Genomic DNA, 72089 nt, shown 5'->3' with positions numbered 1-72089 from the left:
ATTACAGACTCGTTTGGAGCAAGCTTTAAAAAGTCGTTTTACTTTTTCTTAATTATTTTAATGTTTGGTCCGGTGGAAAATGTAAGCTATGATTGTTAAATATAAAAATACTCAGGACTGAATTCAAATATATTTTTACGCAAAACGAGACCGCATTGTCACTTTATGTTTCGGCCCGTATCGCAAGGGAACCTCTTCCCGTAGGTGGATAAGAAGTAGCCTATGTCCACTAGTTTTGTCGTGAAAGCTGAACATATAAATAGATCTATAGAGACATTAAACTGTAGGTCCCGGCTGTCATTGAACATCCTTGGCAGTCGTTACGGGTAGTCAGAAGCCAGTAAGTCTGACACCAGACTAACCAAGGGGTATTGGGTTGCCCGGGTAACTGGGTTGAGGGTATAGGGCAGTCGCTCCTTGTAAAGCACTGATACTCAGCTGAATCCGGTTAGACTGGAAGCCGACCTCAACATAGTTGGGAAAAAGGCTTGGAGGAAGAGATATAATTATCAATATGTAGGGATTATTTTAAAATAGTTAATGTCTTTATGATAGAAGAAGAATTATTATAACGGTCATTCTATAGTTATTATGATTTACAGGAAACCCGTGAAAGTTAATCTCGATTTGACCCCATTTTCTAGCAACAACATTAAAATAAAAAGACTTATCTTCTCCCAACATTTTGTAAAAGAAACACACGAAACTGAAAGATGTAAAATTTCAGGCTTCAGACGAACACTGTCTTTATTTACATATTTTCCTTTTGAGCTAAATGCTGACTAACGTTGCAGGTTTTATTTTTAAGAAGGTTCGTGAGGTACTAAGTATCTACCTTATTGTTGTTTAAAATTTTATTCGTAAGTCGCTTTTTTATGTAATGCTTTGTCTACCTGTGGTTTTGTGATGAAATGCCTAAACTGTTTATGATGAAAACCAATCTGATTTATTGCTACTTTTAGACGGATCTATAAATTCTCATGATGCGTTACAAAATTCATATTTTTTCTGTGTCAGACTCTTACTGACCAAAACCTACCATGTTCCTTCTTATGCTCTTTATGTACCCCTCGTGTTACTATGGAAAGAAGAAGCGGTGATGAATAAACTGTCCGTGAGGTTGTATGGGGTAATTATTTTACCATACTCTCTCCTATATCTTTGTCTTTCCCAAGACACAGGTAAATCCGTGGGAAACAGCAAGTATTTTATATAATCCGTGACCCAGATTTTAGGGGAATTGATACATATTTATTGCACATTTGTCTTCAGGATACACGCTTTCAGGAAATTTTGATCCCTTCAACACAAAGGCGAGTTACGAAAAAAAGCAAAATTCCTTTGATTTCTCTTTCAAATTAGAAACCTTTTGATGTACAAAACGGAACACCAAATTAGAAGCTTATCTAAGCAAATACGGAGTTTTGCAATTGACGTTTCGGTATTTCAATTCTAATGGATAAGGTGAACTTAGGAGATTATTTTGAAGCTTTACTAACCTATTAATCAATAGATGTATTAAAATATTACTGAATTAAATTAGACTAGGTTTTGCCCGTGACTTCGTCCATGTCCCAAGGGAACTACATCTCGCACCCAGATGAAAAGTTGCCCTCCGTAAATTCCCTGTCTTCAGAATACCACCTTCATATTTCCATGCAAATTGAATATCAATCAATACAGCAAATTTAGCTTGAAAGTTTATCAAAGGACAGAGAAAGTCAGATAGTCATTATAAGTAAGTAATGGGATGAATTAATCATCAAACATATATTTTTTTCCACATTTTACATGAGTCCAAAATAGACAATTGCTATCTTCTAAAAATAGTAACCATACATTATAAATTCCATTTTGTTAAAATAAAATGAAAGTAAGCTACCGTTCCAGTATTGACTCGGAGTTTGAAATACCATTTCCCTATTATTGGTTCAGGGAGAATAACTTTAAATGAGAAATAGTCGGAAGGTTTATTTTAAATCAATACTAGTATTGAAGCAATCATCTACTAGATTTATTGAAATTTTCATAACAATTTCAATATCATCTGCCTAGCCTTTTCCAAATACAGCTGAATACCAGTGAAAACCGGCAGCCAGAACTCAACAATTTATCATGCGAAATGATGAGGAAGTCGTAATAATAAAATGGTCACACATCCAAAGGACCGACCGCGCTAAGCCTTACTTAGCCCTTGCGACTGTTACACGAGCTTCACAATTTCCAGTTCCAAGAAGTAAGTAAAAATAACTTAAGGAAAATATCATACATAATTTTAGCGAACGTTTTCCCTACGATGTTGTTAACGAGCTTTTAGTCTTAAACCTGTTGGGTACCAGAGCATTTTAAATAGACCAACTACCTGAACGCTTAGTCAGATGACGTTTGAGGATTAGGTGCTGAAAAGACATCGAGTGGTGACCAGAACTCGGATAACGAAGCGTGGACATGCTCCTCAATAGATAGAATGTGCGCCGGTCTTTCTCCAGCAGTAGACGTTTTTCGGATGCAACGACGAGATGTCGAGCTTGTAAGAAAACCTCACCCAGGCTCCTCAACAGATAGTATGTGGGGGAGGTATTTCTGCAGCAGTAGACGTCTTTCGGATGAAACAATAAGATGTCGATCTTATAAGAAAATCTCACACAAAAAATCTCACAACACAAGTACACAGTGTACATCTAATGACATAACTCAACCACAAAACGCGGTAACAATAAAACAAAAATTCAAGGCAAGGACAGCAAAATAAAGTTCCTCTCGAATCGAGGAAATATCGTACAGTTTATCAGAGACAAGAAATATCACGTCTGCTCTCCCAGGAGATGTCGCAAAAAATATGGACAGTCCCACCAAAAAGTCTTACCTACTATGAATTTTTCATTGGATATGGATTTGTCGGTAGATGTTTTCGGTGGACGATATGGTTAGTTGTATGATTTTTTTATATAGTTGCTATTTTTTTTTATTAAAGTAAGCATTTATATTGGATAATTAATATGCCTACAGGCTGTATGAGGTATTTTTTCGAATCACATAATTTTAAGTAACATTACAATAAATTTTAATTATGTAGAAGTTGGATCTGCATTCTTTACATTTTTGATCTAGATATTATTTTCAAAGATGTAACAAAAAATGTACGTGCCATTCTAAATAACTTTAAGGTTTGTAATTTTTTATTTGTAATTTAATTGCGGAAAAAGTTCTGTTTGTTTGGAAGAACCACATTATTATATTTTATTGAAGCTAATATTTTAAGGAATTATAAGACAAGTTAAAATTTCAATTATCAAAGAAAGATATGTCATCACGGAAAAAAACAATAATTAAATAATTACATATTTATGTCGGTACCAACACGTCGTATTTATAATTCTGTACGCGACAGTACAAGGAAAGATCGCCTGCCCAAGACAGAGGACGGTCCACTTTTTGTTCCCTCGTGTGGCTCGCGACTCATTGCTAACTTACAAATTCATTATTTCCCTTTGAAAAAAATCTTTACTCATCTTGTAGTTATATTTGAAAGGGGCGGCTAATTGGCCGGATGTTATATTGTTTTGTCATTTAGTTTTTTTATTTTATTTCAATGTTTGGTTACGTTAGTTTTTATATTATCTCTTTGAATAACAATTGCATTAGCGACGATAACGCAATGTCTGTTAGGCAATTCTTGGTTTTAACACGCTTATAAATTATTAGATTCACTTGTTACTACGTATGTATGTAACAAAATCTTGGAACCTGAACCACTTCCCGGTCTTCGATTAGGATAGAATTTTGCAGACGCTCTGAGTTCTGATAGCAATACGTGACTAGCGTGTTTTTTAGTTCTTAAATTGCAATCGAAATTAAAACGAAGGCCCAATATTTCACCACTTTCACGGCATTGTCTGTGGCAGCATACAGATTGAGCTATTATTTACATGAGTTTTGGGCTAAGAGTTCGATAATGCAATTTACTCTGATTTCTTCTCAACGTGAAAAAAAATGTCGTCTGAGCTTAATTTTGCCAAACGCCTACACTTTCGATTTATTTAAGCAGTTTTTAGTTCTATTCTTCTATTTCGCTCACGTAGATTGCCTCAATTTACAGAAATAACACTGATAGGCTTTTCAAAACAAATTCGCGTTGTTACATTAAGTTTTAAATTATTGATGAAATTCTGATGATCAGCAGTGTGACAATAATTTTTCTGTTAAAGAAATCAGAAAGGTAACAAATTGATGAAATAATTACCTAACCATTAAATAATGATCCATCAAAACTATAACTATTGTGATAAGTAATATCCTACTTGTTTGTGAGAAAGTATAGATGTATGTTTGTTACTCTTTCACGAAAAAACGGGTGAACTGATTTGGTTGAAATTTGGTATGTAAATAGGTGATACCCTGGACATAGGCTTTTATCAACACACCACGCGGGCGAAGCCGCGGGCGGCAGCTAGTAATTATATAATTTATGTAATATAATAATATATCAATTATATTACTCGAATTAATCACAGTTTAATGCAAGTCGGAAATGACTGTGATAGATCTCGCCATTCATTGTGCATGAGTAATTTAATGTGCTTCCGCAAACAATTTAGTTTGAGTTTTATTTATTCAGAAAACAAAGGATATACAGGCTATATATACATATATAGGTTTATCGTTATATTCTAATTAACGATATGAAGGCTTTTTCCAGCCATTTCTTGCTGATCCTACAGTTTCAAGCTACGATACTGGAAATAAGGAATAAGGATACTGAAAAATTATGTAACTAATGGGCATGTAGGTTCGTGAAAAACATAGACGTGCATTGCGTTCAAAATTCTTTAGTCTATAACCTTTATACGATTTCATAAAAGGCACTAGTCAGCCATCTTAACATGGTAAAATTTTATTTTGACATCGTATGATAAATAATTTACTTCAGTCAATAGTTTGCAAGTCAATTTTCAAAAAGAAAGGAGATCGATCCAATTTCGATACGATAATTCCACGTGCAAAAACTCTTATTACTTATCAAAATGTTAATGATGAAAAATATTTATATTTCGAAGTACAATTTCAAAAATACAAATATTATACAAAATACAAAAGTACAATTTCAATAAATAGATACAGCATCAAAAACATAGCTACTAAAGTAAGCAAAGCACATCTTAATACAATCCCAAACGTATGAGAATCCATTTACAATACATACGTACGAGTAAATAAAATTGGTTTGTCTGTGATTTTAGATTTTTTTTTTCTTTCGTATTGATATTAATTTTGTTTCTATAGTGACGAAAAAATAGTATTTTTTATACTACGTACAGTACACATTATTAAAATCTGGAACAAATATTTAATTTAAACTAACTTTCATAATTATAATTTTTAATTCTAGTGCCTGGGTATTTTTCTGCCCATGGGAATAAAACATTTTTTTTTATTTAATTTCAATTTCTATGTTGACAAAAGCCACACTGTAATACATAATTTTCACGAAAGTAATTCTATTGATATTTCGCGACGAGAACGGACGAAAAGATTCGCGTTCGTTACAGTAAAAGTAAAAATACCACAGCCAAACCCACGGGAAAAACAAGTATAAAAACACCAGCTCACGTACAAACATATTATAATACGAAAAATTTGAAATTCCTATCGGTTCGTTATAATATTCTCATTAAAATTAGCTTCTTTGTGGGTGCCTTATTTGAATATTCCATTCTGAAAACCTCTTCAGTCCTCATATTAAAGTACCTGAGAACTTGATTTGAGAGTGTTCAATACATGAGGCGAAATCTCGGCCTTGGACGAATGCGGTGGCTCGTGTGATTTAGTGGGTGGTTTCACTGCGACGACTTTCTGGCTCTTTGGCTATCATTGAACATCTTTGGCAATCGTTACGGGTAGAATTCAGTCAGTCTGACAACCAGTCTTACTAAGGCGTATTGGGAAGCCCGGGTCAGATAGGCAGTCGCTCTTTGTAAAACGACACTGGTGCTCAGCTGCATCGTTTAGACTAGAAGCCGACCCAAATATAGTTGGGCTAAGGCTCGAGGGATGATGGTAGCTTCTGAAGAGTAAACTGTCTGGATAGTTCGTGTTTCGCGCGTTTCATGGCTTTTAAAACATAGACATTTTTAAGAAGAAAATATAAAGAAGGTCAATTGATCAAGAGATCAAGCATAATAATAATATGCTGATTTAAAGACGAATGTAACTCATGGATATTTAGACAGAACAACATATCTCCTTGCCCTATTTAGTATAATTTTGAAATAACGTTAAGTGAAGTGTCATGTCGTCTTTTTAGAGAAACCGCACCTTTACCAACGCAAAATGAATTCCAAATTTTCTGTGTCTCAGTTTGATAGCATTTCGTATTAGCATTTTACTGTCTGCGTTGATTTCATATGAAATTTAAATTTTAAAGACGTAAAATACTAGTCTTTATTTGATTTGTAGAACATTGCCTTTCCTATGTCGTAGGAAATTAATATTTTCATTATAATTTTCTCATTTCAATACCAATATTTGTCCTTTGAATTTGTCGGGTTTGTCGCGTGGGTGGTAAAACCAATAGTATTTCGCGTATTTCCCAAGTATCAGGGAAAATTATTTTCTAAAGCTTGTAATTTTCGTTGAAGGTTTGTCAATTACTCAAGACTTATTTGATTTATGAAATGAGCTCGCCTAGTGAGTATGAAGTTTTGGTATGAAATTAATTCTGTTAGTTTCTACTATTAGGTATAAAAATGTATACTTAATTTTATATTGCCTGAAAGAACTTTTTTGTCTAATCATGGTTGGCCTAGTGGTTAAACGTGGTGCTTTGCCTCTCAAGTACAAGAGTGGAGGTTCCAGGTAAGGCAAGTTCCAATTTGAAGTATTGGACTCTAATGGCTGAGTAAAGGTGAACAAATCTTAAGAGAAATCTGCATTTAATGTTCACTTATCCGCCTTGCAAGCCTATGATGATGATGACATTTTTAACACATAACAATAACTTTAAACAATGTAACTTTTCTAAGTTTGTATGTACTTTCTAAGTATATCTTAGACACCATTGACTGTGTTTCGGATGGCACGTTAAACTGTAGGTCCCGGCTGTCATTGAACATCCTTGGCAGTCGTTACGGGTAGTCAGAGGCCAGTAAGTCTGACACCAGTCTAACCAAGGGGTATCGGGCTGCCCGGGTAACTGGGCTGAGGAGGTCAGATAGGCAGTCGCTTCTTGTAAAGCACCGGTACTCAGCTGAATCCGGTTAGCCTGGAAGCCGACCCCAACATGGTTGGGAAAAAGGTTCGGAGGATGATGAACAATAACTTTAAAATCATAATTCAACCCAAGGTTACTAAGGTTAGGTACCACTACACGAACTACGTCTACCCCAGTCAGCATTACCATATTATTCCATATTATTCACGCAATGTAATCTAAAACAGAATTAATTAATTCAAATTCACGCCAGTTTCCTATCCAAAATAATTTCGTCGTATTATAAATGTACATAATTAGTGATACAAGATTTTCAGTAATATATCAAAGTGTATGGGATTTGGCAATGCGAACTTATGATTTATAATTTGTTTTGTAGTTTATCGTAAGTAGTGAATTGTGGTTAAAGGATTAGAAGTACAGAGTTACTCGTCGCTAAGTAACAGCTACAAGGGTCAATCAATCATAAGGTAAGTTACGCTTAACATCATCATCATCATCCTCCTGCCCATTATCCCAGTTTTGTTTGGGGTCGGCGCAGCATGTTTCCTCCTTCCATACTCTTCTATCTGCCGTCATCTCAGGAGTAACGTTTCTTCTAGCCATAACAGTTAGCGTGGTACAAAAGCGAGTTTGTTATTGTTAAGCAAGAATAGCTGAATCAATTGAGATCAAATCTAATTCCTATTTAATATTTTCAAATCTAGTACTAGTTTTAGTTATTCAGCTAAAGATGAAGAGTGTTGCTCATTTATTTATCACTTCATATAAAATACAAAGCCATTATTACGATACGTATTACCTACCAGATAATACCTAATAACCACAATCAACTAAAACAAGCGAACAATTTAATTCCAGCTGCAATTTTCACTTGCACCTAATATGCCAACTCAATACCATACAGTTAGAGAATTGCATACAACTCCGCAACTAAAGCGATTACATTCTAATGGAGAGATTCCACCGATGTGTATCATTGTAACGCACAAATGTTACGCCTACTTTAGTCATCCTTTTAGCCTAAAGACGACAATATCCACACGACTATGACACATTCATTTATTTTGTTTAGCGTATAAAAATATAACAATAATATAAATTAAGACATATGTATTGGTTGATGTGTTAGCACATAATAAGTAAGAAAAAGCGTCTAGTTATCATCGTTTCAGTTGTATGAAGTCTACTGCTGAACAAAAGCTTCTCCTAAGGTTTGCCACTTTGCTCGGTCTTCAGCGACCCCCCTGCTTCCCGGTGACCTTAGTCGGATCCTCTGACCATTTAATAAGCGTTATCTTAAAACTGTAATGCCTCATTGACCATCTGTTCGACTCGCTTTAGCAAACAGTAACGCATCGCGTGCGAATATTTTAATATCCGCAAGATTTCAATTTTTGTGCGCGAACAAATGCTAGCAGTGGACCCGCTATTAAGTGTGTTCGTGTACAAAAATGTGTGCGAACAATTCTGGTGGAAACTCACCATAAGTGTTCAGTGTTCATTCTGATAACTGTATGTAATTAACACTAAGCTAAGCAACTGCCAAGTTGAAGTCAAACTTCTAATAATGGAACATTTTGATATCGTACTGCGATTAGCATTCATTTTCCTATTGTCTTAAAGTTTAGAGTTTTGTGCTGATTATTTATTTATTTATCTTATTTCACAAGGTAACCATCTTATATGCTAAGCCCCACAAAACCGTTGCAATGGTTTGACTGTGGGGTCAATGAGAATGTATAATAACAATTAAAACTTATAACTAAATATTATATTGTTGTGATTTAATTGGTTTTCGCTGCAATATTCATTTGAACATTCATTCTGACAACCAGTCTTACCTAGAGTCAGATAGGCAGTGGCAGCTCTATGTAAAACACTGGTACTTGGCTGTACACGGTTAGACTGGAACCCGACCCCAACATAGGAAAAAGCTAGGCAGATGATGACGCTACAATATATCTTTGGTCCAAACTATTACGGTGAGTAAGAGATTTGACCTATCTTATGTACGTGTGTTTGTGTCTGTGGTGAGCTGCACACAGCTACAACTAAAGCGATTACATTCAGGCTAACGTGCTCGCTGTTCACTCTGATAACTTCGCGTAATTAACACTTAGCTTAGCTAAATATCTAGCAACTGCCGAGTTGAAGTCAAACTTCTAATAAAGGAATATAATAGTTGATATTGTACTGCAATTAGCATGTATTTTCAGCTGCTGTCTTAAAATTGTGGGTTTTCTGAATATATCATAATAGTTGAAAGGTGTTACGTAAGTGAAAAAATAAATACTATAGGTATATTTGCATTAAGTAGGGTGCTAGGTGTGAATGTGGAAGGATAAATGGATAAGGAGAAAAAGGCCAAAGAAAAGATATGTAGTTTGCTTAAACCGCGACAATATAAGAAGCTTATGAATATCTGCAACATAGTTTATGAGTCATATCTACGCAGTACGAATGGATGAGTAGGTATGACCCTTTAGTTAGTTATAACAATGGGCCCAAAGAAACCTAATCAGTCTACTTAAAAGGCACACCTAACTCAACATGGATGCACGAACAACATTCTTCAAAGCACATTAACCAGGACAGCAATGCCAGGAAGAGAAAATGCAATTTCACCACAAGCTGGGTTTCGGTGAAAATCAATTCAATTGAACACGAAATTCCCGTATTTCGGACATTGATTAACGATTACCTTGGAGTAATCGAGTCCATACGTACTGGTCAACGAAAAACCGCCATCATTAATTCGGAACATAATTTTTCACTTTTTTCTTTTTATGCATGAAATAAGGTCAAGTTTAATTAAGTGATGAAATACTGTGGTTTCAATATGTGTCAGTGGTCATAGAAACAAAACCAACAAATAGATTAAGCATACATAGACTTGTATACGGTGAACCAAAGATTTGAAGAAGGTGGCGGGCAGTGGAAGGATAAGAGCTACCAAGTCCAGGAGGACTGGTGACATGGGATCAATTGGAAAGTAAATCTTTTCAATTAAAACAGTTAAAACAAACTGGCGAAATGCAAGTTAGTCTCGTGACCAAAAGGTTCCGTACCATTTCCATGAAACGAGCCAAAAAAAAACACAAGTTGGTGCTAGTAGTAGACGGACGGTCAGAGTCACCGCGAAGTCAGTCACCGCGAAGTCTTAGTAACGGGTCCCGTATTTTGGGAATTGCACCCTAAAACGTACAAATGTCCGAATTGAGCACCTCCTTTTTGAGAAGTCAGTTAATAAATATAATTTACTTACAACCCACAATGACACTAATACATTTTCTATTAAGATAAGCCAGTAGATACCCGTCATATATTCGAGCTTATGTTACCTAATGGTACCTGGTAATAGCTAGCTGATTTACGATTAGTGCCACGGTACTACATGATACTGCATTTGCATACATCTCGATTATAGTACTTAGGCTTCCAGATTGTTCTATTCTGGTTGCTAATGGATATACCACAAAAGTGCCTAAATGTAGGCTTGGAGTATTATTTGGTAGGTAAAGAGGTGCAATTAAGCGACCTATTTAAGTTTCATCAAAATATATTGTGATTTTTTGAAGGTAATCAATAACTTTTTATGACCATACTTTTCGAATACAAATTATGTTTGTAAGATGCTTTGCAAAAGTTAATACCACTGGCTCTTTCCCGCGGTTTCACTCATGTTCTAAATCAATACATACTCTTAGAGGTCAGATCAGAAGTGGTACTTGAAAATGAATAACACACGTCTATAAACATTTAACCTGGTAAGGTTTATTTCTTACAAAGGATTTAGCAGAAGCCAACTTTGAATAGCAAATACAATATCGATAATTAATTATAAGATCACGATGTGACATCTTCAACGTCCGTCATCTTTCTATCCGTCATAATTTCTTCTTCTATACCAGCCCGGTCAGGCCAGGTTGGTAGCAAGGAGGATTCATATCTAACACGGCCGTTCCTGACCCTGCGGCGTCCTCGCCAGCAGTATTATTCGCCTCTTCAGCACCAGATCAACCCCCATAGGCTGATCACCGACATGTTGCTCATGATCTGAAACATGTTAAGCAAGGTATAAGTAATTTACTCGTAGTAGTCGTTTTTGTGTAGGTATAAGTCTGAAGCAGGAGAAAAGGAAGGGTAACTAAAAAAAAATGTTGCATGTCATTTCACGAATTCATAGCATAGGCACGCATTTAGGCTATAGGTTGCATACTATGACGACGTGAAACAGAGACCCATGCGTCCGTATGTTCTCGGTGACAGAGGCTCCCAGTTTGCTTGTCATTACACACGCTCATAGCATAGGCACGCATTTAAGCTATAGGTAGCATACTATGAAGACGTGGAACAGAGACCCATACCGTCGTATGTTCTCTCAAAGTGGTCTAGACAACTAGCACCATCAGTATGTCAAAGTCAAAATCAAGGAAAAGACCATTTCCAAGCTAAAATTACAGTCAAGGTCAAAATCAGTCATTGAAAGTAGGTCAATTAGATCAACACATCAATATTCATGCACCCTTTCATGGCACGCACACAAAGACTCATGTACATTCGAACGTCCTCAAAGTCCTTGTCATTGTCAAATTGCCTTGCAGCTCTCAAAGAAAGCCAAGGAGGTCACATTTCGCTCGGCCACTGCTGACCATTCATTTGAAGGATCTAAGTTTCCAAAGAAATAAATCCATGACTTAATTATGACTTTGACATCATCATCATCATCATTGGCCACATAGCATCTTGGTCAGACGATTGTGGCAGTGCTTGTCTATGCGGTTATTAGTGCCGCAATCACTTTCTTTTATGGCTAAATAAGCCAATAGCTGCACGACACACATAACTTTGACACATAAAATCAAAATAGTAATCCAAAATATCATCATTACTCATAGCAAGTGCCAACAAACATAAGTGATCAACGGTTAAAATTGACACGTATGCAGTTTTAATCATCTTTTATAAAATAATGGTAAAAGGTCATGATGGGATACATAAGAACTGGATTGATCTCACCAGGCATTATCACTCCATGCTTCTTGTAATATCTCTGCAAACAGCGCTAGGCCTTTGCGCTTTATGATAACAGCAGGGAATCACATTATGTGACACCACAGCGAGACAGGAGTAGAGGTTCCTTCCACACGAAACGCACGAGCAACCTCGCGATATGTTGATGAGCTGCTCCACTCGACAGACAGGATACATGTTCCCAGCTCACGTATTAGATACTATTCTCGCCAAAAGACAAATGTACCACATGAAACATAAAAACACAATCAACTGGATAACAACTTTGATATGTCACCATGGAAACCGGTGATATTTTTTTGTAGCTACAAGCGGCCTTGTTATATAAGTAGAAATTATTTCCCATTATTTCTTGAAATGTATCCAAGAATAATGAAAACAACACCGATACTCTTCTTTCAACACAATTTTTAGTACAGCAAATCATGCATCGCACAGAATATTCAATTTGCAGCTACATACAGCGCTTCTTTCTTCCTTCTCAACGCCAGACATACTTATACCTCGTACTATGATAAGTTGAAAAGTTTCAGCCCTATCTGCAAAATTCATAATCCAAAACTATTCAAATCATAAAATATTGATCATAAATTTATTATGTGCAACTTGTAAAACTTCAACATGGCTTTTCAGGGCCACTGTCTTCGAGCTTCAGTGCTTTACACATCCTGAAAAAGAAATCCAAGAGGTTCACTCTAAAACACAAATCTGCTGCTGTAAGGAATCTTCGTAAGATCGAACTGAGGCAGTTCCAGCTGGTGGGCTATCTTCAGTATCTCCAGCATTCGATCGCTTTTTGTTTTACAAACAAGCTACAGTGGCTGTCACTTTTCTTCTCGCAATTTTTATCCAAGACTTATTGCGTGACCAATTCATCCGCATATCCTGGGCTTCTGAGTACTAGTATGTTGTAGGATATTGCACCCAGGGCATGAAGAGCATTCATATTGTCGCGGCGCGATTCGTGAGATTATAACTGTTTCGTCGTTTTTCACGAGAATGCCCTCGAATGTAAGAAATAAGACTTACTTACAGTTGACGTGAAATTTCATGAATAAAATAAATCATTATTGGATTCAGATGGCAAAGGGTAAAGAACGCGTGGCGATCCCACTTCTGATCTTAGAGGTCAGATCAGAAGTGGTACTTGAAAATGAATAACACACGTCTATAAACATTTAACCTGGTAAGGTTTATTTCTTACAAAGGATTTAGCAGAAGCCAACTTTGAATAGCAAATACAATATCGATAATTAATTATAAGATCACGATGTGACATCTTCAACGTCCGTCATCTTTCTATCCGTCATAATTTCTTCTTCTATACCAGCCCGGTCAGGCCAGGTTGGTAGCAAGGAGGATTCATATCTAACAATACATATCAGGAGTGACCATCCCTGCCTGAGAGTAACCTAAAGACCCATGCATCTTCATAACTATCTAAATTAGTTTTAATTATTTGAAGAGGGATTAACAAATGCACATTTATATTAAAATAATTGTTGTATCAGGATTATTGACAGCTACTTTATTTAAGGTAGATAACTAATGGTTTCATTTTCTATACGCAATGAATTGCTTATTTATCAAAATAAATAGCAATGTTTATTACATTTATTTATCAAATTGCTAAGAGTAATACGTAATTTATAAGATTAATGAACGCGTTCTCATTTTTTTGTACACTTAAGTTCTATAACTTATAATAATTTCTTAGTTGCTAAAACTTTTTTAAACTGTTTATTTTTTCAAATAGGTATAAGGCATGAACTAATTCAAAATAAATAACAATTCCAGAAGGCCGAAATTGCGGGCAAAATCTAGTTTCGGAATAAAAATATGGCTCATCATATCTCATGGTAAAAATAAACAAAAACGAAACGACGCAAATAGACATTTTCCGTGACATTTCCAACTAAAAATACTCAGAAATAAAATGAGGACCGGTCCATAAAAGTATCTATTTCATGGCAAAGTCATAGTAAGTTTTTCGCTTCGCTGGACCGAGGAATTGCCGTCGGATCCTCCTATTTTATTTATACCTTGACAAACTAAAGACACTTTTCTGATTAATTATTTTGTATAAACAGCCTTTTTAGCTGTCGCTGAAAGCGCTCTGTCGCCTCTGATTTTCCTCGGCGTTTTTAATCAGCTAGCTCATTGGCTTTAAGCGGCTGCAGCGCTTTTTTTTTTCTTTTAGTGTCTGTGATACTTCTTTTAATTGCTACTGGGTTTAATGTCCATTAGTGGATTGTAGTGTTTTAACTTGCTACGGTTTTCTAGGTCTTGTTTTTATGTTTTTTTGCTTTTGTTTCTGTGGAATACAATGTTGTTTTGCATAAAGAGGCCTTCAATTAAGTTCTGTTGATATTTGTCAGACATTAATTTTCAAAAATAATAATAATAGACCTTTCATCATTGATAGGATTTTGATGAATAGTTTTAATGATATAATTTTCCCCATAAATTCGGCAATGAACAAAATACGTAAAAAATATTGCAGAAAAAATTTTTTTGGTGACTGAATGCATTTTCAGATACATTGGATACACTACAATTTGACGCGGGTCAAAACTGCTTACCCCTCAAATCAAAGCGAGCGTGAAAAACCGAAAAAAAAAACAAAAATACGCAATCAAAACGCAGAGCGTTGAAAAAATGGCTTCCATCCAGTTCGGATCACACAATCTATTCCAGACTATTGCTCTGCGAAATCAAAGTCATCACATGCGAATGACTGGATGCACGTGTGTCATGCAATCAATTCTTCTATCATTACATAACTGCAATTTAAAAACACTAGTGGTCTTACTACATAAAAGTTAAATACACGTCTCGTGTTTTAAAAAAATGGGTTCGAACACCCGCCTCTTGAGCCTAGTCCCGAAGAAAGTCCTCATCAACTTTTTTATCGTTCGACTGCTGGGCACAGGACTCCTCTTAAGCAGAGTTGAGAGAGGGAACTGATCTGAGAAAATCATAATCGGTGAAAATGGAGCCTATTTCAGTCTTCAGAATTCCTGCTACATATCTCCATGCCAAATTACATCTCAGTTATCGATTCAGGCGATTTCGTGTGTAAGTGTAAAAAATATACAGGTATTAATAGGGATAAGATATTGCAACTTTGACTTGAACGTGTAATTTTGAACCGTCTATACTAAAAACTACTCCTCATCAATAAACAAACTGAACTTTTACTTTTGCAATCAGCAGAACATGCCCAAAGATAAATCTGTATCCCAAATTAAAAACAGCACATCTGGCCCCCTTTCGAATTGGGGGTAGAAAGTCGAAACAGATGCAAGAAAAAAGACCTAGATTGCAACTTCTGCAATATATTACTTTCACGCCACTCAGCCGTTCTGATCTTAGACGATTTGACCAACCGGATACGAGTTTGTGCCTCTCCTTCTCCCAAAATAATGAGAGCTCCGTTGTTACCCCTATGTATTACATACCTACATGTAAGTGTCAAGTAATGTAGTATTTGTGTACATTTTTGGGCTCCGAAACTACTGAACTGTATTGAATTCATTGTTGGAAAGCTACTCTGTCAGGTTATGTAAGCTATATTTTTCTGGATACGGTAGTATATTCCACGGGGCGCGGGTGAAATGGCAGGAACATTTAGTTGTTTATTAATTTTCATTCTAAGCAAAAATATAATAAAAACACTTTTTTGTGAAAGCATTTATGCTCATACCGGTTCCTGTTGGTTAAATGCTCTAAGGTTCTAATCGCTTCTCTTGTTTATTCCTTTGTGATACGACTGTACAAGGTTGCAGCTGACAGCGGGTGATTTATTCCCTTTCAGATTTTTAAAAAGAAAAAAGGGTTGTTCTTTCTTGCAATTTGTTAGAGTCGACGTGAAATGGGTGACTAATGAAATGGTTGTCATGAGGTTGCTGGTTTGTAGGTTGGTTGGACAAACATACTTACTTGAGCACTTCATAATTTTTTGTGTTGATTTTATGAATATTTTCATGGGTGGGGTTGGATTTGAGTGAGCTTAGAAACGTCGGTCTGTTTGGTAGAATTATTTTTATCATTTTCGATATTGGTTTTATAATAGTCATTTATGAACTTGTGTCGCAAAAGAAAAGCTATGACTATTTTTTTAAGGATTTTAATAATTGGACAACAATGATATTCCAATTGTTTTTAAAAACTTTTGATTCATTTTGGATAAAGTTTTGTACGACGGTCAATTTTCTAAGGCATATTCCGTCCACAGTTTTCTTGGAACTTACAGAACCCACGATGAAACCCCAAGAAATAGGATGAGTTCACCAGTGAAATGGGTAAAATAAAAATACAAAAGTTATTCCCTTGCACCTTACATAGGGTGTCGACACTTTATTCCTTATCGCAACAAATCCCGGATTACGGGGAATTCCTTTAGAGGAATACTATGTTCAAGGCCTTCAAGGTGCTTTTGATATATTACACTTACCGGAAAAAATATATCGCTTACTTCAGTCTTTTTGGAGGAAAAAATATGGGGCAAAATAAATTGAAATGTGAGCTGTATTATTTTTTTGGTAAATTATGGCTTTTTTACCCGATTGTAGCAGGAGGTATGTTATTTTTAACATGCTTCTATGAGCTTCACTTGTAACTATGTATGTAAGAAAATCTTAGAATCCTCCCGGTCTTCGATTTAGATGAAATTTAGCACAAACTCGGAGTCCTGATGACAATACATTACTAGTTTTTTAAACTATTAATTTTTTGACTGTAAATAAGTTTTAGGAAGTCTTATTTTTTATGTAGACTATGTTTAAAAAAATTCGAGCAAATAATATTGAATGATTTTTGATATTATCCGCAAAACCATAAAAACCACGACAATCAAAACAAGAAGTTTAATAAAATTAATATTAGGCTATAAAAGCGACCACAAACCAAAAACAGAGCTATGAAAATTACAATACAATGATTGTAAAACAAAACGAATTAGTATTGCATGAAATAATTAATCCTTAAATCCGTTAATTTAATTACACACTAATTACACCCAATTAAACTTGCAATGAATCTGAAATGGAAATCAAAACGTTTTTATTTAAAAGCTCAGAACATTAATATGAATACATGGTCTTTACTAATAATAAATGTGATAGTAATGATTTCACAGTGAGATGACTAAAGAAAACTAAACATCTTTGGCATTCGTTAACGGTAGTCAGAAACCAGAAAGTCAGACAACCAGTCTTAACAACGGCAAATGAGTTGCCTGGGTAACTGGGTTGATAAGGTCAGACAGGCAGTCGCTCCTTGTAAAGCACTGGCACTCAGCTGCATTCTGTATGTGTGTGTATAATATGTTTGCTTGCTTGAGTGGACTAATCTAAGAAACTACTTGTCTAATTTGGAAAATTCTTTAAGTGATAGATAGCCTATTTATTTAGGGAGGTTTGAGGCTATTTTTTATCCTGATGCGTCAATTTTTTTCCAAGGGACGCGGGTGAAACCGCAGGCAATACCTACCTATGTATGTATATCTCTATATACATTTAGAATAAAGGCTTCGTAAATTGTACGAAACAAAATAAAGTCGTCACGAATTTTTCTCTCGTGAATGGTCTTGTTAATGTTTATTAAGCTCCTTTGTTTAAGACAAAAGGTTTTTCACAAAAACTCAGGTATTTTTTACTCGGCGAACAAATTACTACAGAGTTGTATACTTAGGGGTAGAATTAATTTTATTGTGGTATTATCTAATGCTTTGTTTGGATGCAGTTGTGTGAAATATATGAACAGTGGGTAATAATGTAGGTAGATAAAATAATGCCTTTATTTTCCACTCTGACTAGGTACACTCGGGAGCAGAATTTTCGAGACACAGAGTAACATAAAAATGTTATTTTAATTTGAAATGTAAAATATTTTAATGGAAACTTCAAAAGCTTTTTAGTGCTTCATATTATTTTTTTTTTACTTTAATTGCAAAGGTAAATTAAGGTCTAATATACACGTTAGGAAGTAGCGAAGTTGAAGAGCCCTTCTGACACTTAAGTAGGGGAGACCGGGGTTGGTTGACTATAGGGGTAGGTTGACTAACTAGCAAAAACTCGTCCAACGCAATAGCCGTTCCTTCTCTCAAACGACGTGCGTGCGCGACGCCGCGTTCCCGGTGACTGAGCGGGGGGAGGTGTCGAACGTTCGTATCTCACTGGTTAGCTCAAGGCTATTGCGTTGGACGAGTTTTTGCTAGTTAGTCAACCTACCCCTATAGTCAACCAACCCCGGTCTCCCCTACCACTACACTTACCTCACGACCCGTTAAGTGCGTATGTCACTTATGTATACTTTCTGAATTTCATATCGGGGTTCATAGACGGATAGTTTTCAAGTTTATAAATCTGTTACAGTGTGATGATGAAAAAATAAGTGATGAAACGTTAAATATTGGTACTAGGTAAAACGGAAAATTAATAACACCGACATAGTATTTTTGCACGTAGGTTTATTAAAATGGCAAAGCTTTTAACGAAAAAAATTTTGAACACTAAAATGTTTCCAAAAAAACTTAAAAAACACTGAAAAAATCTAATGTTTTATGTCCAAAAAGTAAAGTTTTAAAACCATTTTTGTGTCGTCCAAATCTCTAGACAGCAAAAGATTTTGTGTAATCTAATAGTATTCAAAATAGGCCACAAATGGAATACTTAAGTAAAAGAATTTTTAAAAACTGAAAAAGGCTTGTGTCATCTATTTAAGCGAAAATAAGTAGTGAATCGTAACCATGGAGAACTAAATGACTAGCGGAGGTGCCATAACGAAAATAATGCTATAAGAAAGTAACGCGCCAAAATGCATGTGTGCGGAGGACGAGGAACGTTACTGTCCACGTCTTCTTTGGAACCGATCATTTTTTGTAATACCAAAAATCGTTTAAGTAGATATGTCTCAAAGAACCCGACCGTTTTGGTCATACCCACCGTATCGGTTTGACCTAGAAGAATGCGGCTGACTTATCTGCATTATGGCATCTCCGTTCATCTTTCCTTATTCCGTGATCGTAACTTTAATGGTATCTGAAATTTTCTTGGACAGTCAAAGTATTGGGACATACTGTGGTAAAGTCCAAAAAGAGAGTAATTCAATTCTTATCTATCGTTGATATTGGTGAAGACGGTTTTCAAGAGTATTCTGCGCAAGTGGTATAAAATGTTTTTATCCCTATATTTTTGGTATATTCGGCATGTATTTAAACTTACGAGTTTCCTTCCATTTAAAATTAATGCAAGTCTGATTGCATTGTTTCATCCCATTTTACCTCAATCGTTTTTCTATCTACTTAATTGTATTTCCATCTGTTGTATCCAATATATCAACACTGATATTATTTGTTTGTTCATAGTGTTAATTTCCGGACACTTATTCTTTTTTATCGACTTTAAACATTTACAGGGTGGTGTGTAGTACCTCAGTATCTAACTAACATAAAAAAATACAAAAAGCTTGAATGTCAAGCTTCCCCACAGTATAAGCCCTCATAATATTACACAAGATATGTAAAATCCAACATTCAGTTAATATTTGAATGTATCCGAACTCGCCCGCGGCTCACGAAACAGATGCTATCATTATAATTATTACAACGCGGTATTTCCACTAGTTAATTGGGTTTAATCCCCCGTTGCTTTAATCTTTATTTGTGATATAGTTTCTGAATTTTGTCTGAAGTCTTGTTATAATAATGGTATGAGTTAGCCTTTTTGGCCTTCAGATTAACCAGTTGCAGCTGAGTAACAGACTTTGAAATAAAGCGACTGTCTATTTGACCGCCTCAAAAACTGCTTGTCACTGATTAGTCTCGAAACAACACAACTGATGATGCCCTCTGAAGCATAAATAAAAATTATACGAAATGATTCAGGTAATAAAAAAGTACATAATAAAAAAAAATTTAGTTCAAGGATCTGGTAAACGTTTCGATCACTGAAAACGTTTGGTTTGTGTCGCTTTCACTTCCCAAAGTACAATAAACATAGCATCAATATGAAACCAAACAACCCATTGTAGCACTGACTCTGCCACTTAGCTTAAACTTTTCCAAGCTACAATTCAAAATCATCAACACACACAACAACACATTTTATATGCATATACTAGGCATATTAAAGCTCTTTCGAAACGTCAGATAGTTTCACGGTTCCAAAGATTGGGTCTTATGGAGAAAAATCGCTAGAAATTCCCCTAACTTTATACCTATCTACATTCAGTAGAAGTATATGTAACGATGGTGCAGTACCACCAGCAGATGAAAGCTGTGTCACATGTATATTTGAAGATAGTGCATTGTCAGCACTGCCATGTTTGTGTTCCAACAACAACTTCAAACTTACATTAGTTGCGGTGTTAAAGACAGTGCCTAGTGTAAGCGATAATCAGGGAAGCTATAGTGCTATAAATATTTCGAAAAATTAAAAATGATGTCCCTATTTAGTCACCTACTATACAAGCTGTTGATTTGCATCCGTGCCATAGTCAAGGACGTAAATATGCTAATGATTCTCGACCCAAATCAACGAAAAAATGGGTAGGTAATTTTTTCATGTTTTTTTCTTATTTACGTATATCCGTCAGTGTAACCCAGGCGTACTTTAATTCGGCGCGTGTGTTACTAGCCTTACTACCGCGCTGCGCACTCACACAAACGCAAACGATACATGCACAAAGCATACGCAACGATCGTTCAATAAAAATTGTAGATCATCCAGCCTACCCAAATTCACCCAATCACAGTGCGAGTACTCCCACACACTCGCCTCGCCGCTCCCCGCGTGCCCTTGAAGCCGGAACAAACAAGCGCCAGTGATGCCAGATGGGGGGGATTCCCCCCAAATTTGGGGGTATTTTCTGCCCACGGGGGTTTTTTTGGGGGGAAGAATCCTTTGGGGGGATCAGCGGGGGGATTTGAAATTGGCTTGGAGGGTTTTGGAGGATTTTTCGAAAAAGTTTTATGACTGAACGACCAAATTACTCACTACTTAATTTGAACGCACCATAGAACCACACACAAAAACATACACACATCATCATCATCATCAGCCTATCGCAGTCCACTGCTGGACATAGGCCTCTCCAAGTGCACTACATACATTTAACATACACACACTACCACAATAATGCTGCGTGCGGAGAACGACGATGAACGATGATACTATATTTATTTTACAGAAAAGAGCTGTTCGACCCATTTATAATCTGGGTCCAAAAGTTTCTCTTAGAGAGAAATTCAAAGAAATAAATATTCTGACTGTTGCCTCTCAACACATTTTTGAAAATTTAATGTACGTTCGTAAAAACATATCTAACTTTGTTCAAATGTCTGATGTTCATAGCATAAAATTATTAGGAATAAACATAATCTTGATGTACATGCTACTCGCCTCCACAGAGTAAGCAACTCGTTCATGGGTCAACGTATACGCTTTTACAATAAACTTCCCAAAACTTTTCAATTAAATGTTTTTCTAATTACTGGGGGTTTTTTCTCAAAACACTAACATTTTGGGGGGATTTTGGGTGAGATTTGGGGAGAATGCTAAATCATCATCTGGCAACACTGACAAGCGCCGACGGCAAGCAAGCAGTGTGTTTGATGTCGCCGCCGCTGCTGCGTACGTGCGCTTTGAATTCCGCGACGTGTAGGTACAAAGTGCGAGATGACGGAAAACTACACGAACACGAGTTGGTGGCGATGGTCCGCCTGTATGCCATCAGTGACAACAGTGTACTAACAGCCATCCATCCTCCGAGCCTTTTCCCAATCATGTTGGGGTCGGCTTCCAGTCTAACCGGATTCAGCTGAGTACCAGTGCTTTACAAGAAGCGACTGCCTATCTGACCTCCTCAACCCAGTTACCCGGGCAACCCGATACCCCTTGGTTAGACTGGTGTCAGACTTACTGGCTTCTGACTACCCGTTATGACTGCCAAGGATGTGCAATGACAGCCGTACATACCTATGTTCCGGGAAATGTTTACCGACCGGGAACCCTCATCACGGAGGGTCATGCTGGTCATGTGACAGACTTATGTGCTAGGACCGTTAACTTAGTGCTTTCGACACATTAAAAACGAATGTGATAGTGTTATGTTAGCTGAAGGACAACCAGCTACTTCGTCGTGCTCGATTGTGCCAAGAGTGTGAAGGTGACAGCTTTGAACAGTACCTCCGGGTAACTAAACTAGGTAATTTATTTATTTGTACATTTTGTAAATACGTAGTCAGCTTAATCAATTTTATTAGTGTAAATAAGTTGATTTCTTAACCACGTCAATAATACCTACGAGCCGAAAGAATCACCTCGTGCCTACACTTAACTAACACATCTTTCACCAATTTAATCGAAAAGTAAAAACAAAATTACTACGAAATCTTTACGCTGAATGTTAAAGCAAACCGAAAATGTTATCAATCAGCTGTTAACAGGTCAGTGAACTTTCCTTTAGCGCACTAGTATTACGTCATTAATAAGATTTCCGTGTTCCAAGGACCTAAGACCGTTAAGAAGGAAGCAAAATTTCTAATTATTAACCAATTTAATTCAAAAATAAAAACTAAATCACTGCGAAAACTTTATGCTGAAAGATAAAGCAAAACGAACATTTTATCAATCAGCTGTTAACATGTTAGTGAACTTTTTTTCGCGCACTAGTATTGCTTATTACTGTAGTTAATATCTGTGTTAAATTTATGCTCAAAAATTAGTAAGTAAAGTAAAACGAAGTTAATGACAATAATGAAGGTGATTTTCGAAACTTTAGGTAAAATGATTTCTATTGCGTATCACTCGGTCTCGCTCGCTCGCGCGCTCGCGCTGTCATGTCGTAGATAAGACACTCACACATCGACACTCACGCACACACGTAGACATTAGTTTTCTCTGTCTACGCACACATAGCTGCCATCACGCACACACTGTGGCCGCGGGGGAATTCTGTTATGATTTGTGTTTAACCGTGGGCTAAATTCTGAAATACCATGAAATTACAACATCAAAAAAAGCAGCGCATATTAGCTTTTTCCCACCTACCGTAATTCAAATCGATTATTTACGTATTTAATTTTAACCTCCTTGACTATGGCACGGATGCAAATCAACAGCTTGTATAGTTTCTTCGAGCAAGATAGCTTAGCTAGGCGATTTGTGACATAATGTTTTCAAGTTTGTACACCGACTTCCTCAAAAATTATTGAGTCTCAATTCGGAGGTTTGTGTGCTCGGAGGAATACAATGTTTTCAAATATTTGCATGTTACCAATGAAAAGCAGTAATATGGGAAAACAGTAAATAAAAATGTAGTAGTAACATGTGAAACAGCAAAACGGGATTATGTGTAAAAAATCTTAAAATAAATAAAAACATTCGTAATAGGTATTACAACGCTAGTTTTGCTAGCTTCATATGGAAAACGAGCCTAACACTCTAACACAGTGCACCTCGTACACTAGAATTTGGACAAACTCCATCGTTTAAGTTCTAGATTTATTACACACCAGGCTACTTTTATCGTTTCACTAAACTATATCGGGCTTGTTTCCACAAGGGGTTAATACATAATATTACACTCTAGTCTACAATTTATCGATGTACCTACATAATAACTACAGGCAAACAGTAATCTACTTCTCTTTATTTTAGCGTTAAAAACATTTTTGTATGACAAAAATATAGAACATAACTTATAGTTGTCTCTCCCCCGTGTTTTTGAGAAACCTCCCTACAAAAGCATTTAGTACCCTTCTCTCTCTAAATCAAATTTTATACAAATCGCGTCAGTCGTTTCATTTTGAAAGTGTTACAATCAAACACACATTTTAGTAGTCGTATCAGTAAGGACTTAAAACTGTTTCCATTTGACACTAAAATCATGTGACCTGTATCTTGAGCACATATGATATATGATCATATTTTACTCCGTAAAATAATCATATTGCGGTAATTTCCCTCGGTATTTCTCACCTGTTTTGAAGAAACTTTAAAAGGGCCACCCGCCGTTGTAAGGCGATTAAAATAGCGCGATGCGAGCTGTATGTACAGTCAACCAAAACAAACTTAAATCTAATGTGGTACTGGGACAGAGAGCAATTCATTTTATAGGAAAAGTGTAGTAAGTTTTGCTGATCAAAGTGTGTAAGTCCCTGAATATAATATTAAGGCAAAAAGTATTTAATTAGTCACATTTATTATTTTAGAGAAAATTGTGGAGATGTGACAATATCTGACCATGTTAAACTCTAAGAGATATGCCCCCTTCATTCTTTACAAGCTATCTCAGAAAATAACACTCCTTATGCTCATTATACTTAACAAAATCCAACTTCATTAAACAATCAGTCTTCAAACTTATAACACCATTCACTTTGACGTTAAACCTCTTCCAAGTATACATACTTCTGACGTCGTCGACTGTACTCCTTTAATATTGTTCTTAGTTCCGAACTTCTCATAATAATTGGTTAAATTAATCAGGATTTGTTCCGTGTAAAACAAAGTTGACAACCGAGAAGTTTTTGATTAAGTAGTTATAAGGACCGATTAATTTTCAGTTGAAATTTTGTGCTGTCGCACTTAATTGATTTTAATTATGAATTTGGAGTGGCTGTCTGAACGATGGTGGAATCATGATCGGAAACTTTGTTTCTTTGGTTTGTGAGCTATGGAATTGGGAGATTAGTCTAGTTTCCACTAGGTCAAGGACAACTGAAATAAACTAAAAGAGTAATCGTTGGCTTGCTTTGGTATCGCATCAGACCCATCGTATATGCTAATATTTATACTTATGTAAAGCTGATAGGATTATTTGTTTGTTTGTACGCTTGAACGCGCTAATCTCAAAAACTACTGCTCGAATTTGAAAAAGAATCTGTGTCAGATAGCCCGTCATTCGAGGAAGACTACAGGCTTTATTCAGATGCTTAAAGTAGTTGTTAGAACGCGATTAACTGGTTATAGAAGCAAGTGGAATACATAAAAATTAAAGAATCAACAACATGTCTAGCAGGTACTATTTTTTTTCAACTCTTGATAACTTAATACCATTCAAACAGAAGCTATCACATTTTATTCGAAGAGATCACTATAAAACGGTAGTATCGTTCTTAACTAGCGTCAAACGGCCAAGTTTCGAGGGTTCGCCAAGTTAGTCAGTAATTTGACAAGTTTGAACAAAGGTGAGCTTTACTTGACCCACCTTTGCATTTGCATTTATATGAGCCATCATTATAGCTCCTACTAAAATTAGGTAAATGTACCCTTGGGATGGAAAATAAAAGCCGGGAAGTGAGATTAAGATCTCAAGGTCAAATAAGAATAAAGTTATTACAAATAATGGGAGTCGTTTTTGGTGTTCGGTTGTGTAAAAATATGGATCTTGTTTTCTTTTGAAAACAAATATTGTTACACATGTTTATTGGTGTTCTTGAAATATGACGTAAGACAGAGAAGTATAGAAGAAAAAGACTTGCTGTGCCGAATGGAAATAGGACAAGGGAGGATGATGATGAATTATATTAACACATGTGCTTTCCTAAACTATTAATTGATTGTCTGCATTCAACTGATTGCCTTGATAATTTTAAAGCAATAGATAAACATGACATTAAATTCCATAATGATCGACAGATATGTACAAATCTAGTACCTAAGGATTTTAATTTGACTTAAACTTTATTTTTCTGAAATGAGAAATCGTCGGATGAGTGTCAGACATTTACCGTTTAAAAACTCACTTTTATTCCTTTCACATCCAATGAACATTGATGCTAAAAACTCAATTTCTAAATAAAGGTCTTCAAGGAACATTCCTTGTGTAATTGTAGTTTCCGAAGCTATTGTGCTTAATCTACTTTTAGCGTTAACTGAAATTAGCTTAGTTGAGATAGTTAACAAGAAAACCAGAGTTACGCTGAGTAATTCGTCTTAAGTTAGCTCTTATTGTGTCACTTAATTGCCATTTTCTATTTTAAAATTGCTTAGCCAGGTAACCTAGGGGTATATTTTTTTATCTGAAATTGATTCAATTGTTTTTCTGCGTTTTCATCCCCGTTCCATGAAAACTAATGCTCATAGCTTCTTTCCGACAATCAATACATTTTTCAAATCGGTCCAGCAGTTTCGGAGCCTTAACAACAAACAAAAAAAATGTTTCGTCTTTTTTCTATTAGCATAGTAAATCGATCAATTCATTCTTAAATAGAATTTATTTAGGTATAGGCATTTAGAACGATAAAACTACTTTTAAATAATTTAGCACATTTAACTATGAAAGTCACTCCTAAATGATACACAAATGCCTGAAACCATTCAACATGTAATTACAGCTGTAATGGGCATAAAAATGTAAATGACACATCCTGTACATGAGAATGAACGTTAAGAGCACCCTGTAAATGAAATTAAACAGCTTATAGTACAACTTAATTACGGGTAATGAGCATTCCCCACAGAATAAGGATGAAACAGCTTTCTCGATAAACAGGCTATTTACCAATGAAAAATTTTTCAAACCGATTGTTTTGCCTTCAAACAACAGACTATTAAGATGTATAATATTATGGATTCAACACAAAATCCCAACACAACAAGACCAAATCTAACCGCAATTCTACAAAGAAAATCTCTAAAATGTATTTAAAAAACTCTAATCAAAATACATTGTTAGTGTTTCTTGTACAATATTCTGTCGCTAAAGACCTGGGGCTCATTACACGGTAATTAAAACTGTATGCTTGGATTAGTATTAGCACCAGAAGCTTGGAGGTTGATACACACTGTTTGAAAGGTTGGGGAACAAAGTCTGTTTGAGATGATGTTTTGGTAAATGATTGTGATGGTATTATTTTTTAGGGTATTTGAAATTGCATGCCTGAACAAAGATTTGATTTTAAAGCTGTGTTGAAACCAAACTGACTGTCAGCCGCTGAATGTGTTGTCGTTCCTCGTCAACTCTTATATAATCTATCCATTCGTTTTCAGATTATTTTAGAATCAGCTTCCATAAGCACCAAGCCTGAATAAGCCTAACTTTCTTGCGTTTTTTTAACTGAATTGCAGAACATACTTAAAAGTTATGTAGGTAAATCAAATTCAATCGATAAATACAGCGTTTCACCGTTATGCCATCACCATAAAAGAAAAATATTGCAACAGGGAAAGCCGGCAATTTTTTCCTTGAAAGGATTTTCGATATCGACTAAACAGTTCCAAAGAACACCTTCAAAGAACAAAGTTCTCTTTCAGATAACACTAAAGACTACGCTAACCATCTCTTAAGACCGTATTTTCTATCAAGAATGTGCAGAACATAGTTGCATATAATTAGCCAAGTTGCTTTCAATAGAAGCCGTAATGAGTTCATCCCGACTAATGAACTAGCAACGTAAACATGCTGCGCTGCGCTTCATACGAATTTACTTGTAGGGAATTAGATTGCTGTAGTCATTACGGTGACTTAATAGCTTTCCTTGAAGAGAAACAACTTAACGAGGCTTAAAGATGGATTTCTATAACGTATGTGTTGATTTGGTTACTGGAGATAGGCATTGGACAATAGCTTGTTTGGGGCTAGTGACACGATTCAATCTTTGGTAAGCAATTTCGAGGGCAGATAGGTTATTTAAATCCGTACACAATAAAGAATCATTTTCTTCGCGACTTTTTAGTATATTGGTATACTGCTACATGCGTTTTAACGCTTACCTATCAAACTTAAACTTTATCCAAATTGTTTTTCGTATTTCATAACTACTCTGCTGGAGTGCACACAACAAATAGGTACTCATTCTATTTCATATTTCTAAGTTTAAGATAACACTAGAGATTAAGCTTACCATCTCACAAGACCGTATTTTCTATCAAGAATGTGCAGAACATAGTTGCATATAATTAGCCAAGTTGCTTTCAATAGAGGCCGTAATGAGTTCATCCCGACTAATGAACTAGCAACGTAAACATGCTGCGCTGCGCTTCATACGAATTTACTTGTAGGGAATTAGATTGCTGTAGTCATTACGGTGACTTAATAGCTTTCCTTGAAGAGAAACAACGGCTTAAAGGTGGATTTCAGTAAAGTATCTGCTGATTTGCTTAGGCTCTAGAGATAGGCATTTGTCAATAAGTAGCATAGGCTAAAGAATTTTAGTATGCACATAACAATGATCAGTTATTTAGCCGGTATCAGATCGATTAAAAACTCTGATAGGATTTCGTTAAAAATACAAGCAGTCGGCCCTCTCTGCCGAATATTTAGTCTGTACTGAGTGCAACGTAAGGGTGCTTACATAAAGAAACAGGTTGCCGATACAGACAAACCTGTACTGGTATGTAAGCACCCTTACAAATAGTTATGTAGAAATACACTAACTTTTAACTTGATAGTTTCAATAGACAAGACAGTTCCAAAGATCACCTTAATAAAGACACAAAGTCCTCTTTAAGATATTGTTAACCATTTCGCTAGGCCGTATTTTCTAGGTATCAAGAATGTGCAGAACATAGTTGCATATAATTAGCCAAGTTGCTCTCAATAGAGGCCGTAATGAGTTCATCCCGACTAATGAACTAGCAACGTAAACATGCTGCGCTGCGCTTCATACGAATTTACTTGTAGGGAATTAGATTGCTGTAGTCATTAAGGTGACTTAATAGCTTTCCTTGAACAGAAACAACGGATTAAAGGTGGGTTTCTATAACGTATCTGTTGATTATTGCTAGATTGACAATAACTTGTACTGGGCTAGTGTCATAATTCAATCTTTGGTAAGCAATTTCAAGGATCGAGAGGTTATTTAATATTTAAATCCGCAAATAATAAGGAACCACTTTTAGTCGCCGTTTTGGAGTATATCACCATTTTTTTGCCGTAAAGCCTTTGGTACACTACTACTTAACTCTCAAAATGTATGGTATGGCGATCCAAATTGTGTTTTTATCAATTTCAAAATTAAATTGCTGGAGCCATGGCTAAAACGACTATTTCTCTTTCTGTTTCATTTCATAAAACACGTATGGGTGGTTAATATGTAAAACCGTGCAACTAGTGTGACGTTTCATAGGAGCTTGCGAAGGCCTATTTGAAACATTTGACTTAGACTAAACAATTACTGAATACAAAATGAACAGGAATTGCAATTGCAAGAAACAATGAAGAAAAGTAATAAAAATTAAACCTACAAGATAACTTAGTAATTGTTATTGCAGCTCACGTCACCCCAAACACACTTGCAGATAAGAGTGGAACCCTTAAAGCTATGCAAGATCTTGGGGGGATAATTCTTCCTCAAAGCCAAGCCTTTTGAACGATAAGATTAATGGTAAGATTTTTAACTAAGACATGTAGATTGACAATCATATTATAAGAGGTGAATAATTTAATGATTATGAATCTTAGACTGGATACTAAAATTAATCATATGTAGTGTATAGTTTATCATCATCATCATATACCGAGCCTTTTCCCAACTATGTTGAGGTCGGCATCCAGTATATAGGTAATGTATAATAGTTCTCGCCACAGAATTTTACAATTGAGAAGTCTGCTATAAGTCGATGCGCTGTTGTTTTTTGTTCATACATTTTTGGCTTTTGTGAATATGATAGAAGTCGACCTTTGGACAAGCAAAGCTTTTCGACAATATCTATACGAACGAATGCACAAGGAATCAAATCATTTAGTTGCAATTGCAAAATTATATGGCACGAAAAATAACTTAATTTACAACACAAAAGAAACTCGTGTAAGTAAAGATTTTTTACCAGAAAAAATACTCGAAACATAATAGAAAATAAGTGCGCTCGTTTTAAATAAACTCAAGAGCGTTAGGCAAAATCTAATCTGAGAACAATTTAAAGTTATAATAACACTCTCCATTCTGCGCAAATTAATTGCAAAGTCAACTTAAAGTCCACATTTCTCCCGGGATTTTTAGGGTTTGGAATAAAAATGCGAAACTATGGCAACCGCAAAAAGTATGTAATAACTGTGAAATCTTTTACCTACTGCTGTTTTTATTCTAGCAACATTTTTAATTCTGGCTTTAACTTGGAAATTAATCTATCATAAGACTGTTTAAGTAAGCAATCAAACAAGTTTAATAACTACAGCCAAAAGACAGCACAAAAAAAAGCAGACTAAGAAAACACACTGCAAACTTTTAGTGGGCCGATAGTGTGTTCGGGCTCATATATCAGTATAAAGACGAATGGCTCATATATCAGTATAAGTACGCACATTACTAAGATCAGATACCTATTTAGCCACTATCAAACTAGCTGAAAGCTTTGATTGGAATCAAGATTTTCTTAGGAAAATTGTCAACCATCGGATCAACTATTGGTTGCATTTTTAGTTTGATTGTTGTCTTGCGTTCTGGCATTCATGTCTATACTGGTTTATGAGCCCGATCAAACTATCAGCCGACTAACAGCTTGTAGTCTGCTACTCTAAAGGTAGTTTAAAAAATCCCCTAGTTAGGCAGTTTCCCAGCTCAGAATTTTCAGTGTTAATTAAAACAGCTAAGGTTAGTGAGATCAGAGAATGTTAAGACGCTAACGATTCACGTTTCTAGGCCCATTATCATGCAACGTTTGCCCAATTACACGCTTTTGAACTGCACAAAATTAACTGTTCAGACACGCGATACATATTGTTCACAAGTTTAGAACACATGTTTTTGATTGAGGCAATTTTCTGCTTAAGAGTTTCTAAATTGGAGAGCTCTTGGAGTTAATGTTGCTTTTGATTATAGAATGGATTTTCAAGACTATAAATTGAGTAGTAGAATTAAATTGTCTTGATGAGAATTTGAAAATTGATTTCAACGCATCTAACCTAAGACAATGTTCATACTAGAATTATCTATATTACAAAACTACTGGGTTGTAAATCTCATGTTGCTGATTAGTACTATAATCACTTTGAGTACGTCACCCAAATAACTTATTAACTTACAATGAGCACCTATTCTTCTGCAGTCGAATCTCTTAATCTCATCGCTAGGCTCTTCAGTAATAAGATTGGTAACTCAAGCTAGAAACTAAACAGTAACCTTTCCTGCTAGTACCTATGTCTTTTTAATCGAAGTTCGCGATACAATCACATAAAAAACGATAAAACACGACTTACACGAAGTTTTAAATTTAACAACTGTATATGTTATGGACCAAGTGATAAATTGGGCAGTATACATAATGCCCGGTCATTATGAAAAATGCCCAATATGAGAGTGCAATTTGATAATAATTATTCAAATAATCAAATTGACCGGGCACTATACATATTGCCCGTGACCTTTTGGGCAAAGTAATACAAACATATTTAATTTCATTTTTTTAACATAACACAACCCATATTAATTGACCCAGCATGGAAGTAAGCATGCAACATGCAGCAAGCATCGCTTCTGTCACGGCTCCGGTGCTGCGGGGCTCCGGCGGTCCCATGCGAGCTTATCGTCGCAGATGGTTTTCACGCTCACCACCGCAGCTTCGGCTTGCTGGCCGGCTCCGCCGGCCAGCCTCAGCCGCGTCGGCGAGCGTTTCAACTACCTGCGCCTCACCTCGCAGGCCGCCTCGCCCCTCCGCGCCTACGCGGTTTTGAATTGCACTCTAGGGGTAGGGCAGACAAGACTACGTCGAGTCGGTTTTGCAGCGATTCGTTTTCGTCACTAAGTTCAATTTTTAATACAATGTTTTGAATCCAAGTTAAATTCGACCATAAAAAAAACGAGCCAAGAAAAACGAGATCAAGAAAAACGAGGCCGAGTAAGTAAATCAGATGACAATTGCCCAATTAATAATTTTGTGGCTAGACTTGTAATTTTCCATTAAAATAGAACATATAATTTTAACAATAATCATAAAATATGTAGCAAGTAACAGGATTTATTTATTAGAACAACTGCCACCTTCGCACCGCATAAAATATAGCTTTATTATCAAATTGCCCAACTATCATGTAGCAATATAATAATGCCCGTACAATGTGATAAATAATGAAGTTAAGATAGTTATTAATCACTTGGCCCGATAAAGCTAGACATTATGCATAATGCTCGGGCATTATAAATAATGCCCGAATTAATCACATGGTCCATAACATATACATATTATCATTGTTTTGGTATGTACGCACACTGTTGAATATAACTACAGTACTTTGATCTTTCTTAATTAAACTTAATTTTGCGTACAACACAATCTTTTCTTCAAAGTATGCAAACTATGCTTAATAACTTTAATGATCAAATTAGTTTCACCACTTTTGAAGTTTCATTTGCTTTTATTTCAGTTCAGTGCATTATCTTAATTTAACTGTTAAATAATGATAGCTATATTCATGAAAAAGTATGATATGAACTTGGTATGTACAGAAATTATATTAGATGCAGTAATATTATATTACTGCATCTAATATAATTTCTGTACATACCAAGTTCTATAATTGAAACTGTTTTAGAACTCTTGAAGTATTCAAAAAGCTTCTTATAAGCCATGCAAGACTATTCAAGTTTTTAAAGCTACTGCTCTTAGCTACGTGTATTCTTATGTATTTTTAACAGTACAGTACCTACCATCGATGGAATACTAGCGCATTTACCGCCTAAAACTGAAGAGATAATATTGCCAATTGTGCAGTAATCCCCACATTTTTATCCAACACACGAACCATGCAATATAAAAAAACAAAATTGCATAACGTATTACATTTCAAAAATGGAATTACTAACTGGAGAGCACGTCTATTCAAGTTTTTCCAAATTACCCACGCTCATTCTCACTACAGGAACTTTAGAGCGAAATGAGCGCGGAAAGCGCTCCGAGCGTTGTGTTCACATTAAAATAATATAATAACACCAAGTATACTTAGCAAAAATCGAATCGTATAAGGTCGTACGTACTGTCAAGAGTATTATTTAATACTGACACATTAACAAGGGATTTTGGATTCTACGTGCTACAGGTTAAGGTGCAATTTTGTTTGGAGAAAGAATGAAATGTAAGTCTGAAAAATATGCTGCAAAAGCAACACTATTAGCTACTCTTTTTCTGTTTACGAGTATTTTGTTTGGCAACGTATGTTAAATTGAAATATGTGATTTATTCTGAATACGCTGTAGTTTTTCCTTTCAATATTATAATATTTGGTGTGTAATGGATTATGGTTCGTGTAAGCTTTAAATGTTAAGCAGGTTTTGAGTTTTTTACATTTTTTGTTTCTTTAAAATCTTTTATGAGGTTTAAAATTAATTTAATTTTAGTGGTACATGTAAGGCTAGGCAGATGTAAATTATTTTACCTTTTACTAGAATAGTTTCAGTTATATTGGAAATATTTGTAGTGTTATAAGTATCTATGTAAATAATCTTATCGACTGTAATTTATTATTCTGATGACATAAAAACTGCTTTTGGACGAATTTAAGAGCCAAAAAATTTGACAAAAAATATAAAAGATGTTCACAACAAATTAACAAATAAACATCGTCCATATTTATGTACGATCAATCCCACCATTTATACAAAGTTTCGCTATGTGGCTTATCCGAAAATATGTTCCTATAAATGTTATTTGTTTGACGTTTGATTTGGCTATCCGCCACTCCTAGTGTGGCCATAAAAATTGCATATTATTTACATCGACCCGATCCCAATTTTCCATCTATCTATTGTCTTGCTTACTATAATATATAGGAATTTGACGAATATGTAGTCAATGTCAAAATTCTATCTCTAGATATGGACTTTTGGGAATGGCCGTTAAGATTCTAAAATTGCTGATATGACCTTTAAATTCCTAAATAAAAATAATAGTGGATATAAACTTTTTTTCCGGGTGTTAACTGAGTGCCCTCGAAGTGGGTTGGGTGGTGGGAGGCCAGAGGGGAACAGTTAGTTAAGAAATTTGTAAGAAAGGAACACCTTACTCAAAGTAAATTACTACATACTTACATGTTAATCACGGCCAATTTGGAAACTAAAAGTAAACATTCTAAGCTCTTAAAACTAACGAAAAATGTTGCCTACTTTACCTAAACACTAAGTTGTAGTAAGCAGCGCAACTTTCATAATTCACCCTAAAATTATTACACCGCATGCGCGAAATTGCATTTTAAATCTTGCAGTTTTTAAACCTCCGGTTTTGTGGCCCCGTTCTCCGAATAGCTGTGAAAACGTAGATAGCATGTGAGCCTTACCAAATATTTTTAGGAAAAAAAAAACATGGAGCAGATTTCGACTATATTTTTTTAATACTTTCATTGTTTGTGCTTCTCTTTGTAGCTAGATTTCAGCCTGTTGAAACTTGACACGTGTTTTATTCGCGTATCCTGGATTCGAAAATAAAAGGATTTTTGAAATTTTGTGAGCTTTTGAGGGTTCATTTTTGATAGTTTGTTACAGTCTTACTCGCTGAATTTTTAAAGAATGCTTTGTGGCATTAAAAACATCTGTGTATCATCCATTATGTATAATTCACATCCACTATGTATCATTAACTATGTGTCAATTTAAAAAAGACTTCCCCGGATCGGACCCGGACAAAAAGTAACCCTATTCAGGCCCTAGGATTCCGTGCACTAGGTATATTTTGATTTTTTATAATTTGTTCAGTAGTTTTGGCATTAAAGCGCGTCAGAATTATTACCACATTTATAACATGAGGAAGGATAATTTATAGGACTTTTTATCTCTCATCTTGAGTGCATTTATTTATTTTTATTCATCCAATATTAGCTCAATTTTTAAACATAAACCTGGAATCAAAGTCCCACAGTCAGTTGTTGCCCCATCTAAACATACAGTCTCCATGATTCCCAACGTAAAGTGAGATGGCTAACTCCTAATGGAGCGTGACACGTCTGACAAGGGTCAGACCACAGACCTCACCGGTATTGTGGCTGCCACAGATATGTAGTCATGGAGCCAGATGCATAACGCTTGACAATGTCCGTCAGTTATATGGGACGTACCTAAGCTTGTAACTGTAGGTACACCTAATTTATTTGACCTCGCATATGTACTTATGTATCGCATACTTATCGTTCATTTTATAATTCAAAATATGTATCGTTCTTTTCTGGTTTTTCTGTTACAAATTCTAACGTAGTCGAAGATGTATGTAGTCTACTTTTACACCGTTTTAAAGATTTTGAACTACGGTACCCTTAAAACGAAACTCAACTTACGACTTATGTCCTCGTCGCGTTAACAAACACCTAATACTAGCCTACTCAACAGTGCACCTCTCCCCATCTCTCGTCATAAAATTCGGGACGTCCATCGTCAACAAGGGGCCTCACAGACATCACAACAGACGCAGATCTCAACTGAAACAGGTCTACATGCCTTGTGGGGTAGTCAAACTGACCGCCAACCCACAGTCTTGAGCCGCGGTTACCAATAATGTACCTTAGATTAGATCCTGTGGCGTGTCTGATATTCAGTTAAGTCTGTGGTGAAGTATGGCTGCTATATAAATAAGCTTGGTATTATATGTGCGATTGTAAAACTGTAAACCTATCACTCTATAACTCAGTTCTCACAAGTTCTCTATCAATGCTTGTGATTCCTGTATAATTTTTCTTATACATGAAGTAAAATATATCTCTAAATAGATTGCAAAGCCGGAATAGTGACCGCGGGCCCACAGCTTTGTGCCGCGATCACTAGTTATGGTACCTCAAATCCTGTGGTGGGTCTGATATTCATTTAGGTACTGTGGTCGAATCCGATGGTTATGTAGGTATATGCCTAAGCTTAGTGAGCTTTGACTGCGGTGGTAAGAAGGTAATGATTCCCAATTAAATATGGCTGCAGATAATATTGATGAGAAACCATGGATTGTGTGGAGGGCGATATGGAATGGAAAAATAGGCGGCTTGTGACAAAATTGTTTGGGTGTTCACTTGAAAAGTCAAAGTCAAAGTTCCTAATTTATTTGCTGTAAATGTGGTACAAAAGGAAAAACAATTAAAATACATAGCGTTAGCAATACTATTTATTTTAAACGACACGGTCATTGAACTCGCGGATAGAATTTCCGTACGCGGAATCTAGAGATTTACGAATATCTTGTCGTCCGATAGACGCTAATTGCAGTTCATTCAACAAATGGTACCGAGATTGTGAATATTTTTTCATTTTAATTGAAAGATGAGCTGGGTCTTCAACGCCCGTTTCAGTCCAAGCAGTCTCACCTCCGCCGGCCGTGCCCGCTTCAAACAAAAGACACGGAAAACAAAATAATTTGTTACTCACATCACAACCACACAACCACGGTGTTTTCACATATTGTTCGGATTTAAACACATGCGTATATGTTTTCGTTTCTGTGGTACATTTTTGCGTAAGGTTAAGTTCAGGCCGCGGCGGCCCCTTTGCCTTCAATTCAAGCCGAATTTGTAAGGTTTTTTCACAGTTTTTAATGAACTCAACATTATAAGTGTCCATTTTAACACTCACTTTAATAGTAATAAGTAACAAGTACAATCTATTTATACATACAACACTTATGTGATTATTAATTTAAAAAATCCCGAATTAGTAATTACATTCGCCGTTCGCGCGCATGCATGATCTGTCATCTGTTTGCTTATATCAGAGTGGCAACGTCGCGCGCAATCGCTGTCGGGCGCGCGCGATTGGTAAAATAGACCGACCGGCAACGTCGCGTGAGCGGCGCTCCAAAATTGGCTATTTTTGCATAGAAAATCTTTTGTTTCACGCGCAAGCCTATGGCGAAATTTCTCTTTCACTCCTGTTGGATTTCGTATTATGCAATGTATTGAATCCTGTTTCATTGGAGGATTACCTAGGTATGACATGATGGTGTATGCCGTGTATGGTATGACGGGTGTGGGCTGTGGGATGGGTAGGTAATGAATAAAGGTCTTTTTTTAAAATTAGTATTTACAGTAGTTCTTTACAATAGTTTTTGAATAAGTAATAATATTAGTAATGAATTTAAGGAGTTTAATTTTGTTATTAAGTAGGTAGGTACCTATATTTTTTTATGAGAGGGAGTTCACTGCACCAGCGCTCCTTAGGGCGAACCGCATCTGTGAAAGAATGTGACTTGTGAGATGAAAGAAGATAGAGAAAATATTTATGTAAGAAGATGACACGCCGGCCAGTATGGAAGATGATGACACTGCGCCGACATTCAATAAAAATCATAATAGTTGCACTACTTGCAACAAAAGAATGACTGAACCGATCTAGCTAAGACTTTGATAAAAGTATTTGCACCTCGCAAATACTTTTATCCCCATCCGGGCATGGAAAGTATGTCCGAATGTAACCGCGGGCGAAACCTAGTTTGAAAGACAGACTAGAGGATAATGATGATGAAAGACGACAATTTTCAAGCATATAACATGCTATTTTTAAAAACATTAAACTCAAAACCACCAAGAAAATCCGTGAAAGAAAAATTCTAAAAATATAAAAGTGCCGTGTACAGTTTTCGTTTAAAAGTGAACGTTAGTTGGCATGGACACGGATTGTAGTTCACGTTTGACAAATAGAATAGAAAAACGTTGACGCTATACGTAACGAGGAGACGGTTCTATTGGATTTAGTTTTCTGTTGAAGTCTGTGAGATTTTTATTTTGAAACTAAAATATATACTTTTTTTAAATGATTGCAGTTAATTTGGCCATGGCATGACTCAGTCAATGCATTTTTGAAAATCAATTGGCCTGAATTACTTTTTAAAATGTATCACTTTCTAAATCTAGGATAACCAATAACGAAATATTTATTTCCAAAATAATTCAGTAACTTGAGTAAAATGTAAAAAGTAAACTTATGTGCTTTTAAATTTTACGTTTTAACATACATCAGCTGTAAATAAAACATTATTTAAATAAAAGCTTTTAGCATTCCAAACATCAATTTGTAATCCTATCTTCGACTTTATGGACTTATGGAGTTTTCATTTTCACGCCATTTTTTTGAATTAAATATTATTACTAGCTGTTTTCCAAAGTTCCACCCGCATCCCTAGGGATAATTTCCGTACTCCGAAAAAACAGCATATATTATGTCTTTTCTCAATTCTATATAGAAGTAGCAAAGATTTATATTGGTTCAGGAGATTTGGCGTCAAAGCGTAATAGACAAACAGATAAGATAAGTAAGGTGAGTAAAGATAACATTACACAATAGTAAACATTTATAAACATAATTCATCTTAAACTTTAATACTGCAGTGAAAATCAAGTAGGAAACCGTACATTACACTTCGAGCCATCAAAAAATAGTAAACCCATATGTTCCGAACCAAAGCATCGTCGTCGGCCAATTTTAAATCTCTCATTGATACTGGCCGCAATATTTTTCAATTTGTAACTAAACAAGCCGTTTGCGAGAAGATATGGTGTAACAAACGGGAGTTCAGAGTATTTATGGGTTTTGATACTTCGATTTACGTTTTGTATTTTGTTCGTAAGTCTGTGAAATTGTTGATAGGAACGGGAGCGTGGTCTAGTGGTCTAAATCTGTGTAGATTTCAGGTATTGTTATTGTTAAATTTTAGTTCCAAGACTGGCTTCTGCCAGCGCGCTGGCAAAACTCTGCAGAGTTTTCATCAGCATTCAATCGGAATCACCTAGATAAAAATAGGCCATAGCTTTCTTCGATAAATAGGCAATCTAATACCTATGGTTTATTTTTCAAATAGGACCAATATTTCCTGAGAATAGCGCGATCAAAAAACTCTTCAGCTTTTATTATTGTAAAATCGATTTTAGAATCTAGTTGGTATACAAAAATCGGTTCAACAATTGTCAGATAATCTCACACAAACATACATACGGGTCTATCCTCCTTTTTATGAAGTCGATAAAAAAATGTTAACAAAGTCTAAATTGCAAAATCGATGATTTCTCAATACCTGACACAAAAATGCTGTCCACCATATTCCATAGTTTGGCAGGTGACAACTACGGTACTATCGTTTGCCTGCGTATGTCATTCATCTAAACCGTCACTAGAAAGTGCTAGAAATGTGTGCTAGGATTGAACACACATTTGCACTTTGCCATTCAATGTCATTTTTGGGTTTCCGAGCGAATGTAGTGGAAGGGGACTCTGTTTCGTGTGAATCTGTCCATCATAGCTGGTTATTTTAGAAAATATTTACGTAAGACTTACAATTTTGTAAATAAAACACGTAGAAGTTTATAAAATTGATTATGTGAAAATTGGATATGGCAAGAAAGAATGTTACTTGTGATAACGTCAGTTAAAAGAGTCATCATCCTCCGAGCCTTTTTCCCAAACTATGTTGGGGTCGGCTTCCAGTCTAACCGGATGTAGCTGAGTATGTTAGTTAGTCAGTTAAAAGAGTATGGAAGAAGAAAACATGATGCGAAGACCATAATTAAAATTGGGATAAGGGCAGGAGGAAAAGAAAAGTCGTAGTATGGTAGTGAAATTACAACGATCAGGTATGTAATAGGGTGATTTGGTTCGCGAATCACGTTCAAATTATCAGTCGATGAAATGATGAACGAAATCAGAACGAGAATATTTTTACACACTTTGAAGACTGACCTAAAGAAATACAAAACGATATTCACCTCAAGCATCACACAGTTTCCTCAACGATTCCCTTTATTTCACCAGAAAAAAGGGTCTAGCCTTTGTATGTAAATACCTACAACATATCTTCATAAATGCAAATATCTGTAAACTTATACCACATATCATGAAATCTCTAAACCCAGTGCCCATGTATACATAAATCGGTTGAGCTGATTTTATGCTCCAATGATCTAGAATATTCCTTTCAAACCTACTGACCTAGACTCGTGTACTTATTGTAGATATAGGTACTAGTATTTTCCTACGGCTTTGCAGTCCCTGCTTTCTGATGGAACTTAACGTGTCTGAATCAAAATTAACTTGTGCATTATTTTTATTTTTGAAAACCTTCCAATGTAGGTCCGTTTTTCACTGTAGATAGAAAAATATCTGCTGTTTTTAATGAGGTTTTCACCCAATATGTACCTAGTTATAAGATTGTTGGCTATACATTTTTTGGTAGTTTGTAGGTATATAGGTAGTTAATAAATACGCATGCAACGTTGGGGTGGATCTTAGTTAAGCTATACTGCAGAAAATTTTATTGAAATCCACTTAGATTTTTTTACCTGAAATAGAAACGAACTCGCGACGTATATCTTATCCCTATCCTAACCTTGTTCATAAATTCTATATAGGTTCTATTAAAACCGCATGAAAATCTATGCAGTAAGCAGTTTTTGAGTAGACATACAGACATTTGACAGACTTTGTTCTATAACAAACAGTGTGAACTAGGATTAATAATACATAATAATATGAGCCGCCATGTCTGAAAGCCTGCATTTGTTATGCGTGACGGTGTGTCCTCAGCTTATGAATAGAAATGGCCTGCGTGAAAATATTTTATTAATAAAATAGGTTTAGGCATTAACTAGGTTTTGAACGTGACTTTGTTTTTGTGAAATTTGAATTCAGTTAAAAATAGAAAAATGAATAATCTGTGTTCTATGACATTAGTAAAACTGTGACTATGTAACTGACAATTTAAAACAAAAATTGTAATGCGAAAGCAATTCTATCTCTCTAACTAGTTCTTCTTATGAAGTGAGCTGCAGATTTAGTCACTTGACAAGCCCTCATGTCAGAGTTTTCTCAAATCCGCCTGACTGCCTTGTAGACTGCCGAAGCCCGCTTTTCTTGTAACGCACAGTGGAGTAATACCGCCAGTTTCTATGCTCCGGGCTGTTTTGTGAAAGATTCCAAAAGCGATTGCGGCCCGGGAATCGAACCCTAGACCACGTGCACAGCAGTCGCGCTATGCTAAATTAAACGCACAAGGCAGTTTCTGTCTAAATGTCCATCAAAAATATAGACTACAATTTTCATTAGGACTTTTTCCAAAACAAAATCTTTTTGTTTGTGATATAAATAAACTTTCCAGCTTTTTAATATAAATAAACACACATCTATAGGTAACTATATAATTTGGAGTTGCAATTTCCACAGCAGTAATTCTGTCAACATCCGTGCGATAGTTTTTGTTGAAACCGGAACACACGAACTCGCAGCTTCCAGCTCAACCGTTTTTCGTGCAAATAATATGTCTGTCTGTTTGTTAGTTTGTATTGTTTTATAACTTAGGTACTGTCGTTGTATTTTATGGAGAGAAATATTGACTCGTTATTTATTGTTCCTCTTTAAATGTTAGGTGGGATTTAAAAGTAATTGACATACATATGTCTACTCAGTACAAAAATTGTAATGTCATTTAGAAAAGTTTAAGCAGTTGACACGGGAATCAAATCCCCAACACACTCTATACACGTCTGATATTGATCAAATGCTATGTTTCATTGATCAGAATTCCGCAAATTAATTCAGTACTGTAACATTCACAGATAATTAATTTATAACATACATAGGTGCGTATCTTATTCAGAATTTCTAATATGTTATATGTAACTTTTGCAGTGGAAAATGTCTCAGGATGGGTGGGTCAAGCTATTACGGACTAAAAGCCACATAAGTTCCTCTTTAACCCTTCATATACCAGGAGCTTTGTAATTCTCTTAAAAAATCTGTCCTAGGTACGTGGGTGTCCTGTAGATAAAACTTTTAATTCTTACATTTAGCTTCATGAAAATAACCCTACAATTTGGTCAAAAACACCAAAACAAATACCTAAAACCCCTAATTACCGCATCGGCCACAATTAATAGCAGACACGTACAACAATAGCGTACAATTCATCATTATTAGTTAGCGCCGTCACTCATTATTGTTATAAATTGTTCTACGTCACGTGGAGGCAACAACGCGACAAATTCAATTAGTGTTCCGACTTTTGTTCGATAAACTGTGTTGGTGTTTAGATGTATGGGGTTTTGTTATATTTCGTGTTTTGGAGAAGTGTATTTGGGTGTAACACGATATCTAGGAAGCTTTTTACTCGGTACGATTAATGGAAAACTGTGTGAAATTTAAATCTTCCGCATAAAATTTCGTGGAAATTCGCACAATATTTCTTAAGGTTATCGCGCATAAACAGACGCGGCGAAGAACTGTTCTAAAACGCGTAATAAAATTTGACATTTAAGCCATAGATTCAAAAATAACCCACTGAAATCCTAATCCTAGTGAAAGAAGGTCTTGATTTTTATCCAATCAAAAGATACGTTATACATCAAAGCTCTTCTAGAAATACAAATGCTACCTCCCAGACAATATGTAACACAACTAGTGCAATAAATAACAAAACTGCACATAAAACAAAATTACATACACTTTACGAGCGGCACTTACGAAGTGCAATGTTGTCGTGCAAGCCGTCAGAATTGCGCCAAGTTATAGTAGTAGTAAGTTGTAGGTATTTTATTGTTTGATTTGTTAACAAAAAATTAGAAATTATCGATTTTATTGGTGCTGTATTTTTTATAAAACAAGTATAAAATTAATACCTTTAGGTTAAATCTATATGTTATGGACCATGTGATTAATTCGGGCATTATAAATAATGCCCGAGCATTATGAATAATGTCTAGCTTTATCGGGCCAAGTGATTAATAACTATCTTAACTTCTTTATTTATCACATTGTACGGGCATTATTATATTGCTACATGATAGTGGGGCAATTTGATAATAAAGCTATATTTTATGCGGTGCGAGGGTGGCAGTTGTTCTAATAAATAAATCCTGTTACTTGCGACATACTTTATGATTATTGTTTTAAATTATATGTTCTATTTTAATGGTAAATTATAAGTCTAGCCACAAAATTATTAATTGGACAATTGTCATCTAATTTACTAACTCCGCCTCGTTTTTCTCATTCTTCTTGGCTCGTTTTTTTTATGGTAGAATTTAATTTGGATTCAAAACATTGTATTAAAAATTGAACTTAGTGACGAAAACGAGTCGCTGCAAAACCGACTCCACGTAGTCTTGTCTGCCCTACCCCTAGAGTGCAATTCAAAACCGTGTAGGCGCGGAGGGGCGAGGCGGCCTGCGAGCTGAGGCGCAGGTAGTTGAAGCGCTCGCCGCCGCGGCTGAGGCAGGCCGGCGGAGCCGGCCAGCAAGCCGAAGCTGCGGTGGTGAGCGTGAAAACCATCTGCGACGATAAGCTCGCATGGGACCGCCGGAGCCCCGCAGCGCCGGAGCCGTGACAGAAGCCATGCTTGCTGCACGTTGCATGCTTACTTCCATGCTGGGTCAATTGATATGGGATGTGTTATATTTTAAACGTACTGAGTAAAAAGATTAGAAGCTAAATAAATATATTTTATGATGTTGTAGTGGGACCTACACTAATTGTTGACGCATCAATATTGTTCATACTGTACTTGCATTGTGTTCGCCTCCTCAGTTGTCCCGTATATCGCACTACCGACGCACGCTACTAAATATTGTGATTGTACCAAATCGTATGTAACCTAATTGGAGTCAGAAAATAAAAGTGTATTAATTAGTATTCGATTTATTTACTTATCTCTGAACACGACACCCCACCATCTAAAATGTCATTTAAGGCAGAAGTCCTTCATAATTAATCCAAATCATGAGGCTGATTATTTAAGTGGTTTAATATTTAGTTTATTTTAAGTTAAATGTCAATAACAATAAAAAAAAAATGAAATTAAATATGTTTGTATTACTTTGCCCAAAAGGTCACGGGCAATATGTATAGTGCCCGGTCAATTTGATTATTTGAATAATTATTATCAAATTGCACTCTCATATTGGGCATTTTTCATAATGACCGGGCATTATGTATACTGCCCAATTTATCACTTGGTCCATATCATATACATCACTAGGAGTTAGACCCGTAATGAGTAGCTAATTTGAACTGTAGTTTGGACCTAAGTATGTAAAAATGTTCAGTTTTCGTAAAATGATTTTGATAGGGAAAGATTCCTAAAATGGTATGTATGTGTCTAATCGCATGGTAGCATAAAAAGCTCAATGTAAGCTCAATGCCCAATTAATGACAACCTTATCAAAATTGAATTTTAAAAACAATGTAAACAAAGTCATTCTTAACGTTAGCTTATCAACAGCTCTTTTTAGCCCTTATCTACCTTCTCACATAATTATAAGTACTATGAGAAATCAAGTCTTGTAGATTATTCAAAATGTGTTACAATAAACTTTATTACCGCGAATAAATGTTTTAATGGTCATAAAATAATTTGAATTACCGATCTCACTCATAAAGATAACATAAAGTACTCGTTTAGTATTTTCAGAATATTTGTTCGGTTATTAAAAGCAAATCAAGATCGTATAAATACTTGCGAGATGAATATTCAAATGTAACAAAAGGTTGGGAAATAATCAATACAGACTTAAATAAAGCTGTAGAAATTACAAGTTCATTCTATTTCCAGCATCTACCTACGTATCCTCTTCCCAACTTATGTAACATCCCATATTACAAGATACCGGACAAGGTCACACAATAAAAAATGCTGACACCATTTCAATGTCAGGCGAATAACGCATCGGTCCTAAAACAGTCCCTAGCGGAACTCCTTCAACGACAATAAATTCAAGATGATTTCTCATCTCTCGAGTAACAGTAAAAATAAAATAAATTGGGGGCAGGTCACTAAAATATTTTTTATTAACAGCATAAACAGAGACCATGTCAGTGTGTCGTGTCAACGAAAACGAAACCCAACATGTTCACTCGTAAAACCTTTACGCGAAAGAATTATTATGAACATAAAATTGGGCCGGTCCCGTTCTTTACAATTTTCTTTGTATTATATCGCTTTTGCTGGAGCTTAGTCGTAATTTTTATTTACTGAAGCAAATTGAATATGGACTTGTTTTTCAATCGTCTAGAATTTTTCTGCTTTGTGTGAATCGTCAAATGTGACAAACGCAAACATTCGTAATATTATTTTTTTCTTCTAATAAATAAATCCATTCAAAACTGAACATTTTACCTTCTCATAAATTGCTTCAATACAATAAAACTTGATTATCCTGATTAATAAAACTACTTTAAAGTTATAATTTATATTATTTTCTTCCACATCTATTCGTACATTATTCATAACACAAGGTTCACTTGGATTCCTGCCCAAAGCTACAAGAAAGCAATATCCTACTTGAAGCAACATTAATTTATTATTATTCGCCAAGGAAGCTCATATTTTATATTAATATCAAGAATCTTGGTAACGCTGAGCCAAAAATCGGTGGTATATCTGCAACTTAGTCTAACGTTGTGAATGGATGTAAGTCAGCCAAGCGTACTTTTAGTCTGCTTTTGGTATTTCCGTGACGTATGTGATGTTTCATGGTTTAGGAACTATTGTTTGCGTGTTTTATTACTTTTAGTATATGTAGTTTTTTTTTTTGTAGTATACCATTTTTTGGTACAGCCAAATATTCTTACACTCTGATCATTACATAACTCTAATGAAAACAACCATCATCCCATCTTACTAGAAATGTATTAATTCATCTTCCTTATTATTATCATCATGAAAATTAAACAATCCAAAATGAACTTGGAAATAAAAAAGAACATACCAATAATGCATTTTGTCATTAATAATTACGACTGTGAAGAAGACACAGTTTTTACAACTTGAAAGGTCTATAAACGCATACCGCAGCCATAAAGATTTGATGTCTCCGTAAAATTACATGAAAAGTATTATGATGTTCAGTAAAAATATATTTTTTATTCGGCCCTGAAGTAGGCCGGCCATGACGTACATATAACGTAGATTATTATGAGACACTTTAGGTCAGCATTTATAAGTACGATATCCGTATGAAAAACGATGGATAGGCTATCGGAAATATCGAAGATTATTTTGTAGGATACGTATGGGAATTTTGGGGTTTTCTGGTTACTAAATGGAATAATGTTATATCTTATTTCGAGGCTATAAAACCTACTGTTGTCATTTATTTAGTATCGGCGAAGCATGTTTTCTTCTAGTGTTAGGAAAAACATGTAATTGATTTCCGCAAAGCAGCGCCTGATTTCATAATTTATGTTATCTACTTCTAAACTCTTCTATCTGCCATCATCATACAGTCACAATCCTGCCGTTTTCATATATTTCCCTCATAATTTCTTAGGTCATTTCCCTCTCCTACACCCATTCATATTCACAATCATACTCCTTCCTCACAAAACGATCCTCCTTCATAAAAATGCATTTAAAAATCAAAGCTCCAACAAAGATCCCACCAATATTTCTAAAACCAGACGCTGCAATAGAGGTAGAACACAGACACAATGTAACGCGAACTAAGTTGCAACTGGCGACGTCAAGTGTGAACGCTGATAACCAGACAGAGATTCTATTTTAAGGTTCCGTACACATGAAATTTTGACAACTGCACGAGGTATTGTTGGTACAGTTTCGGTTTTAATTGTTTGTGAAACTAATGTAGATTGATTGCCGGTTGAAGAGAGTTATTCTTGGACTGGTAATTTTTTAATGGTACTAGAAGTAGGCTATGGATTATTGAGGCATTCTATGGCATGATATAACTTTCAATGCTTTCTTTTTTGAGACGGACATTATAAAATTACAGGAATGGACTGTCAGACTTTTATTGATTAATTACCCACCTTTGTACCTTCTGGAGTCCTGCTAAGTTATCGCTGTAATAAAGAAGAGTATACATATTTTATTAAAATCGGTTCAGTAAGTAGGTAGTTATGGCGAGAAAGCCCAACAGACAGAAGGAGTCACTTTAACCACATTAATAAAGATTAAAGATGGCTTTTAATACTTTCTCTACTCATTTCAAAAGATTGATGATACAAATTGATATTTGTTTTATTATTGATATAAAACAAAATCTAAAACTATATGAAACGGCCCTAACTATAACTAAGCAATTAAATTCAGTGAATTGTGCCGTTTAGTGAGCTGAATGCCGCAACACGACGAGCTAATTGTGGCGGTGAGCGAACAACTGAACCTATTCATTAATATTAACTTAAACTCTGTTATATGTGTGTTATTCGCACCCCTCGAGTGTCAAGTGGCTTAACTACAAATTCTTGATTTTTAAGACACGCCAAAAGGAAAGTTGACATGTTGCATTAATTTTAAAAGACTCAAAAAGTTCAAATTCAAAAAGAAATAAAAATAATAAAGCCTTCGTACACTGCAGTCTAAAATATTGGACTGATGGTTGTATGACAGTTTTATTTTAAGGCAAAAACTAACTTTTTAGGCTTAAGTAAAACTACTACGGGTCAGTCGCCTCGAGGTAAACCAGAACTCGTCAACCTGGTCTAAGTTGACGGTCAATCATTTGTACCAACCTTCATTGGTGAAAAAATGCTCGCGTGATAAAGCTAAGCTTAGAAACGTATGTTCAGTTTCCAAAGTTGGTCTTGGTTTAATACTGAATGGATACCTGATCAGTAAAAAGTGCAGACAACCATTCATCTTCTTTATGCAGAGTTATTATACCGATAAAACTATCGACCGCCAAAAATTTGAGCTGTGCTTTTGTATTCTTGTCTTTGAAAAGTTAATAATTTTGTATTTTTAACTTAAGCCACTTTGTTCTCTTGTATCTTACGTATGCTTACCACACAGGACAGACTCGTTAATCAGAGGGAGCGACATTTTTCACAAGGCTACCTCGAGTGGAGACCTCTGTAGGACATTTGGCGCGACTGTTAATAAATCAAAAGGTTTTAAAGCTTGTGTATGCAATTTGTCTTGGGGTTTGTTAGTTAGAATAGTTGGGAAATGGAGTGGGGAGATAAAAACTTACTTCGTGTGTGTGTGAGTTTTTTTTTAATAGGTATGTTTTTTACAGACAGCAAGGGAATATCGAAACATTTAGATGAAAAGTTACTATTATAGACAAGGTCAAATAAACAAAATGAAAACGGGTCCAAAATTACTTCCAGTTATTTTTTTAGTTTTATTTACTAAAACTAAAACTAAACGGTTAATTTCTGTTAGCTCATTCATATAAATAAAATTTTTAGCCGTGTTTAGAGTAACATACTAAAATAACCCAGTCCGAAATTGATCCAATTACATTCATGTTTTATTTCAATGAAAACTAAGCATTTATTTCAATTTCATAAAGTCCTGGTATATTTATTTACCTCACCCAACGCAAACCAGTGTGAATTAACCCCCATTATTACGTCCATAATTCTTCCACATCGTATGTGATTTCACCATACCCCTCATCTTAGATAGCTTTACCAACAGGACACGACACGCCGTAGCCGTGACTGCGCTCTGCCAAACTTACTAGAGTGTAACTCAAACTTGTATGTACTATCGAACAAATGATAAGTATGATCCACTGTGTCTAAAATGTCGTCTGAAACTATCAAAACTATAAATTCTACTTCCTTTACAGTGCATGCCAAATTTCGATTTCATTGCATTTGTTTCAACAAAAAAATGCTTAAATATCATAGCTTGACAGTACATGTGTGCGCCAAATTTTGCTTCTATTTCTCTTTCTTATACTAATGCACGTACCTACATGAAAAACAAACACTCTGTATGATTGAGAAAACATGACTGATTTATTACTATTTGTTGCTTTACCGCACCCGCCGCTTGTAATTTAGCAGACTTTAGCATACAGATTTCTACTCATATCGGCTGACTTCACTCCCACAAGGAAATCACAAAGACACCATCTTTCCCTTAATAAAACGAGCTGAGATTTATACTGCGCCCCAACGCATCTGTCGCCCTCAATTTGAATCACAAATTGCAAACTATGGTTAATGTTGTATGTAATTCTATTCTTTCGTCTGTGGGTAGTTTAATTAAATATTCGAATGCAATGGCTTGGAGAAATACCTTTTTGTTAGTAAATGTGTTGTGTTTAATTTGATTGGATGTGTTTTTTGTGTTAGTTAGTATAGTAAGGGATAGATTGTTGTTTGTTGCTAGTTGTATTTTTTCACAAATAATATGTTCCGCTTCGCACCTGTTTATAAATATTTATTAACTGACTGAGTTATAGTATGTCATGCCATCGGTGGGATTGTTCGAAGCAATTCACGAAGCCCTGGTACACAATGGGCTCCAATGGGAACAAAAATGGGTTTTAGTCAGTAGCACCAATAAAACGCTGCCTTTAGTGCTACATTTAGACCATTAATTAGAGACGATGGTTTAAGCCTACTATTTAAGCTGGTACTTTTTAGGGTTCCGTACCCAAAGGGTAAAACGGGACTCTATTGTTTTCGCTCCTCTGTCCGTCCGTCCGTCTGTCACCAGGCTGTATCTCATGAACCGTGATAGTTAGAGAGCTGAAATTATCACAGATGATGTATTTCTGTTGCCGCTACAACAACAAACTAGAACTAAATACATATTTTGGGGCGCTCCCATGCAAGAACGAACACTTTGTGCGCGAGTCCGACTCGCACTTGGCCGGTTTTTAATCATGACACCACATGATTCACTTTCTCACCAGCACAAAATCAATAGAAATAGTCCAAAAATATTTAAATCACGTCAATAGTCAGTCAATCAAGAGGTTATTGTACAAACTAAGTCAGTTCGTCACGTAGGCTATACAGTTCTATCCCAAACTTTCATTTGAATAATGATGCCTTCAGGCTTCGACAAAAGTTTTTGGTTGCTACGCTGACAATTTATGAAGTTTGCTATCCATCTATCGAGTATTTCATTAGTGTATCTTGTTGTGTTTATTTGTTGAACCAGAAATTAAACTAGGACTAATAATGTACAAAATATTTTTATAAATGACTTAATTCATTTAAAAAATCGTGGTGGCCTAACGGGTGAAGAACCAACCTCTCGAGTGAAGACGCGGGTTCGATTCCAGGCAAGTACCAATGCAACTTTTCTAAGTTTGTATGTACTTTCTAAGTAGGTCACTAATGACTGTGTTTCGGATGGCACGTTAAACGGTAGGGCCCGGCTGTCATTGAACATCCTTGGCAGTCGTTACGAGTACTCGGAAAGTAGATATATCTTAGACACCAATGACTGTGTTTCGGATGGCACGTTTAACTGTAGGTCCCGGCTGTCATAGAACATCCTTGGCAGTCGTTACGAGTAGTCAGAAACCAGTAAGTCTGACACTAGTATTGTTAGTGGGAGCTTCTTCCCACCCCAGAGAATAACGCACAATAGAATCCACAATAATATTTATTTAGGAGAAAAATTATAAATACATTTTCAAGAAAGCACAATGACAATGACACAACACAGACATATTATTCTTTTTAAGTACTTCAAATTCAAATTGGTTTATAGGCCAGTAGGCCGACAAGTAGTAATAATTGAAACTTTAACACGCCCCCTCAATTTTACTATACTAGCCCCAAGCCTGAAGTACACTTATAGTGTTTAATCGCGGGTAAAGCTTTAGTTAATACATCGGCTAACATCAAATCTGTCGGCAGATGCTTCAACTCTACAACATCACCCTTCAATACATCCCTAATAAAATGATACCTTATATCTATATGTTTGCTACGGGCATGGTAGCCGGTATCGTTTGCAATATATATCGCCCCCTGGTTGTCAGCATACATCGTAGTTTTTGATAAATTTAACAGACCTATTTCTTTCAACAAACTACTGAGGTAAAGAGCCTCTTTCATAGCTTCACTAAGACTTATATACTCAGCCTCGGTTGAGGATGTAGCCACTGATCTTTGCTTTTGCGATCGCCATGAAATTGTAGCTCCTCCTAATATAAAAGCGTAACCAGAGTATGATTTCCGATCAATTAATGAGTTACCCTAATCAGCGTCTGAGTAACCCGTTAACGACTTTCCTGTTTTTCTAAATGTTAATCGATAGTCAATAGTCTTCTTTAGATATCGAAGAACTCGTTTAGCGGAAATCCAATGAGTATGATTTGGACAAGTTGCAAATTGAGCTAACTTTGAAACTGTATTCGCAATGTCAGGCCTTGTGGCAACACTCAAATACATCAATGTTCCTATGAGTTCGCGATATGGCCACGGTTCCTTTTCCTTGTATTCTTCGTGACGCTTTGGAGCTGCAAAATTTAGTCCCACCTCAAAAGGCGTCGATACGGTTTTGCAGTCCGTCATTCCAAACTTCTTTAATGTGTCTTGGATATATTTACGTTGTGATAGACTTATTACACCGTCTTCCTTCACTATCTCTATACCCAAACAATATTTGGCTGGTCCAAAATCCTTTAACTCAAAATCATCAGCTAATTTCTTCTTAAATTCTTGTATCAAAGTAAGATCATCACAAGCAACTAAAATGTCATCAACATATATAACAACTATCAAAACTGTTCCATCCTTCCTCCGCTGATAATATAGACACGGTTCATTTTTGCTTGGTTTCAGATTCATTCGACGAAGTGTTTCATCTAATCTAATATACCACTGTCGTCCCGCTTGCTTTAAACCATACAATGAACGCTTTAAGAGACAGGCATCTCCTCCAGCTTGAAGATCCACTAACATTTTATTAGCACGCTTTCCAATTTCTGAGCCCTCTCCCTCTCTCTGGATCAGCGTATGAAGGTTTTCTTCTAACATCTTTGGCATCTGCAAATATACCTTTTCGTCGATTTTGCCGTTTAAATAAGCAGTATTGATATCTAGTTGATGGACTTCTAAATTCAATTCTACCGCTAGTGCCATTAAAAGTCTGATAGTTTCAAGTCTCGCTACTGGGGCGTAAGTTTGGTGATAATCTACACCATAACGTTGACTATAACCCCTTGCTACTAGACGAGCTTTCTTCTTTGTTGTCATATCGACATTCAGTTTAGTTGTTAAGATATAGCGACAGCCCACAATCTCTCGATCAATTGGTTTCTTAACAATATCCCAGGTTTCGTTCTTCACTAAATTTTTGATCTCAGATAAAATTGCTTCTTCAAGAACAAGAAACTGAACAGCATGAAGAAATGCACCCAGACTCAATGGAACCTGTAGAAGGTATACAGGGTGATATTAATCAAAATGTAGATGATGACGAGTTTTTCTCAGCGATGGCTGAAATATAACTTGAACAGGCTTTATCAAGCGATGAGAGTGAAAAATGGCAAGAAGCAATTTTATCTGAGATCAAAAGTTTAGTGAAGAACGAAACCTGGGATATTGTTAAGAAACCAATTGATCGAGAGATTGTGGGCTGTCGCTATTTCTTAACAACTAAACTGAATGTCGATATGACAACAAAGAAGAAAGCTCGTCTAGTAGCAAGGGGTTATAGTCAACGTTATGGTGTAAACTTGTTGCGTATTATTTCCCTCATTAGCTGGCTCGACCTCTGAATGTACATCACCAGGACAACTATCTCCATTGCCGTAACAATCAATTTCAGGGGCACAACGTACAACATCCGTATGAATTCTTTCATTGGATTGATCACCAGCGCCTGTCAAAGTCTCATGCGTGGCAGGTAAATAAGTATAGAATTCAGTAGTAACTGGACTTTTCGCATTTGAATGTGTATCTTCAACTTCCAGTTCAACCTTCTGATGAAACTGTTTTGGTTCCTCTTTGGGAACAAATTTAACATCACGAGCTTCAACGACTTTATGTTCACCTGGTATCCAAATTCGGTATCCTTTCGTACATCTCGGATACCCGACAAAAACTCCCTCCTTAGCACGAGCATCGAATTTGTCTTTCGTTGGTGTCTTGTCTAAAATATAGGCTTTTGCTCCAAAACTTCTTATGTTGGATAAGTCGACTTTAGTTCCAGTCCATTTTTCAAATGGAATACCACCATTTAGATTACTCGTTGGACAACGATTGCGTATGTAGCACGCAGTCAAAACAGCATCCGCCCAAAATCCTACGGACAAACCAGAAGATAATAACATGCATCTAGCCATTTCAAGTAAAGTTCTGTTCATTCGTTCACTGACTCCGTTCATTTGAGGTGATCGCGAAATACTCAGCCTTCTTTGAATGCCTTCTTGATTTAAAAATTCATCAAATTCACGACTGCAGCATTCACCGCCGTTGTCAGATTGAAGGAATTTAATTTTCTTTCCTGTGAGTCTTTCAGCATGACTTTTGTATAGCTTAAATGCGCTAAACACTGCACTTTTCTTTCCAAGTAAATATACTTCACACCAACGGGTACTGTCGTCAATAAAAGTTACAAAATATTTCGCTCCGCCAATTGACTGTGTTTTTAAAGGACCTACTATATCGGAATGAACAATACGTAATAATTCATTACATGGACCACCCGATCTCGAAAAAGGTAACGAACTCATTTTTCCCTTAGCACAAACATCACAATTCGATATTTTACGTAAATCTGCCTCCTTAGTATTATATCCGCAATGGTTCAACAACTTTAAGAGATCTTTACCATTTAAGTGACCTATGCGACTATGCCACTCTACTATGTCGATTGGATCAGCAATAAAATGTGCTTGTTCATCCAATCTCTTCAAAACGTAAAGATTTCCTACACGTTCGGCTGTCATTACAGTATTTCCGTTTGACGAATTAATACAGGCCCTATCTTTATGAAATTGAACTTCATACCCATTGTCTGCAATCCTCGCTACAGATAATAAATTACTACGAAGATCTGGTACATACAGGGTATTCTTCAAAATAAGCCTCCTGCCTGATGCTGACAACCTTACGTCACCTTTGCCCTTTACATCCGTCGACAGATTTGATGCTAAGTTCAGTTTATCCTGTAAAATACAAAAAATATCTGTAAATTTATATAAATCGTTACATAAATGCGATGTACAGCCACTATCAAGGATCCAGTCATTCTTTTTAATTTGTAAATTATTAGAAAAGTTCGTACAATTAAAATTAAAATTATTAAAAAGAATATCAAAAATACTGTCCTCCTTGTTGTATTCTGTTGCACATCTCGCGTCATCATTCTTTTGATTCATTTTACATTCTGAATATTTATGTCCAACTTCATGACACTTATAACATTTAAATATAAATTTACTCTTTGTATTTTTACGGTTCGAGTTCTTTTTAAATCCTTTATTCTTCGCATACATGGCTCCTTCAATACTTTTCATTTCAGTACAAGTCGAGCTATTTGCCTTCTCCAAGATCTTAATCTTTAGTACCTCTATGTTTGGTAGTTCGTCTCTGCTCTCCATAGAACATCTAAAATTTTCGTAACTCTCTGGCAAGCTATACAGTAATAAGATAGACATCAAGTCTTCGTGTATTTCTACACCCATATCACTTAACATATTCGCAGCTTCGAAGAAATTATTCAGGTGACTCTGTACGCCATCTCCTTCCTTCATGCGGCTCAACGTTAACTTCTTTAACAGACTTGCCTTTCTTACGGGACCTTTAGATGCATACGTTTTCTCCAATTTTCTCCATATCTCGTGAGACGTTTCACACCCTCTTACGTGTTTAAGCTCACTTGGACACATTGCCATTATCAAATCAGCCGTTGCCATATCGTCTTTATCAGACCATGCGCACGACTCCACTGCTGAGTCCGGCTTAGGTATAGTTCCATTTACGTATTTCCATACCTGATTTCTCGTGAGCAACGCCTGCACTTGAACCTTCCAGGTTTCATAATTTGTGCCATTCAAATTCTCAATTTTCGATGTAAACGTCGTCTGGGCCATGACCTGTTAGTGGGAGCTTCTTCCCACCCCAGAGAATAACGCACAATAGAATCCACAATAATATTTATTTAGGAGAAAAATTATAAATACATTTTCAAGAAAGCACAATGACAATGACACAACACAGACATATTATTCTTTTTAAGTACTTCAAATTCAAATTGGTTTATAGGCCAGTAGGCCGACAAGTAGTAATAATTGAAACTTTAACAAGTATAACAAAGGGGTATTGGGTTGCCCGGGTAACTGGGTTGAGGGGGTCACTGGTACTCAGCTACATCTGGTTAGACTGGAAGCCGACCCCAACATGGTTGGGAAAAAGGCTGGGAGGATGACATAAAAATTTATTGAATTCGTTTGAATGTAAACTTGTCAAAAGTTCAATTAAAGATTAACAGCTTTACTTATAAAAATCAACTAATCATCTTCTAATCATTGTTTTAACTAATTACTACTTAAAGCCTTAAGTAGTGATTAAATTATTTTAATGAACAGATAATGACAAAAAAACATACTAATTTCTCAACACTACCGGAATGTAGGTAGTTTAAAAAAAATATTTGTCATGAAAACGTTGTGTAATGGCAACAATGGCATCCGTAAAGTATAAAATTAAAAAGTTGAGCTGTCAATAAACCGGAAATGAAAAATCAGCTGGTAAGAATCCAGCCATTTTGCTAATTAGCGGGTTTCCTTTCGGTTGCCGACCTCCGTAATGTGCTGTTACGAGAAATGTCAACGCTTTTATGAGTGAGGCAATAACTTTAGGTAGGCCTTCAGAAAAAGGAAGATTATACCGTTAAATCGATAATGAGAACTTATAAATGATACCTTCCCGGAATCCTCATTAGTTTTTCTATCTAACAAAACTGATACATAGTGAAATAAAACTGACCTGACATTGCTGTGACGTGATATGTTTTCATTTTGCTAAAATTTATTCACATAACCTTCACACTTTATCACAATACGTCGAATCCACAAATATATTCACTAAAACTACACTATAATACGATTGCACATATGTTTACACATTCATAACATACTAAATATCACTACTAAATACACTATTTGCACGACACAAAAACTTATTCTGTCAACCGATAAAAATTCTGCGAACGCGGCGTGCGCCGGCGCGGGCGGCCATACGCCTGGCGAGTAACGTTAACGTTTTTACGACTTTTTCTCTTTGACAAACAATTATAATGTTAATAGGTGGTGGTTTAAGTATATATTACTTTTATTTTGTTTATAGGTAAATATGCTGACCACTTACATGTATTTCAAACTATTTACGAGAATTTGTAGCAAAACATGTCATAACACGACGGCCATTATGGAATAAAATGTTAAGTCTAAACTTTCGTTACTTTTTTCGCCTATATAATCATCACTTTTTGAAAAACAATTACTAAGTACGGAATCTACACTTATTTCTCAGTAATTCTATATAGATTTTTACTGCCTCTATTCATTGTTTATTTCACTGTTTGATTCGCACTACACTCTTTGACGTCGGCCGTGACTGGAATTTCAGATGACTTTATTTATTTTTTAGTTCGTTCAAAATTATGTTGCTGCTTTTGAAAAATATAAACATTAAGAGTGAATGAACCATTTCTTTCATATAAATACAGAACATATTGCTACTTGCAACACAACTACAGATATTTAGCGACCAATCCTGACCAACCCTTAAGTGTAACTGTCCGACTCATGACATTTGGAGCATTTTTTTCTTATGTCGCACTGTGTATGATAAGACATTCAAGAGGACAAGGGTGTGAGGCTACTTAATTTGACAGCTCATTTAAGACATTGCTAAGAAAATGATTTATTTCAGCCACGTTTATAAGTAAGATTTTTTCTTAAACACTCCTTAAGTATAACTTATGTATTATTTAATACACGTTTATAAGTAAGACTGTAAGTCTGTTTTTATTACTTTTATTTAAGATGTTATGTATGAAGAAAAATGAGATGTCCGTATTTAATTGTTTACATTTGTCATATGTTTTGTAATGTAAAGTTTTTTTACTTATTGTAACAGTAGGTATCTATAAAAAAAAATATTGTCAATCAAAAAACAGAGCCCTCAATAATTTCGAAAAAGACTATCGAATTTCAAAATCTAAATTGGAATTTCATCTAAGTCAAAAATGACATCAAATATTTTTTTACTTGCAGTTTGTAAATTTATTTATTTATTTATTTAACTTTATGCAATCTTACAATTACAAAGGCGGACTTAATGCCATGGGCATTCTCTCCAGTCAACCTTAAGGTGATGCAGAGATAACATGGTAGGTGCATTACTTACTTAGAAAGACATGTATAAGACAACTAGAGATTAACATTTTAATAGAATACTAAAATAGACGTAAGTAGGTACATAAATATTATTACAAATATATAACATACAAAAGATTAAAAAAATATATATATAATAATATACATACATATATATAAACATATATCTATATAATAGATATACTAGCATATAATATTCCAATGATTATCATAATGGTGATTCTTCTAGCAATTTATTAAGCAGAAACTTCCGCACGGCACTTTTAAATGATTGCTTACTGGTGGACTTCCTGATTTCTAAGGGCAGCGCATTCCACAAAAGGATAGACTTAATATGAAAAGAAGAATGGATAGTATCAGAAGTATGAGAAGGACAGTGAAGAAGAAGGTTGTGAGAAGAACGGAGATTTTATAAAATAAAATATGAAGATTTTGTAAATAGATTTGATTTGAAAATATCTTCGTGAAAGCTGATATTATGGATGACGTTTCGTAGACAAAGGTTCAAAAAAAGTTCAATAAACTTCACAATTATAGTTCACTTGCAATTAATGTTTATTACACATAGCACAGATTAAATAATACTTACTACGTAACAGATAAATCACTCCATACAAAAAAGTCCATACCTACTGTTATAAGCACCTACAAGTTCCCCAACTACCTACAAATTCCTAGCTGCATTATAAAATGAACCTTAAAAGCTCGAGCGCTTGATTGTTATTCCAATGCGATAGCGCACAGTTCAGTGACCGCAACCGTGCCGTGGCCGTGCTTAGGGTTGCTTCTTACAATTTATTAATATTTAAGGGGTAGTATTTAAACGCAAATCAAAAAATATCCTTTTTCTATGCAATAAGATTCCGAATTCACATCAAAATTACTGATTGCACAGCAAAATATTCAACTCAAAATATCACTAAACACACTACAATTTATTTTCGCAGCGTACAGCGATTTTTCCTAAAGCAAAAGCTTTTTCATCAATGCACAGCTAATAATCTTAATGCACATTATACATGTTAACTCTTTTTCTTTCAAATATAGCTTCTATTTTTATATTATTTACAGCAGTTTTTCTGAATAAAACAGCATTTTATTAGTCACAGTCATCTTATTATTTATTAATTACCACATAATGAGATCAGCAAAAAAATATAAAATTAAATACAAAATTGTGATTTATTGAATTATTAATAAGCGTCCACGCTTCCTTTTTTGCCCAATAGGCACATTTTTAGCTTCTGCCGGTGGCGCCACGTACTTGAGTCGGATCGGAAGTCCGATGATATGCTTGCACATATAGATCAAATGGGGCAGGTGCATTTTTAGTAATTGTCAGTACTTCCTTTTGGCATACATTTCATATTAGTAGTCATTAAAAGGCAGAACTATCATATTTCAGAATGTTTATAGTCAGAATCATCTTTTGGCATAGTTTTGGAATTTTTATTTTCCTGTAAGAAGCATGCAAACAAGCCTGAAGCATGCAAGCAGGCATGCAGCATGTAAGCAGGCATGCAACATGGAAGTAAGCATGCAACATGCAGCAAGCATGGCTTCTGTCACGGCTCCGGCGCTTCGTGGCTCCGGCGGTCCCATGCGAGCTTATCGTCGCAGATGGTTTTCACGCTCACCACCGCAGCTTCGGCTTACTGGCCGGCAGAGCCGGCCAGCCTCAACCGCGTCGGCGAGCGTTAAAACTACCTGCGCCTCAGCTCGCAGGCCGCCTCGCCCCTCCGCGCCTACGCGGTTTTGAATTGCACTCTAGGGGTAGGGCAAACAAGACTACGAGGAGTCGGTTTTGCAGCGATTCGTTTTCGTTACTAGCTTCAATTTTTCAGTTAATTTGTTCCGCTTTTAGAAATAATGCAATGTGACAGGATTTTTTTGTTATAATAATCATTAAATTTGCCGAGCATGGCTTCTTGAAAATTAAGGCAAATATGATGAACAGGTTTTGTTGTACTTACTGATTAATATACGACTGGGATAGTTATTTTGCTATGAAATATGGAAAATTTGCTGTGCAGTCAGTATTTAATGCTTGTATGTAGTATTTTTGTACAAGAATAAATTTAACTGTATTGCATTATAAGGAAAAAAGTAATGTCATATTGATGTATAATTTCGAATTATCTGCAGTTTGAGTTTTGTTAAACATTTAGTTTATTTGTAGTGAAGTAAGTTATTTGATTTAAAAAAGAATATAAATGATGAGTATTTATTAATAGGCGATTATTTATTTGATATGCAATTTATAATATCCCATATTTAAGTAGGAAAACAAAGTTACGCTTGTTTTTAAATAAAAAGTAATATCAAGAATATTTTTCTTTAGTTAATACAATAGTATTGCCTACTAAAATGGAGTATGTTTACATATTACTAAATATTACCTAATACGTAAGCATAGGTAAGTGCTAAAGTAAAGCTTTCGTCAAAATCAAAGGCGGTTTCCAACTATTTTTCGAGCACAAGTGCCATACTCCATATGGTACAACTTGAGTTGTCATAAGGTTGGACCAGAACTATACCTACTTACACTCGAGATGTGTTTTGAGCTACAAAACTCACAATACAGTTCATATAACTAAGTAGGTATCTAAAGTAAAATAAGTACCTAATGATCTCTGTTGTTAAAATCATAAAGTAGATAAGTATTAATTTATTAAAAAAAAATAGAATTACTAGATAAGTTCATACATATAAAATATTTCTAAATCTTACAATAGTCACATATAAACCAACACAACTCAAAATAATCCATCAGTTTGTGAGGTAGCTTAAAAAACCTAATAAAAACAATAATAAATAAAATAAATAAAGAAATAAAAATTATAATATTGGAGCGCGCGCGGCGCGTGTGACTGTTGTGCGCCCTGAGCCGCGTAGGGCTACCGGTAACCCAGCGAGCGGTAGGCATTTATCGCGCGCAAGTACGTCGAGTGACAGAGGCCTGCACATAGCTTTGAGTTACCATGGAATTTCTAGATTTAATTAATAGTAACACGCTATCATTAAAATTTAAACCAATTGTGTTTGAAAAATATTTATTTTACGTTTTTAATTTTGTTGAAATTGATTTAAACTGTAAGCGCGTAACATAGCGAAACAGGTAATTTGATTCAAAATAAGTAAATAAACATATTTATTTATTTAAAGTCCATACACGTAGGTACCTGAATTGTAGAATTCATTACACAAAATAAAATATATTATTAAAAACAATCTTTAAATATTTCAAACCGTTCTTGTATTAAAATAAAATAGTTGTAAGTAACCCTTCATGTTCGGTACTAGGAGTTGCAATAAAAAGTAAAGAAAACCGCTCTGTGGCCTCATGTATAGATTGCAGGAGTGGAATTGACAAGCTCGGCGCCACAAAATGCATATTTTTATCATGGTATACGCTACGGATTTGTGGTATTTATTTTTATTAGAAGCTATCATGTATAAAATAAAAATTTGTTACAGAATATATTTTTTTGATAAGAAATCGTTTCGGAATAAAATCGAATGTATTATGATGAAATTAAAAATCTTTACACCTAATTAATTATCAAGAACACTCGAAATTCTTGAAAAAAAAATCTAAAAAAATAGGAGTATTTTTAAAGGAATATTTTGATCTACACTAAGAAGGTCACTCTTCAAAAAAAACCTGTGAGGAGATATCCTATAATACCTATGACTTGCGCTGAACGATATTTTCAAATCTAGAATCATCATCTCCCCAGTCTTTTCCCCAGCATTCTCAAATCTACAAACGGACCGAAAATAAAACGATACAACCAAATTATCGCTCTCCGACACGCGTGCCCAACGCGGTGAGTATGGCCAAATCTCCCCAGATTGGGGGAGGCAGCAGTCCAGCAGTGGACGTTTTTTGTCTGTGACAAACAAATTAATAAACCTTTGAACTCCCCAGTTTTGCATTACACCTTCTTCCTGCCCTGTCCCCAATTTTATTTGAGGACGGCGTAATAATGTCTCCCTCTTCCATTCTTCCCTGTCACTCGTCATACTCACACTTACTCCCCTCTTATTCATGTCATCTTTCGGGCAATCCATCCATCTTTTTTTAGGTCTTCCTCTTTTCATCAAGCGTTTATTATAGCTTTTCATCACCCCAAAGAGCTATAATTAAGCTACACGAAAACCATTTAACTTGTATTAAATACCTACGTATAACGTAACACAAGTTTGACTCATAAGTAAGTTTTAAGTACTGTCAAAGTAGTTTGCTTTGACTTGATGTAAGTTAGCTGGAGTAAATACTTGGGATTTGACTTAGTGAGAAACTCGGTGTAAATGCTTCTACTTAATACTCGTGTTGGCATGAGCAGTCAAATTATTTGTGGAGTTCTGTGAATTTTGATGTGATACTTTCATACATTTGAGTTGAATGCTGTGGAGATATATTTTATGATGTTGCTAATGCCATCAGATTTGTTTTTTATTTTATACCTCATTCTATAATCTATAACTGTACTTATAATGTTAAAAAGGGTTGATCAGAATTGTTTTATTTTTCTTTCGCTAACCCCTCATCAGTTCAAGTATTGTGCAGCTCAGTGAGATCTATATTTTCAATGGCTTTCTCAAGTAGCTATGTAGTTAGTATCCACAAAACAGATTGCATGTCTACTTCATATTTTCCTCAATACAGTAACGTTAGCCCAAAACTCCAATGAGCCGTATCATTAACAATACACACACCAGTACGTTCTCTAACGCTGTTAGAGCCATAGCTTCCTGACAGCTGTCAAAGCGCGTAACACGGTCGAAGGAACAAGAACATACCCGCACCTGATGTGCTCACGTCACGGGGTATAGATGTCGCTGTCGTGTGATCAGTCCGCGGTGTTTTATTAGTTTTATAGTGGATTGGGTATTGGGTGGGTTTTTTCCTATAGTGATAATAATATGTGTTATGAAAGGATAGAGTACCTTTGATATTCAGGGTTGCAACATAGCAGCAACATAGCTGCTGTACACAAGGTTCTGATTTAGATTCCCTGGTCAAAGAAGCAGGTATTGGGTCCTTCAGGTAAAAATCAGCAGTGAAGTCTCAGAGCCTCAGAGTTTGCCGAACTGCCCGATGCTTAGTTAGTCATACTTTTCTTTCTACCAAACTAGGTAATGATCTGTCAATACTAAGGTCAACACCACTAAGAAATTGATAAAGTTACCCAAGATAATGATTTAAATCTTACAATATTACTACACCCACACCAAATTACTAAAAGTAAAGCCGTAGACAGAAAAGAAACAAAACCTAAATACACTAACCACCTAACTGAACACATATTAGCTACCTACATACAACCTTCTACAAAGCTAAACACAGTCTCTCTCTCTTCACTTAATAAAGTTCGTGTTGCTGCCTATTGCCTATTGCCCTCGGGACGGTCAAACAAGTGACAGTAGTGCCCCGTAGTGCCCCAAATAAAAGGATTGTGCTGTGTCAATGTGGGTAGATACATGATATTGGAGCGCCGTGTTGGTAATAATGAAGTTGAGTGAATGAATGAAGTAGAGGTTGGAAGGAAAATTGTATATGAATGAAACAGTAACAGTTTTGTCTTCATAAAATCTATACTAATATTATAAAGCCGAAGAGTTTGTTTGTTTGTTTGAACGCACTAATCTCAGGAACTACTGGTCCGATTTGAAAAATTCTTTCAGTGATAGATAGACCATTTATCGAGGAAGGCTATAGGCTACTTTTTATTCGGGTCCGTGCAGAGGTTTCCACGGGATGCGGGTGAAACCGCTGGCAGAAGCAAGTATATTATATACAGTTTTAAATTAAAAGATTAATAATATTTGGTTAACGTGCTGAAGACTATATCGTCATGTCACTTGAAAATCAGATGACTCTTTCGAAGTTTTTTTTTTTTCTTATTTTCTTACGAATCCAGGTCAGGCAAGTACCAATGCAACTTTTCTAAGTGTGTATGTACTTTCTAAGTATATCTTAGACACCAATGGCTGATAAAAAGGTGAAGGAAAACATCTTGAGGAAACCTGGACTTATATAGTCTGAAATCACCAACCCGCATTGAGCAAGCGTGGTGATTAATGCTCAATCCTTCTCCGTGTGAGAGGAGGCCTGTGCCCAGCAGTGGGACGATAAATAGGCTGTAACTAACTATTTAACTTCTATGGTATTTTCTATACAACAGCTGCATGCTATTCAAAAAATTCCCAAGCATTCTCCCAACATCTATAAATATCTCCAAATATCGTCATAACACCCAAATAATACTTAAACAACAAATCAAATCAATGTAAACAAGATAGACAAACATCTAACTACCCTCGAAGCCACTTGTTTCAGAACAATGTGCTTCAAAATCCAGTAGACGTGTTAACGAATACCATTTCACCCCAAAAGTCAGTGGTTCTCAAATATTTCATAGTAGGTAATTACCTACTGATCACGAATTCGTGATCCAGTTAGTATCAGTTTATTCATGATGCCTCGGACATTTTAATCACGTATCTACTGTGTTAATACCTACATAAATAAAAATAAAAAAATATATAAACATTACCACGTTGAATGGCAATGGTAATTATTTGTCCAAAAAATAAGCCAGCCCTCTGTAGTATCAAGATTTCGTCCAATATAATCGAGAAAGACTAACAGCTATAATTATAATATAACCTTTTATATTGTTTTGTCAATATTCAGCTGTACAAACATTTTACATTTCTGAAACCTGAATAGTGATATAATTCAATCAACAGTAGGTCAATCATGAAAAAATCTTTAAAATTTTGGACTTGGAAACTTGGAAACTTTATAAAATTTTGGACTCACCAATCTTCGAGCGAGCGACACAGTACATAGGGGTGAACTTTTGAAACGCCCTCAGTCTCTGAAATCAAAAACATTAGGTATCATCTTTCTTGAAAGTTTGAGAACCACTGGGTTTAAAGCCTTCGGCTGTTGACATCAAATTGACCGTGACTTGAAATAAATTTATCTCGTTTCCGAAACTCCGGTCCATTGACCAGCACAATTGAACTGGGCTAATCTTATACCCTAATCAATTAACAATTTCGCTTTGGACTCCAACTGGGAACCAACTGGGGACCAACTTAAAATTACAGTATTATTCAGTCAGATGACAGGCTTTGGGAGTTATCTAGATTGATTAAAGCTCTCTAAGTCTCATTTTGTGAGGAAGGCGATGAGCATGAATGTAGTTAGATAGGTATATTGAAACGGACGACTCAAGAAACGAAGGATGGATTGCGTGAAAGTCGACATGGCTAGTAATAACGTTACTTATGAGATGACGGCAGATAAAAAAGGGTGGAATAGGAAAACATGTATTGGAACACAAATAAAATTGGGGGCTGCGGGATTGTTCGAAATAGTTACCGCGGCCCTGGTATTTAAAAGGCCTATGATGGAACACGACGGGTTTTAATCAGTAAGAGTCTGAAACTCCCTCACTGCTGCTAACCCACAGCGGGAGGGCTAATTATTGATGATTTTTGACGTCTCGTTAAAAAAAGCTATGGGTAGGAGGATGTATTTACCGATAAATAGGTATTATTATAATACTTAATTTGATTCATTTACTCCTTTTACACATTATTTAATTATTTTAAATCAGAAACATGACGCTTTAACATTTTGAACTCAAAATGGAGACATTAATTTGACAATTTAATTGAATTTATCATCAGTCGCGTACTTATCACACTAAATGAGCTTAGAGATGTCGTGTTACAAAATTATATTATAAATTAAATTCATTAAAAGGCATTCAATGCTATATTTCTGAAATTACGTTCAATTCAATGCTTTTTGATTAAAACTCTTAAAATATATTGTAATTAGTTTTGCACAAAGAGAATTTAACTTTGATATATAACTTGATATCATACAATTCAAACGTGACTTTTGATTTTAATGAAAATTTTGAAAAGCATTTTTTAAGTTGTAGAATAAGAAGAACTATCAATGAGTTATATCTCCTGTGCTGAAATCAGTTTTATGTATTTACCAAAAATTAAATTATCCAATAACTGTCGGTTTTCAATGACTAAGGGCTGAGTCTATAAGAGCAAGAATTAATTTCAAACAGCAATCAATACAACAAACTGACCAACTTAAAGTATAGAGGATGCCAAGAAAATATTTCATTCGAATGGATGGCTGTATCAAAGATTAACACACGTTGCAGAGGGTATAAGAATCTTTGCGTACAATAATGCCTATTGTTACTATTACTGACTTTGACATAAAATATGCGCAATTTGGAAAAGGTGAAGATGAGGTTTTATAAAACGTAGAAGTAGATAACACATAACTAACACGCGAAAATAAAAATAAGGATTTGCAAGCGTAAGTATTAGCAAGCACTTATTCATGGAAGGTTAAAGAATTATTAAAAAAAATTAAAGCTTTTTCGACTTCATTAGACAAAAATATCTTCCATGTACCTATTATTTGTATTTTTGCCACTATATTATGTTCCTACGATCAAGCAAAATAAATATTATTCTATTCTATAAAATTTTATTTAATGCCTAAACACACACTACCACTTTCCACCCGCCATTTTACATTTCAACCCTATTTTTCAACGTCCCGCTACATCTATAACGTACTCAGAGTTTTTTATTCGACGTCCATACACGTCACGGTTTGAAAGGTCAAAACCATTACCACGTATGTATGTACCTATTGTCACTTCTGTAAACTATGTAAGTAAGTGTTCAGTGACTGGGAGTTTAGCAAGTTTGCGTTCTCGATAATCATAGATCAGCTGAAATAAAGAGTCATACCACAGATTACTATAATAGTTACTTCGATCATACGTCGTCATCGTAGGATTTGAACATTTCTTTCATTAATTAACCCAGTTAATAAAGTTCCAAAACAATTAAAATCAAAAATACCTAAAACCTTCTCCTAAGACTGAAAAATACAACACTGAAAACTACAATCCAAACAGGTTAAGCAAAAACTGAGAGCACAAACATAAATACGTAGGTATATGCAGGCCAAACTGAGAACCTACTATTTTTGAAGTTGGCTGAAAACTGGTAACAGCTTTGTCAATAAAGTTAAATGCTGCGTAATTTGTATCTTAATAAATTTACGAATACTGCACTTTAACTTACAAAACTCGAAAAGCACATTTTCTACTCTATGCCCACAAAATCCACTAAGTGACGACCTTGAGGAAACGCCTCGCATCCAGTTTCCTCCTACAGGAAATGAGCACAGCTTTGCCGACCAGACGGCAACCAATGTATGGAGACATACTAGTACGTATGAAGTTTGTAGCTGGGAGTGTATTTTTGGTCGTATGTCAGAAATGTTGCTATGGGATTTTTGTAGGTAAAATATTTGTTTGTAGATTTATAGGGGCTTAAGATGTGGTTGGAAATCGTTACTAATATTATAAATGTGATTATGTCAGTAAGTTACTTAGAGTCGGGCTTTCATGTGTGAAAACAGCCATCCCATGACGTAAGCGAAACCTAAATCTATATTCATTCTTTGGAAATAATAGCCTATGACGAATGTTATCTTGATTTTTATAAACATGTCATGTCATGGTATGGGCATGTGATGCGGAGAAATAAGAGTCATGTTGTGTTGTGTGAGGACCAAAGAAACAATGGATGGATTGTGTGAAAGTAGATAATAATATGGTAAGAAAGAATGTTACTTGTGAGATGACGGCAGATAGAAGAGTATGGAAGAAGAAAACATGCTGCGCCGACCCCAAATAAAATTGGGATAAAGGCAGGAGGATGATGATGATTTTTCAAACATGTCATTCGTTATGAAAAGCATTTTTAATCAATTGCAATGTCACATAACATTTTTGCAACTGCACCTACATAGTTACCTTCATATTGTTCCATGCACCTAGCTGTGAAAGCTCGATAATCGATAACTTATCATCCAATCCCTTTGGGTGTTACATATCGATGTTACGTTATCCAATAGCAAACACTGCACTGAAGCTGGAATATTCTATAGTCTATACTATGTTGCAATCAAATAATGCACAGGTGTTATCAAGGGCTATACTTTTGAATTGAATTAAAAACATTGTTATTTTGAGTTGTTGAAATATTGGGTCACAAAGCATTGGTTACTATGAATAGTTTGACAAAAAGTAGTTGAGGGTTTACAAGCAACTGCCTATTTGACCTCAACCTGGTTACCCAGGCAAGGCTAGGTAAGACTGGTTGTCAGACATCCTGGCTTCTGACTACCCTTAACGACTGCCAAAAATGATCAAAAGACTGCTGGAACCTACAGTTTATCGTGCTTTCCGAAACATGAAAGAAATAGCATATTTAACCCCCGCTATCAGAGAAATTTAATGGTCACTTAAGTTATTCCTCAGTGAAGGATTTCTTTGACAATCCGTCACTAAGGAGTACCTCAAGCAATAAATGTAGGTATCTAAGTGTGCGGGAAAGTATAGTTATGTAATACTCATTTATATGTATAACTAACCATATAAACCAACCAACAGTAGATACAACACGGCTCATAAATAACCGAAGGTTTAACATACAAGTAGTTTTCTATTAAATTTTCAACAACTAATAACTATTTGTGTGATTGTCGTACAATTTCGGCCGGGACGCTCTAGTTTTGAATAATGGTTCAAATCACGGAGGAAGGAAAGATAGCGGAGATGCCATAAGGAAGATGGGTCAAACGACTTGTAGGTAAAGTGGTAGGCGTGATCAATTACAGTAGCCGGAATTATAACTTGGCAAGGATTTGAGTCCTTTAATAAAAGTGAGCACGCACATAGTGCACTAAACGATACAAAAAAGTGTTCCCTGTTATTGCTTGTGCGTTATTCTATGGTTATTGACATCATTTATTGGCAAAGAATAGGAACTGTTTTCATCTCACTATTCTTGCCAAGTTACGTGCCGGGAACTGTACTAGAACTAACGAGACGGCCGGGGTCCTTGTCAAATCAAGACAAATCTATCACAGAATGGTCGTGATTAATTTGAGTTTTTATTTTGGTAATAACGGCGAATTCCGAAGAAGGCGTATAAAGGTGGAGCTAGTACCTAATGAAATTCATTTTCTGAACACCTGTATTTTGAGGCGCTACGTTCTTAGGAAATTTTGCGTTATGACATCTCCGCTAGTCATTTTGTTCTCCATGTTTGAAACACAGAAATAGGTACAAGTTTTAATGTGTTTGTATTGGGACCGGAGTTAGGTTAATTTAATATTCGTACGGAGTTAGTTATTGGGTGTCTAAATAGACTGAATGTTTTATTTGTTGCTTGTTGTGTAACTTTATTTTTGACTGACAAAGCTTTGGGCATAATAAACCGATATGAAATCAAAGCGTTCTGTTATCTCTTTATTTAATATACCTGTCTGTATTAAATACAAGCATTTCCGAGTCATTTTAGAAATTACATACATTTCCTATTAAAATGGGTTAATTATAAAACTACGAATTTAGTCATTATGTCAATGTAACCTTCCGGTTACATTTCCCGTTACTGAAATTTATTTCTAAAACAATTTTTTTTACCATTTTTAATAATAACAATGACATAAGGGGAAATCAGACGGAATTTAGTAGGTATATTATAAGTACTGCAAACCTCTCCTTCCTCTTTATGCTGTGCCCTACCGGGTCCATATTGTTTCAAATATATTGTTTAAACTTTATAAAAAACCACCTGTATTACAAATGGAACGCAAATAAAGATTTTAATTTGAATTTGTAAAAGGATACATAAAAATCTGAAGTGAACATAGGTGTTCTACAATCGCTGTAATTGCCACACAATAGGGAAACCACTATCACCTACTTAATGCACATAGCTATTCGCATTGCAAGTTTAACAACTTGTTCACGATAGTGCATGTAAGATATTATACTATACATACATATAATAATATAGTGCAGCAGCCCGTGAATTGAATTCTCATGTAATAGACGCGATGCGGTCGGTTTCTCGGTCAGTAACACGCGAACGTGCTATGTTACTAGCTTAGTATAGTATGCAGCTTGTATGTATTAAGCTGAATATTCCTTTCATTAACTTCTTCATGATAGTGCGTGTAAGATATTACACTATACGTGCTCAAATTTTGTAAACTGGTTTCTGTATGTTTTTATGTATGGACATTGGTCTGAAATAAAGATTATATTATATTATTATTATATATATTATACATACACATATAATAATATAGTGCAACAGCTCGCGAATTGAATTCTCATGTAATAGACGCGATGCGGTCGGTTCCTCGGTCAGTAACACGCGAATGTGCTATGTTACTAGCTTAGTATAGTATGCAGCTTGTATGTATTAAGCTGAATATTCTTCGTAATGATCGATAGAGATTATAACTTTCATGAAAAAAAAACCCAACGAATTGAGAAACTCCTCCTTTTTCGAAAGTCGGTTAAAAACTACTATATATTAATTAGCGTGCTGAGACTCAGTCGTGGTATTGTTCTCATCTTTTAGAACCAACTACCCGGAAAAAAACTAACCCTAAAAAAGTTATTTCAGTGTTAGATAGCCCATCTATCTAGGAAGGATAGGCTATTTTTGCTCGTAGGCTAGGTAACTGTAAACTATATATGCATTCTCCATGTAATAGGTTTCTCGGTCAGTAACACGCTTATTATAATATACAGCTTGGGTTAACGAAGCTGTTTAATATCCTTCTTTATAATTGACTAGCGACCCTCCCCGGCTTCGCACGGGATAACAGTATTTACCTACTATTTAATGCACGTTTCATATACATATAAATATACATACATATAAACTTCCTCTTTAATCACTCACTTTTTAATCAATCTATTAAAAAAACCGCATGAAAGTCGGTTGCGTACCTTTTGTAGTTTTGAAGATTTAAGCATACAAAGGGACATGGGGAATAGGGATATGCAGGGACAGAAAAAGCGACTTTTGACTGTTTTATACCATGTAGTAAAGAGACAAATTACAAGTACAAATATAACTAGGTACTTACAATTCAAATTAATAAGCTCAAACTATGACAAGTGACACATATTATGTAGTTATACTAAAATGCAGCAACGCACATGTCACGCGAAGTGAGATCCCTGTATTAGCGCGCTCTGTGTGTAGTGACGTAATGAGTAGCTCAGTGACACACTGCGAGATTGTATATGATGACGTATGATTATAGTGTTCTAAATTATATGTAGCTCATATGATTATAGTGTACTTTTTAATGAATAAGGGTAAACTATGACAAATGACACATATTATGTAGTTATACTAAAATGCAGCAACGCACATGTCACTTGAAGTGAGATCCCTGTATTAGCGCGCTCTGATTGTAGTGACGTAATGAGCAGCTCGGTGACACACTGCGAGATTGTATATGATGACGTATGGTTATTTTGTTTTCAATTATATGTGTTAGCTAAATAATTACAGAGGACGGATGCAGTAAGTCTTAAGAAGTAAGTGTAAATAAAAAGCATGTAAAAACTCAGCTGTGGTACATTTTTGACATATTTCAATAGGTTTATAATGTGCTGTCTCATGTACTATGAAAGTTTAAGTATGCACAGTATTGCAAAGGCCGATAATGAATTAGTAACGTCTAGAATGAAAAGATAAAAGAAAAAAACACAAACAATCAACTATCTAAAAGAAACCAACAAAAAATTGTAAATACACTTGATCACTAATAAATAAAACTTCATTCAAACAAAAAATAAAAGAATCTTACTTATATTTTGCAATTAATAAATGTTCAATACTCTTTAATCCACAGACTCTTCGCGCCATCTTTATCTGCCCACATTTTCTAAAGCCCCTTATGAAATAGACTAACAACATAAATAACATTGATTGCCTCTCATTGGTTTAAGAATAGGCGTAACAAACATTAAATCGGTTCGTCTTGATTGCCCTATAAACACTTTTCAGAGCTCATCAATAAGTTATAAGTGTGCTCTTAACCTTATCGCGTAATCCACATAATTTTGTATTTGGGATTAAATCGTAAAACTGCTGTATACTGACTGAAAGGATGGGTAACGTAGGTTATTATTTTTTCAGCATTCCGTAATCTATGTCCACACACGTCCCGAGGGAACTATTTCCTGCAACTGGCTAAAATGCAGCTTATGTCTTTTCACAGGCTCTATTGCATTTGAGATTTTAAAAGTGAGATCAGTTAGGTAGCTTTGGCCTGTAAGCGAAACAGAAATGCAAAAGTTCTTTTACTTATCTGTCTCTCTGTCTGTTGGGCTATCACGCTAAAACTACCGAATCAATTCAAATGAAACTACTATATTGATATTCTAAAGCCAAAGACAGGACAAAGCCTATTTTCTGTCGAAGTGCGTGAAGTTTTCTCGGGACGCGGGTTGAACTGTGTCAATATATTTTTTCTACATTTTCTATATAGGTATCTACATATCCTACCTAATCTACATACATATTTACGAAAATAATAAAAAAGGCAAAAATAGAAACTATGTAACAAAAAACTCATCCGCATCGCTGTCAGCGGGGATCGTGCCCAAAAGGCTGTCTGCATTGCCACGCTGGATGGCAATGCATATTCTTTGGCCATATTTTTCCACATAAAAAATGATTTTGCTCTCCAAACAGTTCGTCTGTATATCACAAACATCAAGCACATTAACCCCCACACAATACATTGTGCAGCTGCAAATTGATTGATCAATCGAATTCATGGCGTGTATTGACGCTTGGATCCATCGCACAATTCTTTAATCGTACCATAATTGTGTACGGTTGAGGGAAATTGATGGAGTGGAAATAAATTGATCATTGTTGAGTTTTAATGTGGAGTTTTGGGATGTTTTTTAATATAAATAGT

This window comes from Helicoverpa armigera, chromosome 24 (assembly GCF_030705265.1).
Source record: "Helicoverpa armigera isolate CAAS_96S chromosome 24, ASM3070526v1, whole genome shotgun sequence".
NCBI classification, from domain to species: domain Eukaryota; kingdom Metazoa; phylum Arthropoda; class Insecta; order Lepidoptera; family Noctuidae; genus Helicoverpa; species Helicoverpa armigera.
Note: the sequence above shows the minus strand (reverse complement) of the source record.